The sequence below is a fragment of the Vanessa atalanta genome, chromosome 8 (genome assembly GCF_905147765.1).
Source record: "Vanessa atalanta chromosome 8, ilVanAtal1.2, whole genome shotgun sequence".
In the NCBI taxonomy this organism is placed as follows: domain Eukaryota; kingdom Metazoa; phylum Arthropoda; class Insecta; order Lepidoptera; family Nymphalidae; genus Vanessa; species Vanessa atalanta.
In genome coordinates, this window is record NC_061878.1 from 10,085,442 (window position 1) to 10,157,530 (window position 72,089).

At 31.4% G+C, this 72,089-nt stretch overlaps 1 protein-coding gene across 1 annotated transcript; it reads right to left on the reverse strand.

The window, feature by feature from the left end:
• Window positions 1–28,884: 28,884 nt before the first annotated feature.
• On the reverse strand, window positions 28,885–57,635 carry LOC125065785. The gene is made up of 8 exons (XM_047673606.1): window positions 57,188–57,635; window positions 43,137–43,345; window positions 41,017–41,155; window positions 34,478–34,627; window positions 32,798–32,941; window positions 31,428–31,532; window positions 30,970–31,113; window positions 28,885–29,669 (listed from the first exon to the last, which is right to left on the reverse strand). Exons 1-8 carry the CDS (start codon window positions 57,261–57,263, stop codon window positions 29,203–29,205), a joined length of 1,434 nt encoding a protein of 477 aa, XP_047529562.1. The 5' UTR covers window positions 57,264–57,635; the 3' UTR covers window positions 28,885–29,202.
• Between the last annotated feature and the right edge of the window lie 14,454 nt (window positions 57,636–72,089).

Genomic DNA, 72,089 nt, shown 5'->3' on the forward strand with positions numbered 1-72,089 from the left:
GCTATGTTCCAATTTTATGGTGAGTGAGCGAATGTAATAATGATCACAACGTATATATGTTAACATCACAAATCTCAGGTTAAGCGTGAACGCTTTAATTAACGTCTTATTTGATTGACAGTGAATGCTAGTGACCACTCACCAATAAGTGACCCAGCTGCAGAACAGTCTCCAAGTTTTATTTAGAAACTTACAATTTATATTGTTGTAGCTATTCCGCAGTTATTTTGTAATGTAACGGACATTACATTATAATATTGTATTTCAATAATACTTTTTATTTACACTTATTAATATACCATAATTGGACAAAAGATAATTAAAACACGTCAAATTATAATGTGCAACTTGTATCTCTCAAAAATATCTACAGAAAATTAAAAAATAATAATATTCGTGCCTTCATTTTTGTAACACTATTCATATATATCTTTATTAAATTAACTTTATACTATTTGTAAATCAAATAATAATTATTATCACAAAAAGTTTGGTCGTATCAACAGTAGAAGATTTGATAAAAATTGGGCTTCTATTGGGAATGTTCAAGGATATACAGAACCAAATATTGGTTTATTTATGTATTGGGATAATATATTATAGTTAGGTAATTCCTCCGTGGTCACATTACGGATAAGAGGCATGCGATTCCCAACAATTTCAACACATTTGTAGGTATAACCTGTTGAGCTGTTAGAATTAGTGGCATTATCGGCGAAATTCCGGTCAGCTCAGTATCTGATTTTCGGGAAACTAATTCAAAGTTATGCATCAGAATTATAGAATGATATCTGAATAATTAACTTAGTGAAATTAATTAATCGAGCGGTAGTTTATTCAGTTGGTACCATCAATTATTATTCTACCACCAAATATCAATCTATAATGTTGTATGGACTAACTATATGGACATAATTAGTTTTAAATGCTTGTAAGAATATTCATTATTCAAAGACATTGAAACTACTAGAAATATTATTTATTCTGAACAATATCAATACGTCACCAAGACTATAGGCTTGTTACGTCTCATGTGCTTGTAAATAACACTGGCCCACTACCCCTTCAAAGCGAAACACAACGATACTTAGTATAATTATTTTGCGATAAAATATATGATGTGTCGTTGGTATCTACTCAGACAAGTGCATAAAGGCGTCAAAGTAAATTCTAATTGCTAATTAGACATTAATACTGTAACATAGTACAGTTTAATTTGATACTTATTCTTGTGTTACTAGGATAATATTTTGCTATATGATTCCAAACATAATATTTCACATATAAAGCCGGTGAAACGGTTGAGCGCAGCTTATTTAAAGGTATTATAATATACTGAAACGTTTTTCGAAACACGATTCATTTCTTGACAAAACTATGTAGTTATTTTGTAGTTGAGTATAGTCATTTGGTGGTATTCTACCGCCAAACAGCAGTAAATACTCAGTATGGTGTAGTACGTTCCAGTCTGGTGGGTGAGTGAGTCAGTCTAACTGTAACGCATAGGTGGTGTAAGTATTGGTTAATATTTGGAGCGCCATTGTCAATGTGCGGTGGTGACCATATACCAACAGGTTTCCCAAAAAAAATAATATATATATATATGTATATATAAAGAATATAATAGAAATATAGAAGAATATATTTACAAAGAAAATACTCATAAAATCAAACTTTATTCTATCTCTACAAATGCAGGCCATTGAGATCACATATCGCTAAACAATGCAAATCATATGAATATTTGCCATTGTATCAGTTAAATTATGTAAACCTACCGAGTTGATACTACACATTTGTATCTTTACTGTAGCTTTGTTCTTAATATCGTAAGCTACCCGTACTATGTGTTTATACTACAAATACAAACATAATACATAGAATTTTATTGAAAATAGCTAATAGACGAACAAAAATAAATAATTGGAACAAAGTTTAAGTTCCTTGCCTACTACGAGTATATCTTTAAATATATGGTTAGGTGGTGTATTACTGTAATTTTTTACACTGATAGTATCTTTTAGAATATCTTATCTTTAGAATACTAGCAAAGAATATGATTTTTTTATATAGGCGCTTAGAATATTTCTGTAATTAGGTGTATAGTGTAATAATGTAATGTACGTTCGATGATGAAATGTTATCTAATCAAAAATGAATGGGATATTCACTCACAACCTTAAAATAAATGAATATCATTCATTATATATATTGTTTTAAATAATAAAATCAATTTATATAATGTGAATAAACATAAATAAATACATTCATTGTATATTTTGTCGCGAATAGGTAATCTTTAAATAGTGTGTTGTCACGCGTAAATCTGCTTTTAGAAATGCAGCAAGGAAAACTAGTTTCAGCTCGTTCCAAATTCAAAACCTTAGCTGCTAAGATATCTGTTGTTATTTCAGGTAGCATCTTGTACAGTGCACGGTATAATGTTGACATGAGAGGAGACTTTTGTTTTAAATTTCCGAAAGAGTTTTCGTTCTTAAAACAAAGTGAAAAAAATATATTGTCATTCAATGAAGAAACTATTTAAGTCGAAGTCGAAAGTCGAAGAAGATTACTTAAGTCATTATTTAACAATGATGGCCAGATACAAATAATTAAAAAAAAAAAATTTACAGAATGCAAATAAAATAAACTAAATATGAATTAAGTTTAATTCTAATATTCTAATATATATAAAAAATACTGTCAATAATTCGATCAACGACATTTATTTTATTTTATTCGACTACCTATTTGTAGGTTCCATTATCCAAGTGTATAGTTTACAAAATATTATTTGTCCTCAGTATTATTAATAATATCGCTGAGATTGATTTCAAGGCTTAGAAGCCAATTAACTGTCAGTAAGGTTGTCAATTTTTCTAGTTAAGGAAAATGATGAAATCAAAATATGTTTTCTCATTTGCGAATACCTAGAATTACATTTTTTTTCTAAAATTATTGTTTTATCTGGAGTGGCTTTAGAGATTTATTATTGCATAGGTAGGTGAACAACCAAATGGGTTGTTTGATATTACGTGGTCACCACTATCAAAACCAAACATAAGTTAACGGTTAACATTTCTCACGGCGCCCATGTTATATGGACGGTGGTGACTCTTACATCCAGGTAAATATTTTAAATATAAATGTAGCAAGTGGTGTAACAGCCTGACTATATACGGTCTAGTGATAATTTAACTGCAATTTCAATCCTGAGACCTTACACTATTCACGTCCAACTCTTCCTTCAGAAAACAGCAATTAATCTTTTTGATTCAAGCCTTATTGTTAATATAGTGCAAGCTGGAAATTTAACGCTTCTGTTTTATTTCGCTCGAACATAAAGAAACTGAAGATGAGTAATCGAAATCGTAACTGAAATGACGTCAGACTAACTGCCACGAGAAATAATCCAGGTATTGATATTCTGCTTTTAATTTTACCCATAACAAATCGACAATAATGGACCTCTAAGCCAGTCAAATCAAATTGACCAAGAAAGTGATGTGAGATATCCTTACACATACCCGGGTAGGAAAGGAAACTTCGATGCCCAGCTTGACCTAGGTCAGATAGGAAGAAAACTCAAACAGATTTACTAACATAATATTTAAATACAAGTCTTTCAAATCAAAATCTTAACATACTTCCATGCAAATGATTTCTACGAGGAAACAAGAATGTTTGTTTCCTTAAGGTCACAATTTCGATTCTCTCAGGGAGTAAATATATAAAAATCTTCTCTTATCTGTATGAATTTCACAAAAATAACCATTGCATTTGGAATTCAGTGGCTCTAAACGAATTTCGCTCAGGCACAGGTCACGTTACAGATTTATCGCTCCTTTTTATCTCAGCTAACATACGACCCTCAGGTGTGGTGAAATAGTTATTACGGTGGATTTTTTTTAATTTTTCTTCTTTTTTTTCGAAATATTTTTACTAAGTTTGGTCGTGCTTAGAATAATAAACTCTCTGGATAAATGTTGAGCAAATATTTTATGAATAACACCCACTCAGCAAATATTTAACCACTATACAATACTTTATTCAAGTATTCGAGTTTGGTAATTGAGGCAGATTCTGTTGTTGATAGTGTATTGATGGTGTAAGAATTCTTATACATCTTTATTAGAGAAGGTTACTTACCTTAAGTGGTGGTAAAGGCAAAGAATTAAAAAGGATTATACACAATCATTTGTTACCGGCGATATCACTGGGTTGGTCGTAAAATTTATGGCATAAAAAGAAAGTTTACTTCATTCAAAATATCATTCAATTCGGTTGAATAGTTTGGCTGTGAAAGAGCAGCAGTAGTAAAGCAGAGCAACAACAGACAGACTGACGAACAGAGTTACTTTCGCATTTATAATTTTAGTATAGACAACATGCCATTGACGACCTCCGTGGTCGAGTAGTGTGTACACCGGTTTTCATGGTACGCCACTCCGAGGTCTCGGGTTCAATTCCCGGCCGAGTCGATGTAGAAAAAGTTCATTAGTTTTCTATGTTGTCTTGGGTCTGGGTGTTTGTGGTACCGTCGTTACTTCTGATTTTCCATAACACAAGTGCTTTAGCTACTTACATTGGGATCAGAGTAATGTATGTGATGTTGTCCAATATTTATTTATTTAATATTATTTAACAAGCATTATTTATATAAGATCAATATACTTTTCTTTGAATCGAATTTCAATTAGCAATTATTTTCCGACATTATACTGATGAGTCATTGGTACCTAACGAGGCAAGTATGTATGTAGCCTTACTATCAGAAATGAGATTATTTGGTATAGCTTAACCTTTTTAAAAGAACACGCTACGAAACCATAACCGGATAATGTACTTTATTATAAGACCTGTGATACTTTTAAGAAAGGATTTGATAATATATTATGTTATCGTGTGGTATATCACGTCTCCGTGCGGTCGCCGTTGTCTTGAATGAGATTATCGGCAACAAGGGATAGAATATATACAATGTGAAAATCTGTGCTAGCCATTTATAAGAAACAATAACACGTTTATTGTCGTTCAGCAAAATTAATAATTATTAGAAGATTATCATAATGGTTGAAAGGTTGAGTTTTTTCATTCCTACTTGATACTAGTCTTATTCTTGCCTAAAATTTTGCATAATTGTAAGAAAGAAGAAAGAAATAAATCAAGTTATTTGTAAATAAAATTATTGGTGATTTTGAGATAAGAGAAATCACTAAAAAAGGTTCAACTACTTCAGCGTTGTAGTTTTTTATTGCAACAAATAATTATTAACAATTTTATTTTAATATATTAATTCAACATAAAATTATGTATTTTTTTGATTATCTATAATACATCTATTACTTACAGATTTATTTAGATACGTAATTGATTTTGCTAATGAAATAAACTTTGTAAAATAAGATAAGTCCTGAAATTGTCTATTTCTACATCATCATGTAGTTTTCATTTCACCCATATCATAAAAATCACTCTCATAATTTTTTACGTAAAATAAGTATAAATTCAAAAATATTAGTCGGTACAGATTATCTTATAAAATATTTTAAAAAAACACCGAGTGTAATGTTTGAGTCGACATAAGCTCAAATGGTTTCGTTTGGACCAGCAAAACGTTGATAAACTAAATACGTTAAGTTAAAGAAACATTTATAACGAAAATATATAAAGTTATTATTTCTCAGATTAAAATATTCTCTATTTAGGTAGGCTTCTGTAAGCACTGACTGGGATGAACGCTTCAAAAATATATATGAATATTTTATATAAATATTTTAACTCAGATATAAAGTGCTTATTTTCGAAACGATGGTAGATTTGTTTTGAATGTTGAATTAAGATATTTTTATTTTAATAACATTGACTTATTACTGTTATAGCTAGTTTGAAACGTAGATTCTACCAAGAACGGCAAAAATACAAATTACAGTTTGCGGACGAGAAAATGGAACATCCTGATAGTAAGTGGTCACCTCCGCCTATAAACATTGGTGCTGTGAGAAATATTAAGAACTTAATCACAAAATTGGGAACTATGAAAAATCACACAATGTCAGTTTTGTAGTTACACTGAGTCACTCACCCTTCTAACCAATACATAATACGAAGTATTGCTGTTTGCTGGTAGAATGTCTGATGATTTTTTGAGATTAGATTAGGTAGTTTCTCAAGCGGGCTTGCTCTGTGCACAACCTCTAAGTGAAGAGAAATCGACGTTAGGTTTTTGATTGTAAACTATTAATTTTAATGATGTACCGAAGAAAAGAAAATATAGTATTAAATACGAAAAAAAATGATCGTTACGAGACAATCAGATACAAAATATACAAAACAAATGAATAAATATTGAGTTATACGTATTTAAAATATAGTTTTCGTTAGCAAAATCAATGTAATTTTCATAATATAATTATTATTTATAGTAAGGAAGTATATAGTTTACGCGGCACGTACACAAGAGGGAGTGGAGAGTGACAGCGGAAAGGCAGGATGACAACATGAAGCTCTCAAGTCACAAGTCGGTTTTACACCAACGCGCGTGATAGAGATGTTTCACATCAAAAAGTCAGCATTGAATACTTGTACTACTTGAAACTTCAAGTAAACTCGATCTTTAGTTTTTTGTAAACTTTTGAAACTTTAACTCAATAATAAAAACGACATTTATATACGACAATTATATATTTTTGTTCTGTTTTTTTGTAATTTACCTTAATAGACCGAAAATTAAATTATATTATTATTTATTAAGTTAATTTTGAATAAATTAACTTAATAAATATAATCAAATTTGTATTTTTCTGCTGTCAGTCTCACGCACACGAATACATATTTTAAGCACGAGCGTCACTCATATTAATGAACGCCAATAATAAATGAACTTAGAAGGTCGCGCCTTCTTAAAGTGAATAGATCTATACAGTGTCGAGTATTGAGTCGTTGAAATAATATAGCAGTCTGTAAATTTAATGTCTACCTACTTTGAGGTACAACTATAAGTTGGTTGATATATGAACATGTGTGGAAGATATTCAGTACATAGCACTGATGTAATAAAATATAACGTCATAAAAGGTGAACATCGAGAGAAGCTCATACATGGGATGAAATTCTGGACATGTATCCACCAACCTTCCTTGGTGGTAGGGCTTAGTGCAAGCCCACCTTGGATAGGTTTTATGTACCAAGCACCAATACTTTGTCTTGTTATATTCCGGTTTGAAGGGTGAGTGAGCTAGTGTATATTTAGTACAAGGGTCATAATAACTTGTTCCCAAGATTGGTGGCGGCTTGGAGATGTAATTAATTATTAAAATTTCTTGCAGCACCAATTTCTATAGACGGTGGTGCCAGTACGACAACCTATTTCATAAAAAACAAAACCATCCGTATTAGAGCGGTGAGGTGCTATAAGCTTCAAAACCCATCCATAGGAGAGGAGGCGCACCTTCTCCCCCCGCCTCAATAGGCGACGCAGGGACTAGGGGGGATCTCAGTACCCCGAGAAACCCCTCTAGGTGTTGGAGGCCCGCATAGGCGGGCCGACCGTCAGGGCGTCACGGTAGCATGCACAAGCGATCCCGTGGCGCCCGACGAAAGATGGAGAGGGTACCGCTGGTTTTTTAGTGGGTAAACCCGGCTTACCTGGGCGCACTCGGCGTCCAGGGCTCCGGGGAGTACCACCACCCCCACCACCCACTTTCCATCACGTGGGGGAAGCGCGTAACGCGTTTTTTTCGACGAGAAAAATAAAAGGAGGCCGAAGCCAGTAGGTCGTTTTCAAGCTACTTTATATTTGTAATATTTTAACAATGTTAAAATATAATGTAACGTATATTTCTAAGTGTTTGATGTTAAATAAGAATGTTATGTGCCTGAAAACATGGTAATCAATCAGCAGCTCGATGATCTTGTTACGAATCATGATTCCGTCACCAATCACGGAATCAATAATATCAAAACTGGAAGCGATTTCATACATATATTATACACTTAAAATAGGCCAATGGTAAGTGGTCACCGCCACGCATAGTCATTGATGCTGACCTTGAAAACTAAGATGTGACTCTAGATACACTGGCTTACTTGTTCTTCAAACCGGAATACAGCAATAATAAATATAAATGTTTAGCGGTAGAATATCTGATGAGTAGGGGGGAGTACCTTTATACCAGATGGGCTTGCATAAAGCCCGACCACCAAGAAATGATTGCAAATTAAATTCCTCGCTGATTTTGATTAGTTGGAGAAATTGAAAATATTTATATGGCATTGTGTTTTAATAAATTTATTATTTTAAACTCACTTTATCGATATATATTAAGCAAAGAGTGTCTGGCGGAAAACTTGTGTAAAAAAAACATAAATCTAATTAACTTACAAAAAACTTGAGTCGTAGAGTTTACTTCTAATGTTTTAGTACCTACTCATAACTTAATACTGTGACACTTCTTTGTAAAATTGACTAAAACATTGTAAGAAAAGATAGCAGATAGATTTAGATTAGTCTTATCGAAAAAACAAAACGATTGAAAAAACAAAACGAATACGGCATGCAGCGCCATCTCTCGAAAAACAGCTTAAGCACATATCTTTAAATATTAAGAAAAGAACAAAACTCTGCCCCTTGCAGTTTAGTTACGTTAAATTATTTAATTTAACATAATAAAATTGCAAACATACTATAAATCTAGACACTCGCTTAGGCATGCCGATAATTTAAGACGGAAGGCGCGTCATCGTGAGTGAACAGAATAAATGAACAGTGAAAAATTAAGCTGCGTCCAATTTCCTAGTTAATAGAGATGAACTTGTTAGCGTAAAATTCGTTTTTAACTATCCTATACACCCCTTTAAATTCACCAGATAAAAGTGTATATTATTCAGCTCGGAGTAAAAGTTATAGAACGTTTCGATAAAACAGTCATTGTGATTTTCTCGCATTGCATTCGTTTGGATAAAGTTAGGAGAGTTATAGCTCATAAATATCCAACTGTTGGATTAAAACATCCTCACCGATTAGTGAGAATAATTCCAAGTTTATTTCACCATGTTGCTTTCCTATGTGCGATTTAAAATACAGATAAAATATATAAAATGTGTACTTTGGCGTTAGTATCGCTAGAATATCCACAGATAATCGTATAAATGCGTATTTTCTGAACAATGCACTCAATCCTTAAGAAAAATCGCAATTTTTTTATATTCATTGTTGTCTGTCAAAGCTTGTTGTACGCGAGGCGGAGAAAAACTTCCAAATCTAAATTCCACGAAGGATCTTTGTCCAGAAAAACCCATTTTTTTTTTGTTTAATTTGTTTCAGCCACACTGAAAACGAACCTAGTTCGAAATTTGAAATCTTCATTTCGCTAACGTCAGATTAATCTTTACAAGATTTATTCATTTATAATTACCATTCACGAGTAGTTTTTATTTTTTATTTATTATTTAAAAGTTAGTATTTACTGTCATAGTTTTCTATTATATTTAGACTTGACACATCGAGTTATTTATATCTGTAACTATTGTGGCGTATAATAATGATCAGTGGGTCAAGAGGCTTCGCAAGTACATGTCTACAACGGCAGCTATTATTGAGTTAAACCAATATTGAAATTTACAACAGGAATTGTATCTCTGTGAGATTACATAGATCAACAATACGCGTCATGTTACACGATATAAATTGATAAACTTTTCTTTTTTAGATTTGTTAATATTTTATTTTATTTATTTATTCTTTCCAAAGAATTTTATTGTTCAAAAGGCGAACTTAACGCCATCTAGGCATCCTTCGTTTTTTCAACGCTTATTCTAGGGAAATATTTACAATGGCGGCCAACGGTTAAATATACACAAAAAATACCAAACCTTTTTTTTATTTGCTTTGTATTTCGCTTTATAACTTTGATCAGTTTTAAAGTAAATTGAATCAATCATATAAATACAAAATAAAACTTTACTACTTTAATATAATCGTATATTAATAATATATAACATAATTTATTTATTTTTTAATGAGTAGCAACTGGCAAATGTACTACCTCGTATTGCACTAAGTGGTCACTATCGCCCATAGACATTGGTACATAAAAAAATATTATCTATCCCAATTTTATCCCAATACGCCAACAATTTTGGGACTTATGCGATGTCCCTTGTGCCTGTATTTAAAACATATTATCTTAAAATGTCTTAAATACAAAAATAATTAAATCGATATTATAAGTTCGGTATCCCAATCCATCCAAATCCCATTACAAAATGGGTTAATCAGATTAAAAGTTTAAGTTTTCAGCAGAACGAATAGTCTATAAAATCTAGCAAGATCCTTAAGTTATCTTTTATTATTACAGAATTGAGAAGCGTCTGAAGTTTTCTTATAAGTCGGTAGTCCCTCGTTTATATTCCAGGTAAGGGACGCCGATCTCAATCAAACTTCGTCGCCTCTAAAACGTGAGTTTGGCCAAACAGTTTGCTAACTTATGCAAAAACGCGTCCTCGTGTTCTCTTTAGAAGTAATCGGCTCACAAATCAACCCTTCTTGAACATTTAAACACAATTAGCAAATAATTCCTGGAATTCGTAGATCGTGAAATTTATTTGTCGGTTACTTTACCACCGCCAATAAACTTTTTAAACTTTATAGGTATTATCATCAACTGATACTTTATCTTGACCAAAGACTTTTCGTGATTTTTGAAGCACAAAATTAATAAAGATGAAAAATCTCAAAGAATTTTTGGACCTGTCCACCATGGTTTGGAATCTCGAGCACTTCTGTCTGATAGGCTAGCTACTAGACCTAGAGGAAGTTTGTGGCCTAATTTGAAGCGCGCGTTTGTCTAGAAGAACGTATTCAGTCTTGTCTTGAAAGTACCTAAATTATATGTGGTCGGAAACATCTAGAATATTAACTTCCTAGTCGGCATAAAATACGCCGGTAAAAAGTTTTACTATTCTGCTGCTCGCATCAAAAAGGACTACGTAAAGTGCTAAGTTGAAATTCGTAGAACGTCAACGAGAAAAAAAACCAGAACAGAATTTGGTGACGCAGTGGTCTATTCAATGATTAACTGATATTTTGTATTGCGACTCAACAACTTGAAAACAAACTTATCACAGTATGGCAAGACAATAATATATTTGCAGATTTATTACAAGTCTTCCAAACTTTATTGAAATCTTTTTGATATATAAATTCTAAAAAAAATGTATTATATTCTTTTAAATTCGAAATAAACGTAAATAATGTGTTTGAGTTTATGGCTGCACTACCTATTCAGTCATTAAAATCTCTCTCAAATTTGGTTGTCATGGAAAACGACTAATTAGTCATAAAACCGGCCGATATTAAACGCGACTATTTATCAGTTCTAAGCTAACTAAATGAATTGTAAATTGTGGCGTACTATATCGGTTGATTTAATATATTATATTAATTACATTTTCTTCCCCTATTAATTATTTCAATTGGCAATATGTATAATAGTTGGGAGGTTAAAATAAATTTGTACAAACGGTTACGCAACTCATTAAACAATAATGTATTGCTTAGCGTATTGCGATTATCGATAACTATTCTGGATTATAATTACATTTAATAACTTTAAATTCACAAAACCATATAACGTATCTATAATGTATAATAGTTCACGTAAAGTATCTAAGGCTTCACTGTTTTACTAGCTTTAAATACTTACAGAAGCTGTAAGATATAATAACTATTCCGTAGGTACGCCAACGCGCCCTTAACCATAGCTAAGACGTTTTGTGCCTGTAATTACACTGGCTCACTCAACTCTCAAACCGGAAATTAACAATACTAAGTATTGCTGTTTGGCGATAGAATATTTGATGAGCATGTGAACCTACCCAAACGGGTTTTCACAAAGCCCTACCACCAAGTCATTTTTTTTTGCATTAATTTGAAGTAGAAAATTAGTTGATTTATGTTTTTCTTATATTTTTATTAATTGATAATGATATATATATAATTTTATGGCTCTTATTAATCGGTAGCCTTATCCACTATTCAAACCGGAAGAATGCAATACAAAGTTATTTTTTTTTTCGTTAACATAATATAAACACAATCATTTTATATATATAGCAACGATTAGACGAAATATTGGCAGCGCGATCAGGCTAATATAAAGAATATGATAATACGATTTTTGTATCGCGTATTCCTTGGTTATTCAAATAACGTATATTCATTTATTTTTTGTTTATCGATGCAATCGGTTCACAATCAGTAAACAGACTAATTCATTATTATATATATAGTAGAGAAAAGCCTAGAAATTGAATATACATACATATTCAATTTCTAGGCTTTTCTCTACTTAGACCCTTATTTTACCCACATGACGGGTAGCTGTTATTAATAAATTTAACTTTATTTCAATAAGTTTGGATTTATGCAATAACAATCCTTGAATGAATGAAAAAATCCTTAAAAAAACAGCCAACTCATTCCTCGAAGTCGACAACGCACCAGTCTTCCGGTGTTGCATATCTCCATGGACGTTGGTAGTCACTTTCTATTAGATGAGCCTCACGCAAATTTACATCCTTTGCCATACAAAAAAAAACAATTATTTGTATTGAAAACAATATAAGTCTAAATATAAGAACATCACTGAGATAGAGAAACCCAAACTGCATGACGTCCCCGGAGATATTCGATGCTATTGGACCAGTTTGATTCACATATTGGATCCCTGAATACATTATGCTAAGCAGAGATTCAATCCGCTTACAACCTAATATATATAATAATATTCTTTATTTATTTATTTATTTATTTATTTATTTGTAATCAACAGCATATTCAGAATATATTTGTACAGTTTTTTAAATATTATGAAGACTATGGCCACAAAGATTACAATATAGAGTGTTTAATATAATATATTTAACAAAGTGGATAACAAAAAGAAAGTAGGTCTAAAGAAAATTGTTGACGTTTGTGACAAGAGAATATTCACAAGTGTATGGGTATTTGTATGTGTGAATGTGCATGCGTGTGTGTGTGTTTCTGTGTGTATGTTTGTGTGTGTGTGTGTGTTTGTGTGCGTGTGTGTGTGTGTGTGTGTGTGCGTGTGGGTTTGTGTGTGTGCGTGTTTATTTTTGGCGGTAAGATAGTGTTATTTGATTCCTCAATTGTTTTTTGGATAAGTGAAACAGGTCTAAATGAGAAAATAATTTGTTGTATGTTCGTGCTAGACGTACACTTATTGAGCTTTTTGCATAATTTGTGTTACATTTTGGAACAACTAGTAGGTGTGGGTTACGCGATCTAAATGGGGAGGCATTTAGAGAGAATGCTGACACCAAACTGGGGCAATCCATCGTACCAGTTAAAATTGCTTGTAGTAACAGCATATCCTTTTGATTTCGTCTTTGCTCTAGCGAATCTAGTTTATAATAAATACAGGCTTCTCCGTAACTATCAAATTTTTTAAAATCTTTGTACGCTAAGTATTTGAGAAATTTATATTGTATAGATTCGAGTCTCTGAATATGATTTTTATATAGAGGTGACCATATACTACTTGCATATTCCAAGATACTTCGAACGTATGCAAAATAGAGTATTTTTATGCATTCAATATTATTAAATGATTGCGTTGCTCGCTTAATAAAACCAAGTTGTTTATACGCCCTATTTGTTACTGCGTCAATGTGTTCAATCATTGAAACTTTAGTGTCAATTTTAATGCCTAGATCTGTAACGGTGGATTTTTTAGCAATGGTCGCGTCATTGATTTTATAGGCGAAATTAATTTTTGTTTTTTTACGAGTCAGAGTTATATAATGACATTTCTTAACGTTTACTGTAATTCTGTTTTTCGCGTAGTATTTTGTCAGGGCATTTAAATCATCTTGTAATTTAAGGCAATCCTCGTATGATCTTATTTTAAAGTAGACTTTTTTATCGTCAGCGAACATCAAATAGTGTGAATGTTTGAAACAGTTGCCGATGTCAAAAAGATATGCATTGTATAGAAGGGGCCCCAAAATGGATCCTTGAGGGACCCCTGATGATATGAATACAAAATCACTTCTAGCACTGCCTGTTACTACTGCCTGCATACGATTTTTTATATAAGATGTCAACCATCGAAGCAAGTTTCCGTTTATTCCAAGAGTATTAAGTTTATGAAGTAATATCACGTGATCTACGCGGTCGAACGCTTTTTCAAAATCTGTGTAGATTACATCTACTTGGCATCTTTCATCCATACTTTGCAGTATAAAGTCTGTGAAGATGGCCAAATTGGAGACTGTTGAGCGATTTTTAATGAAACCGTGTTGTTCGTAGGGAATGGACCTTGTAATAATGGGGCATATTTGTCTGTAAACCACTTTTTCGAACAGCTTGCTTATTGCGTTCAGGATAGAAATCGGTCGGTAATTTTCAATTTTTGTTTTAGAACCACTTTTGTGGATTGGTATTATAAGAGCTTCTTTCCATACGTCGGGAAAAGTACAAAACACATTAACAGAAAGGTTAAAAATAATTGAAAGTGGTTTAGCTAGGTTTTTAGCACACTTGGATAGAAAGAATGGTGGAATGCCATCACTACCTGGCCCTTTATCAGTCCTAAGCGTTTTGAGCAAATTGTAAACTTCTTTTTCTTCGATAATGATTTTGCTAATGGATCCATTCTGAGATATTCTAGGCTGATTTGTTACGTCGTCATTCTTAGCAGGTTTTATAAAAACACTCTCGAAATACTCACTGAATCCTCTACACATCGAAGGTTCATCTGTGTATATAGTATCTCCTAGGGTAAGTTTTGTAGGGTATTCGTTTTCGTTGCTTCTCAATGATTTAGTAAATGAAAAAAGTTGTTTAGGATCCTTGAGTATGAAGGTTTGCATACGTTGAGTGTATGCAGCATAGCATCTACTCTGGAGATGTTTTTGTCTCGTCCTTAATATAGCAAACTCATCGTAATCTCGAGGGTTTTTCCCCACTTTCCATAGTTTGTGCTTTTGTAACTTTTAATAAAATTTTATATAAGTTTCTACGTTAAATTAAACTTTATATAAGTTTCTACGTTATATGTGTTACTTTAAGTGTTACAAACAATTTGGATATTATTTCTAAAATCATTCTAATTTCGGAATTATCTCGGTGGCAGGGCAATGTGCAAACTTTTGGGTGCAGATATTTACATTTGAAGAATGAGATAGATTCTGCTATTACATGGACAAGAGTTTCCATTCCATGCACTTCATAGTTTCCAGCGTTATAAACATGTTCATATTAAAATATTTTCAAATTTCGAATTTAAATTTGTTTAGTCATAAAGGAGCATTGCAGTTACATATTGATAGTCAAAGAAAAAACTACTGTCGTGTTGTTTTTTTTTTTTGCTTTAGAAGGAACAGGTTCTTATTTCAAATGATTACCTTTTTTAGTTTAAAATTTAATTTTGTTTAGTCATTATAGAAGCATTGCACTTTCGTACTTATTAGTATAAAAAGAAAAAAAATTAACGATTTTTTTCAGCTTAATGAAATACACATTCTTTTTTCAAATGATTACATTTTCAAATTTAGAATTCAAATTTATTTACTCAATATAGGATCATACACTTACATATTGATAGAAAACTACTATCGTGTTTTTTTTAGAAAGGACAGGTTCTATTTTCAAATTTTACAATTGTTTCAAATTGTCACTTAAAAAAATATAGACAGGATGATCGTTTCATTTCCAAGATGTATCCCATCTATGAACTTTCCAATTTTATGATAATCTTTTCCATGCAAAATTTCATCATAATTCTTATTAAAATTTTTAATATTCTACAAGTTTCACAGTTACACTAGACTTTATCGATTGTTACAAGTAGTGAAGCAGGCGAGTCTGGTCAAGATTTCCTACACGAAGAAAACTTACAAAGTTTAGAATTTTCTTCCAATTCTAGTATAACACGCCATTGTCATCTTAAAGTGCTCATCGTTTCTAGTTAAGACGCAGATGTGAACGTCATCTGCACTTGCATTGTTGCTGATTTATCATACAATAAAACAAGTTAGTTTTATATATTTCAAAGAAAATAAGGTCTTATATTTAATCATAAATGATAAAAAATTAGGATTTCTTTTTTTTTAATAGGATTATTTTAACTTCCTTGTTTTCAGCTTTGATTTTTTTATATGTCTAGATATCTTAAAACGTGTCGAATTTTAATAGTGGCCAACGATTGGCGTAAAGGCGTATGACGTTTGGCGAGTATTAAGAGTGCTGTCACGCACACCAAGATAATAAAGTTGGCTCATTTGTTTTAGTTCCTTTATTGTGCGGTAATCTTTCTATTATATATGGTATAATAATAAAAAGTTTTTCTTTCATCGAGATAACAAAGCACAACCTTCATCAAAACTTACATACATGTATACATATGTGTGGGCAATTAATAAAGATGTTAAACTAATATTTAACCAAAAGAAAACATTATATTCTTCCAGTAACATTAATTAACAAACATATTAAATCATTGTTCTAATAATTAAATATTAGATTTGCCGCTGCTATGGCGCGCTGGTGACATTCTGATTTCTTCTTAATAAAAATACCCAATAGACCTGATGTTCCGCTAGAATGCCAGTAACAATACATTATTTTCACAAAAATACCGTCAAATATACAAAATATGTTACAATTAGTTAAAGAGGTTCTTTAAACTTATATACATAAATCTTTTCATATAATTCTAACTAATATTTTCTTGAACTGCGTCCAAAATAAAACTTGATCAGTTAAAAAAGTATGTAGAATTTATATATATTTGTAATTTTTAATTAATCGCATCCAAAGAAGTTTCACTTCTAAAACAATTAAACTAACTTGATAACATCCAGACCAGCTTCGATATTTAGAATTCGACGAAAACTAACCTCACCAATGGAGAAGTCATAGTCGAGTCCAATGGAAACTTGTATTTATAAATGAATTATACACAGTCGTTAATAATCCCAAAATATATATCGCGATGCTGTCTGGCAATAAACACATGCCGGCAGGCAACGCGTCTGTGAAGATAAAAAAAAGTTACTGAACGTTCTAAAACCACACCTTCGAAAATCGAATTCAATTAATAAGAAATTAATTGAATCCGTTTTTTTACATTAAGAAGTCACTTGACGCATCATAAAACGCATCTCGTCCCAAACAAGTAAAGTTAGACGTGGATTCTAATTATACGTTTGACCGGTTCCTCCTATTGTAGCTATCGAATGAGAAAAGTTATATTGCTTTTGTTCAATTCTACGTGCTTGGATTAGCAGAGATTAGAGAGCCCTGTGATTTGAGTTTATAGTTTAATTTCTGAAAGCACGTGAATGTCTTTAATTTCATTGATAACATTACACACAATAATATCGTGATTATTAATATGATATCTATAGTAACGATTATACATGTTTAGATTGAATATACTTTATTTTATATTTGTAACAACCTTATTAATTACATTTTAGACAATTTTTATTATAATGAACAAAAAATATATATTTTATGCTTAATTAAAGTAACGAAATGTGAATTTCCCACTACTTGGTTAGGGCCGCTGCTTTGGGGAGCAGTATTGAAGCTTATTCCACCACGCTGCTCCAATGCGGATTGGTGGATACACTTGTGACAATTTTATTGAAATCAGACACCTGCAGTTTTGTTGTCTTAGATTTTCGCGATTATTACACATTGAAATAAAACTAGTTTTTTTTTAACGGATTTAATCGCGTATATTAATTATTTTAACATCCCGACGTTTCGAGCACATTGCAGTGTTCGTGGTCACGGGCAGACTGTTAAAATAATTAATATACGCGATTAAATCCGTTAAAAAAAAAAACTAGTTTTATTTCAACCTGCAGTTTTTCTTGAATGTTTTACTTTCACCGCTGAGCACGAGATGAATTATAAACACAAATGAAGCACATGATAATTGTGGTGCTTGTCTGGGTTTGAAACCGTTATCATCGGTTAAGATGCACGTGTTCTAACCACTGGGCCATCTCGGCTCAAGCTTAATTAACATTTAGCAAATTAATCGCTGATAAAACCATATTAATTCATAACGGCATATACCGTTTGTATTCTCTGTGGATTTTCAAAATATCGGTGTTAAAATTTGTAATCATTTAACGAAAACAATTTATATGAAACAAATACAAGATACCGGCTATTATTTAGTTCGAATTTAAATTAAGATTATAATATTACGTACGTTTCAATTTCATAACATAATAATACTTTTGTAACATTATCGTTTCATAACACGTACACTGGAATAGCGTACTGGATTAAGCCTTCGTTAAGAATAGAGTGGATTTTTGTGCATCAATGGTTCGTTTTTTTTAAAGACGTAGTAGGAATTACTGATAATCTTTTTTACCCCTCTAATTAAGCCTCAAAGGCCGGCAATGCACCTGTAACCTCCCTGATGTTGCAGATGTCCATGGGCGGTGGTAATCACTTTCCATCAGGTGAGCCTCCTGCTCATAAGTAAATAAGCCACAATAGCCCAAAGGTCAGGCAGATTTCGTCACGTATAACGTAACGATTTATAAAATAAATACGATTTTCACAAGACCTAGTATTGTGACTTAGTGTTGAATTTTTAAATATTTATTAGCAATTAATTCAATTTAAATTAAATAAGATATATTGTAAATTAGCATAGTTATCTTTAAGGTTTTAAACTACGACATGAAATGCCCACTTGTCACCTCAATAGTCTTAAATTCAGCCGAGTGTAACTGGAAAACTCAACTACATGAACAATATTACAAACTAAAACACTTCAAAACGCGCTCCATATTCTGGTATCAAAATCAAAAAATTCTTTATTCAATTAAGCTTTTACAAGCACTTTTGTCATTTAACGAACTATATTAAGTAAAATTACCACCGGTTCGGAATGCGGATTCTAGAGAAGAATCGGCAATAAACTCATAAGTTAATCTTTTCCAACATTTAAAAATACAAAGTCATGTTAGTTAAATACAATTATATACGTATGTTATTATATACGTATGTTAGTTAAATACAATTATATATCCTGCCTGGAAGTCAACAAATATTAACTCCACGCTTTTTTATTATCTGTATAATCTTGTTTTGAATAATATGGCATTTTTACCAATGTATTTTTTACAAATGAAAAACCTACTTGAATAAAGTATATTTTGATTAATCAACCAGTGTAACAGCAGACACAAGGCACATAACACCTTAGTTTCCAAGATTTTTAGGACACTGGCTACGCAAGGAATGGTTACTAAGCCAAAGTTGATTTTCGGTGATGACCACTCACCATCCGGTGGCACGTTTGTCCGTCCGTCCACCCAAATTATAAACAAAACTGTACTATTATAAAAATGACCACTTACCATTTCAGAACTATTAGATGACTAAGATTTTAAAATTTAAAATGATTTTTGTTTACAAATTCCATATTTCATATACCGTATTAAAGTGTCATGTTAAGACATGTTTTTCGTCGTATAAAAACACGTTCAAACTCATGTTACCAAAATTAAATGGTGTTATATGACAATTACATTTCTCTAAAAGGATTTTCGACTCTTGTTACTGAAAATTCCTTTTTCTCAGCGAAATCGTCGTCGGCACGTAGACTGCGATCGTAAACTGATAATAAAGTGTCCGACGCACAACGCACGTATCATTCTATAACGTGATTTGAGAGAGGTTTTGTATCAGGCTATCAGAGACCGAGGCCTTCGGGAACCATAGCAGTTGTGACAAAAGAACTTATCGGCTAACCGAAGATGTGCGGCACAATTGGTATTTTATATAGAATTCACATACTGGAAAAATCTTTCCGAAATCTGATATGTCCTTTAAATGTATATCTTATGCTAGTTTTCTTTCCGCTTTTTATTTTTAGTCTTATTCGTCAGATATATGTCTTAAATATAAAAAAAACAAAAGAATATCCTTAACATATATATTTTTTTGAATCTCGGTTGATTTATTCGTTTGGGTTTTTTTTGTTTCACTATTTCTCTATTATTTCTTTTATTATTCATGACTCCAGTTTTTTTGATATTAAATTATATTCTTAATATTTATTTTTACAACAATATAATTACTTTTTATTAATTAAACTTATAACGGTATTATTAATAATCGTTGTATTTGCGTATTTGTGATGCATTCGGTGGATTTCGCGCCAAAAGTGCTTGCGCTAACGAAGATTAATTTAATGTCGCATCGGTTACATTGTAACCATTTCTTTTTTTAAGCCACCATCACGTTTGACCTCTTTTAAATAGTTTTGGTCATTTGGACATATTTATGACAGAGATAGCAGGAAAATGTATAATTTAAGGCGAAGTTACTGACGAGGTAAAAATATCTTATAACATGCGTCTTCACCTAAAAAAGTGTCCACAAACACTAATTGTCATCATGCCAATACTGTAGCTTGACGATAGAACTAGACTTAATATTCATGCATTTAATATTTATCTCTAACTCTAACTCTGGAGCCATAGTTGATGGTAGAACCATCTCAACGTACGACACATTTCAATCTTTTTATGGACATAGATACTTCTCCTAAACTTCATAATGGGGACGCAGATTGGAACTCGATTTATAAATTGGTAAATATCTGATGTTAAAGATCATTTTCAGTTACAGACTAACGTATTAATTTGACGAAAAAATATTATTCTTTAATTTCCTTTTCTAAGGAGTACATTAAGAATTTTTTTTTTAACATCTCATTAAAATGTATATAGTTTTAATTCTATATTATGTAAAAGTTTTATTTGAGTTGTTATAATTGTATTTGTATAAACGATACAATAAATATTAATATTTATTGTTCTATGGGCGATATCATTATGACCCAATATGTGAATCCTCGTGAGAGTCGTATAACCTATATTAATTAAACAAATTTGTTATTTCATTTATCAACAAAAATAAATATCAATACTTTATTACAGTGTCAGGGTATTAACACACATAAAACCTTTTTTAAAATATCATTATTTTAGTCAATGGCCGAATGTAAAGAAGATTAAATATTAAAATTATACCAAACGAGAATTTCAATGTAATTTGACTAAAAGGATGTCCAGCGTAGACTCAGGACAATAAAAAAAAAATTAAACCACTTATGGGTCAAGGTCATCTCTCCTCTTGAGGGAAAAGAGTCTTAGCATTAACAGCCTGTAAATTTTCCCACTGAGAAGGTTTGGAGCATATTCCACCACGCTGCTCCAATGCGGGTTGACGGAATACACATGTGGCAGAATTTCGTTGAAATTAGACACATGTAGGTTTGCTCACGATGTTTTCCTTCACCGCCGAGCACGAGATGAATTATAAACACAAATTAAGCACATGAAAATTCAGTAGTGCCTGCCTGGATTTGAACCCGAAATCATCGGTGAAGATGCACGCGTTCTAACCACTGGGCCATCTCCGCTCATTGAGGGAAAAGAATGGAGTTTATTCCATGACGTTGATCCAATACGGCTTGGTGGATACATATATGACAAATTTTTGATATATATAATATTAAAAAACTTATTTATATACCTTGGTAAGATTCCATGAAACCTCTAAAATATCTATTCCTGATATTAAACTATCTATCATATAGACAGGCCATTGCATTTTCATCATTTCATCCGACTTTCAATATGGACCTTTGCCAAGTTTAAATTACGTAATAATACTAATGTTCTAATACTGTAAGAGGTATTTCATGTTTATTACGGTTTATTGGGAGTGCGACAGACAGTTTATTTCAGACAAAATAAATACGTATTATACTAATACAGTGTTTTTACACGTATAGCTTCGAGCACGCATTCGTTGATTTTGATGCAGGATATTTTTTAAAAATTAATAATTGGAAATGATTAACTACTGAATTTCTGATCGGTTCTTGTCGTTATTAAATAATAATTACAATATTTATTTATTTTTACCTTAAAATATACGTTTTTAATTGTATTACATACAGTAAAATGGTATAGAAAGGGAGACACGCCTATACTAAGTAAAACTTATGTTAAGGGTCTCCTGGCCTCCTTATAGAGCATTTTAGGGATAAAATATATGCTAAAATCGTTTTAAAATACTACATATATATTTGTGTTTAAGTTTGTGTGTGTGTGTGTGTATGATGCGGTAGATCTATATTACTTTTGGTCAAAAAAAGTTATAGATCATATTAGTGTTTGTCGTGTATTGAAGAAAATAGCATAACGCTTGTTCAGTCAAGATTAAGTTGTCTGGCGCTGAGTGATCACTGTTACCATATACATTAACACTGCAAATTCATTGCATGCATCGATGCTAAGCAGTAGAGTTAGTAATGAGTGGGATTTTCGATCAGCCAAAAGGTCCTGCCATCAGTAAAGTGTATTAACCCACCGGTTTAAGAAAATAAGGTCATTAAGAAAAGTTTAATTTATATTTTATTTTTTCTTATTTAGTTTAAATAGATATTTATGTACCATTCGTTACCTTAATACTTTTCTCTAGAAGCCGTTAAGTTTAAACAAAAATAATAAGTTCTACTAACATATTGCAAAAAGACTAGAGGACCTACCATCAGTAAAGTGTATTAACCCACCGGTTTAAGAAAATAAGGTCATTAAGAAAAGTTTAATTTATATTTTATTTTTTCTAATTTAGTTTAAATATATATTTATGTACCATTCGTGACCTTAATACTTTTCTCTAGAAGCCGTTAAGTTTAAACAAAAATAATAAGTTCTAATAACATATTGCAAAAAGGCTAGAGGAACACGTGGAACTAATAGATCGTTAGTTCCTATCCAGGATAACATAATAAAGCCTAATTTGTATCCACTTCATATTGTACGAATATCGGATGACGTTCTGCCACGTATGTATGTACTAAACGCAGAAAAGAGTCGTGGAATTAGCTCAAATATCCATTCCTTAAAAGGAGATAAGATATAGAGATAATTAAACACTTATGAGCTGTTAGTTTTTAAGCTGACAATTACTTTTCCCAAGCTTCCCGTAATGCATCCATCATGAGACATTCCGAAGGGAATTCAAGTTCCAAAGCATAGCTCCCTACAGTCAATAGCTTTGTGTCACATAAGTGGCCATTATCGAATACCTTGCAATACGTCGGTGTATTCAATACCATTGTGAAACTTGAGATGCTTTCAAATTGTATCTAACACCCTTAAAAGCCTTTGTAAGGACACTACACGATTTCACGTACGAAACTTTCTTCGTTACTACCAACTTTTTAATGCAATCCTTACTAATAATATAAATGATGCTTCATTGTTGTTTCGTAATATGTTTTTAGGGATATTATGTATATTAACAATAATTCAGATTTCATTTTAAATAAACGACAAATAAGTGACAATCATTGTACACACGAGGAGAAAAGATGAACTAATAACATCTAGTTTCTGACTTCGTAAAATTAATAGATCTCTCCTGGGGCACGATATTCATTTGTATAATAAGGTTCCAAATTTAAATTTCATATAAAAAAACATGAATGTATAATGTATATTATTCAGTACAAGATGATATGATTGACGACCTCCGTGGTCGAGTAGTGTGTATACCGGTTTTCATGGGTACACCACTCCGAGGTCCCGGGTTCGATTCCCGGCCGAGTCGACGTAGAAAAAGTTCATTAGTTTTCTATGTTGTCTTGGGTCTGGATATTACCATCGTTACTTCTGATTTTCCATAACACAAGTGCTTTAGCTACTTACATTGGGATCAGAGTAATGTATGTGATGTTGTATATATATATGTATATATTAATGATAAAAACGCGTAAACTTTTATAGTTGTTGATTTCAAGGCAGAATATGTATGTAATTTTATTTTACTTTATTGACATACTCTGTAATTAAATTGATGGAAGAAAATAACTAATGAATTTCTTGCCGGTTCTTCTCCGTAGAATCTACTTTCCGAACCGATGCTGGCTTTACATTTAATTCAACACTTGAGATTTAAATATGCTTTTATGAGCCAACTTGAATAAAGAATACTTTTGTCTTAGATTTTCGCGATTATTACACATTGAAATAAAACTAGTTTTTTAACGGATTTAATCGCGTATATTAACGTGGTCTGCCCGTGACCACGAACACTGCAAAGTGCTCGAAACGTCGGGATGTTAAAATAAAATAATTAATATACGCGATTAAATCCGTTAAAAAACTAGTTTTATTTCAAAGAATACTTTTTTTTCTAAATAAAAAGTTTGTTTGTTTATTACGCCTTTACGTCTTAACTACTCAACCAATGAATCAATATAAAATTTTGCAGAAATATCGGCAACAACACAAAAAAGGATTTTGAAAACCAAATCCCTTTATTGTCTTTGGAAAACCATATAAACATATTTTTTTACACATAGACTATGTTAGTTTTAGAAATTTACTCGAAATTTATATTGACATAATTACTAGTACTCGTGACCTAAATACTTCTCACTGGACGCTCCTAAGACGCTTAAAGCATCAAAATTACTAAGCTCTAACAGAACACTACAAAGAACCAAGTTGGCCGAGATAAAACACGTGGAAGGAATAGTGAGCTAGACAAATCCATATATTATATGTACGGATACTTGTATAGTCTGTTGGTGAGTGATCAGAAATGTCTAAAGACATTGGCACTAAGAAATATTAAACATTCCTTTTATTGCCAATGCACCTGTAGTCACTTCGATTAACTTATCCTAAAACCGAAACTCAACAATACTAAATATTTATTGGGAGGTAGAATTTCTGATGAGCATAAACGACATTATTACGACAAATAATTGTCAACTTTTACTAAATACAGATAACAAGATCAAAACAATTATAAGCACATTAAAGCTTAAAGCTCTGTGGTATTCCTTTAATTTAAAATCACAATCTTACATTAAGATCCACGTGATTGTTCTTCTGCTTAAAAATAATCAGTCTTATAATACAATTGTTATATTTGCGACTAGAATTCGACATTACTTTCGTATCCAAAATTTTATTGACACATCAAAATAGACGTATACAAATTTATCCAGTAAGTTCTTTACTGGATAAATTTGTATGTGTGCATTTAAATTACGTAACAAAGTGTAATATAGGCATTCAAAATCTTTGAAGGGCATAATAATTAATCACTTTCAACGTAAAGACAACTCAATCCTAAAATTGTCTTATAAATAAAAGCAATCGCTATTCACGCAAAATCTACCAATCACCATTGCCCATTTAAGGCTAATAGTTCCACATTAGGGAAAAGCAAAGTCTTGCGGAATGTAAACTGGAAAAAAACCGCTTGAATTGAGTCATAACAATAAATTACTCTCTCTAACGACATGGAAAGAGTCCAAATGGTCCGGATTTTGAATCTATTGTTTTGGTAACGCACAGTCGTCTAGTTGTACTCCCTTTAACGTACCTATCAATTGAAATTAAATCCATATGATTGCTTAATTCTAGTAAGCTTAAGCAAAGATACCAGATTTACAGACGGGCAAGTAATCACTGATCTGTTCATTTTCATGTGCTTAATTTGTTTCTAATTCATATCGTGCCCGGCGGTGTAGGAAAATTGTGATGGAAACATTATATAACAGATAAAACTCGCCACGTCCACCGACCCGTATTAGAGCAGCGTGATGTATTACACTCCAAGCTCTTACTTTACTTTTGAATATTAGAACATCCCAAATTTAAATTATGTTTTAAGTATGTGAAGATAGTAAGTGTTATAATGAATAATAGATTCGGTATAGTCTTTGTTTCAGAGACTTTTTGGCTCAAATAAGTCATCATAGAACTATATTATAAAATATCAACATTAATAAAAGATCATTACTTTTTAGGTGTATAGAATTGTTTCGGAATTTTGATTTATACCAAAAAAATGTTTCGGCAAAATTATCATGATAGTAAGGAGTTTCTTTACTAAAGTTTCGTTCCTTTCTAATTATGATAGTGATGTTTGGTTGTACGATCACTATTTCATAAAGTTCTGTTGAAATGAGCTAGTGTCATAATAGACCCAAGAGAAGATTAGGTCTTGATTTGATGGTTCATTGAGGATGTAAGGACGGGTTTGTACTTTCACTTGACATTAAAATATTAGCTGAAGGCCTATACTTAATCATCTAATTTTTAATATACATTAAAACGCAAATTGAATTTAACTTAAACTAGGACGATATAATGAAAATAGCAATATGTACCGTCAAATTACGTACTACCGAACTAATGAACTAAGAGTTCTTACAGCAGACAATTTTAGGATGAAATAATATAGTGTTAGCGAATAGCCCTAGCCTCGAAAACGGTGTTACGTCATAGCATTTTTTTTTAGCATTAGCAGCCTGTAAATTTTCTCACTGTTGGGCTAAAGGCCTCCTCTCCCTTTGAGGAGAAGGTTTGGAGCATATTCCACCACGCTGCTCCAATGCGGGTTGGCGGAATACACATGTGGAGGAATTTCGTTGAAATTAGACACATGCGGGTTTCCTCACGATATTTTCCTTCACCGCCGAGCACGAGATGAATTATAAACACAGATTAAGCACATGAAAATTCAGTGGTGCCTGCCTGGGTTTGAACCCGAAATCATCTGTTAAGATGCACGCGGTCTAACCACTGAGCCATCACGGCTCACTTTATTTCACGTTACGTCATAGGATGTCATAATTAATTATATCACATTATTATTATCGAAACTATTTATTTTACATTATTATGTACTTTTATAAAATTATTGTTATAATTAATTGTTTAATAAAATTTGTTAAGCTTTAATTAGGACTGGCACAAATACATATACATACTTCTTTTTTTTAAAAGATTGATCTGTCACGAGAAATAATGAGATTATTGCTAGGGATTGTAAAATATATTTGTTGGAGAATTATTATAAAACGTGATTTTATTTTTTCGTCTTAAACTACTGAAATTACAATTCTTTATTTTTTGACATTTCACGATTGTGTTCTGTGGGGAGTTTTCGTTAACTAATATGTTGGTATAGTTATTATTACTTGTATTAAATTTCCAATCCCTTGAGTATTATTGTAATATACCAATGAAACGCCATAATTTATTTTGGTAATGACCCTTATTCACGCAACCATTCCCTAATAATCCAGAAAAGTATAATATATGTTTAGAAACTCTTGGCCGAGATGGCCCAGTGGTTAGAACGCGTGCATCTTAACCGATGATTTCGGGTTCAAATCCAGGCAAGCACCACTGAATTTTCATGTGCTTAATTTGTGTTTATAATTCATCTCGTGCTCGGCGGTGAAGGAAAACATTGTGAGGAAAACTGCATGTGTCTAATTTCAACGAAATTCTGCCACATGTGTGCCTCCAATCCGCATTAGAGCAGCGTGGTGGAATATTCTCCAAAAACCTTCTCCTCTAAAGGGTAATGCAAAAAAATGTTGAAACTCTTATTTCCGAAACTTATAACATCAAATTATGTTAGATTGCTTGTATTTTAAAAATTTATTTTATTGACAATAAGTATATATTATTTTTATGGAATCACGGCTGAAGTTTTCAATGAAACACAATTTATAAAATAATTTATTCAAAAAAAAATATAAAATGATTTGTTTTTATATTTTCCAAATCGTGTTGATGACTATTAAACTAGGAAATAATAATTATTAATAATTAATTATTGAATTTGGTTATTTATTTATTCAAGTTACGTTTATCGTGGAAACGTTTTTATAATATACAATTTTAAATTGCATTAATAATTTATTACGGAATGACGAAATTTGCGTAAATACTTAATGAGAACAAATAATAATTAAAGTTAATGTTTAATATACACAATTTATTAAATTCCATCATAATTGCATTAAAAATATAATACTCGACCTCTTTAGACCTTATTAATATAATCGTATGATAATAATTTACGACAGTCATATACGACGTTATGTCTGCATCTTCTGATGCGGTTACGTAAAATATACTTACACAGTTTATTGACCTAGGACCTTTTCAAGTTTTGAGTATAAACAAACGTATCTTTGTTTTAGCTTATTTTGATACTATTTCTTCTTATTTACTTAGTGCACTGCGAAATAAAGTTAAAAGTAAAGTAAAGGCTAGGGAAGAGTTTATAGCGATAATATAATCGCTTCTTAAAGCGTATCCACACCTGCGCAAGTTCGACTACCGGTACATTAATGTAAAAAGAACTTGTCCTTGCATTTTCGTAAACTGATTTCGTGAGTGGGTGGGGAAAGTGTGGATGCGTCTTTATATGTGAAAAAAATATTTTTTTTTATGATTATAAATTTAATTAAAATACAGATAATTAAAGCTTTTTACAATATTTACATAAGTCAGCTGTTATATCAGTTAAGGCTGAAGGAAACGAAACATTATATAATTATATTATTCGACGACCTCCGTGGTCACCGGTGTGTGTGTGTGTGTACACCGGTTTTCATGGGTACGCTACTCCGAGGTTCCGGGATCGATTCCCGGCCGAGTCGACGTAGAAAAAGTTCATTAGTTATCTATGTTGTCTTGGGTCTGGATGTTTGTGGTACCGTCGTTACTTCTGATTTTCCATAACACAAGTGCTTTAGCTACTTACATTGGGATCAGAGTAATGTATGTGATGTTGTCCAATATTTATTTATATTATTACACAGAGATAATAAAATGAATTATTAAATTTTTGTGTTTGCAATAAAATTTTATACATGATATTATACTATTTTAAAAAGACTTCATTTCGATTAATTATTAATTCGTTAGCAAACCAATGCTTTTTATACAATAATATATAATTTAAACATTCATATAGGTAATTGCAAAGATAATAAACGAGATATTGTGTAAAGTATATAACATACATTGGACAAAACAGTTAAAATATAAATATAGCGTGAAAATGTGTGATAACAGCGAACATACTGTAGGTACAGTCTTATCATAATTCGTACTTATCATAGCACTGCGTTTTAACTTATATTATACATAGTGCGATAAATACACTTTAAATTGTCGTTCAATCAAAAATTCTTCCTATAAATAATTTTGCTTTATAAGCATTTTCATAATCATCACTTAAATATAAATCATAAAGTCCGGAAGTGTCCTCTTTAATAATTCCATTCGAAGTGAGGACTAGTATATCCAACCAAAGTTTGGATTCAACTTGATATCGGAATCCATTTCTTTCGTCATAAACCTTGTTTCACGTGAATTCGACGGCGCATAATCCACATTACCATACATACTGGCGCCCGCACAGGGATATACAGTCGAGAGAGGTTTCATTGCTCTCAATGCTGTTTTGGTTTGACCATCTCTATAAAGAATCATGTCTGGATGCAACGGATCGTAGAACGTTCCAGAAATGTGGCTCACGTCAACATCGTCTATATCCGACGCTGCGTCATTGAAAACGTTCGGAGCTTCTGTTGTGAACATGTCGCCGTTTTTAGAATTTCTAGATCTTTCTCTGTTTTTGTAATACCGAATGCCAAACAGCAATGCAACTAAAATGATTATTATTAAAATCCCAATACTTATGTAGATAAGGAATTTTGTATTTGATGAATAGTGTGAAGACTCCTTAATAAGCGACGATTCTGTAACAAGCATGATTTTATCAGTATTTTTGTTTCCTGTTTAATTTGATTTAATTATAATAAACAAATTATTTATAAACATTCATATTATATTCGAATCAAATATAACTGTAATTATGATGAAAATTTTGATTACAAATTGCATTTATTAGTCCCGCTTCTATAATTTTATTAGTATTCATAATTATATCGTCTATTAAATGAATCAAAATGAACTGAGGTAGCCCAACAGACAAATCACGTTTGCTTAAACCGACTATTACGCGTTCAAATTCAAACAAACAACAGTATTTAGTAGTAATTGTGTTTCGGCTTGTAAGGTGATTTAGCCAGTATAACTGCAGGCATAAGGAACAAAACATCTTAGTTCCCAAGGTTGACGACAGTTTGGCAATGGAAGTAATGATTGATAGTTCTTACAGCACCAATGTCAAGTGGCGGTGGTAACTATTATTTGCGTATATTATAATTCGTCTCGCGTGTGGCGTTGAAGGAAAACTTGCATGTGTCGGATAAAATGTATTTATCCATACCCTTGTAATAGGAAAAGCCTTTATTGAAAAGTTGGAAAACTTTATTGAGAGGCCGTTACTTAATCAGGAAATTAAATAATATGTGTCATAAACCAATAATAGTTGAATTTAATATGCCTACGATAGAGTTCGATTATCGAAATTTTAATTATTTGGAATTATTTGTGGTTTACCACAATCGTGCCGAAATGTATGCAAGAATTATACGATAACATGGTACCATATATTACTATGATTGTCTGGATCTATAACATTAAAAACGGGTCAAAAATAAAATAAATTTATAAAATCCAGTCCATAATAAACTCAAAAGTCACCGGTTATTGAGGTTATCCAGATTTCACAAATGTGTTATGAAGTGACGTCTTACAGAATAACACACAGCAGGTTCCAAAAGATGAATTCTTCGAATAGAATAATTCGAATTCGATACAAACAAAACACAAATAATATAAGCTTATTTAAATTACAAAGGCTAGTAAATCTATCTATCTACCTTTTAACACAAGAGTGCTAAAATTGGGAATTAATTAATCTCTCTCTCAAAGTGCCAAAAATTACTACGATTTCTAAATATAGCAGCAGCAATATAATACTTTGATAGTAATTTTATATTCTTAACTAACCTCCCGCTCAACACGGGACTTAAGTCGACGTAGCATAAGGGTTTATATCATCAAGGTTCGATCAAAATTGGATGGACAGACATACTAAGATACATTTTCATTGACTTGGAAGATTAATATCAGATTTATTAAAATATATACCTTTTTCGTTATCCATATTTGATACTATTATACGTATCGAAGTATCTTCGGTATTCCTCGATGACGGAACATTGACATCAATCGGTGACTGCAAAGCTGGATTGGAAATTGGAATATTTGGCTCCCTCCAATTTTCACCAATATCTTTAACAATATTATAGTTTAAATCATTTATCATTGTAGTAGTAACTTTTATATCTCATCATACCCAAGATGTGATCGGTACTTACAAACTAGAGCCTGTGTTAGAAAATCACACATACAAAAATATTTTATAAATTTAAAAGCTGTTACTGTCAAAATATCCAAATAATAATTTAATAACAAGAAACTTTATTGCATACTAATAAAAAAACAGTTACGGTATAATCAAAATACGATCACACAAAAGACGACTTTATTGCTAAAATATAATATATAAACTAAATTTGATCAATTGTTTTAATCAGATAACTAACCTGATTCATCGAAGAGTCCAGCATTTCGACTTGCGTTATAATTGTTCACTACTTCGTCCTCTTCGATAGGACTTTCATACTTCTCTGTAAGAACTCCAAGAGGAACTGTATAAAGAACAACCCTGATAATAAATACACTTATACAATTAGCAAATTTTATTTCCTAAACACACTTTTGTCTCTCTGCTTGCTTATTCGGTATTAATATGTCATCTTTTATTTATATGTCGATATCTCAATCACAATACTATAAAAACTCACTTGATTTTTTTTTAAATCAAATATCAATAACTGATAGAATATATCATTGAATTAAAGATGTCATAAGCATTCTTAGATGAAGTTATGACCAATAATTAAAAAACATAGTTTTATTTTTAAAAAAATAAGTTTTTCCGAGATGGTTCAATGATTAAAATCTTCTTTACCCTCACAAGCCCCTGTCAAGCACCACCGAACTAAGCACATATGTTTATAATTCATCTTGTATTCAGCGGCAAAGGAAAACGTCATAAGGATGCAGATATCTGCATGTGCACAATTTCAATGAATTTCTGCCACACGTTTATCCGCCAACCTTTATTCGAGCAGCATGGTAGAATTAGGAACGTTTACAGGCTCATACTTTACTTTATTTGTTTGTATATGTTAATCATTCCAATTTTAGAAAATCATAGTAATAATATTACTGAGTGGAATTAAAAAAAAAAAAAACAAACAATGCGATGTGTTATTGCATTTTTTTTAAATAAAATAGTGTAGTCAAATTTAAAGGAATGCCTATATTGCCTGTAACATGGACGAAGCGATTTTTTCCCAACAATCTCGGTATTTAATAAAGAGACCAGGGTCAAATTCCTGTATATAGAAATAAACGAGGCATACACTCGCATAATTCAACATGCAAAATGAAATATTGTTACTCTTTACAAATTGAATGGTAGTTTAAAAATAAATCAACGTTGGTTTAGTAACAAATAGAGGATGAAATGGAATGATATTCTTATTTTACCCATTAGAAGTCGAGTACATGGTGATGGTACATAGTTGGAAAGGATTTCACGAAAATTTTCATATTATATAAGTAGACGGACTAGCGAATGGGCCACCTGAGTTCATCACGGCCCATAGATTCTTTATATCTCTTTATAACTGTAATTATACTCATTCATTCACCTTTCAAACTGGAACAAAACAATACTAAGTATTTCTGCTTTACGGTACAATGATGAGTGGGTGGTACCTACCAAGACGAGCTTGCACAAAGCCCTACCACCAAGTGACGACCACCGCCACGTCCATCATATTCTATTTTATTAACCTTTTATTATTGAAATAGGTTGAAACAATAAATAAATCAATAAACCTACCGCAAGCATAAACAATTTTGAGGTAATTCCTCGAATTTGGCTTGCAAGGAGATCCGAACGTTCTGTTGTTTGCCACGATTTGGCACCATCGTTTACCGTGACAAATCTGCATAACTGTTTTCACAGCGTATGGAGCAAAGCATTCTGTAAGAAAATTGGAAAATTATTCTATTATATTTTAAAACTAAATTAAATTAACTAATCTTAGGATCTACCCGTCGAGTAAATATTTTTACATTTGATAGTCCATTTATTAAGAAAAATTATTGACTGTAAAACTCCATACAGATTCAGGCCGAGCCCGTGGACACGATATGACAAGCACCAAAATTCTATAAGGATTCGTGTTTTGTTAAGGGTCGGTGGACTGGCAAATGGGTTTTTTGGCAATTACAGTAAACGTATCTACGTTAAATTTTTTGTGATCTTATGAATGAGCTTCTACAAGTCTTGAATAAAGTATTTTAAATAATGCTAAAAAAAAAAATTTAAATATCAAAAAATACATTATGTCTACCTAAATTAACTCGCAACTGGATTCCATTGCTTGTTATAACAAAATGGCCAACAAATGCCAGAAACCAGACGTAACAAAATTTAAAGCCAAAGGACTTGAACAATGGAACAAGAGTCAAACGCTTTGTCTCATATAAAATAAACATCGTTCTTCGTCGCAAATGTTTTATAACTCTGCATTAAATATTCTAAATATTTACATGGAACACGCATTATGCACTCAGTTGCAATTTTAATTTACTTTCAAATGATATAGGACAGAAGAACAATAACTTATTTTTATAATAAAATATTCTTACGTTCACTGTGAACTTATTATATTACATATTCCGAATGACATACAACCGAATTAGTTGGTCGCGATAAATACTTCTAAATGTGAAAAAACTATTACATTTGATAGATAACAAAAAATCTTCTTTCTTCATCTGAGAGGTTGAGACTTGCGTGTTTGTAATTTCTGACTTATTTTCCCCTTTGTAAATGATACATAAAAGGAAGCAATGTTATGTTAGGTTGTACGATAAATGTCGAGGAGTGCTTCCTTGGCCTCTTGTTTATTTATTAAAATGTTCAGTCATCAACGTAGAGTACACAAAAATAAACAAAAGACGAACAGATAAATTAGAAAATATGCCAATGCCTGATAGTACATGATTTCTTCCAGGCATCTCTTAAGGATTAAGGACAGCACAAAAATCAGACACATAAACATAACTAAGACATAACTCATAATGTATACGCGATACATACATAATGTAATAAGAAATTATTGTTTTTTATATAAATACTAGTGGTGCCCGCGACTTCGTGCGCGTTGTTTGAATTTAAGTTGTTTGGATATTGTGTATTTGGATGTGTGATTTTATTTTTATTATATATATAATTCTAAAATAAAAGTAGCCTAAGTTAATAAGGAGTATTACATCCGCTATCTGCCAGTGAAAGTCCCGTCGAAATCGGTTCAGCCGTTCCAGAGGTTATCCGAAACAAACAGACAAAATTTGTAAAAAATGTTATTTTAATATGTACATAAGCATTTAGTAAAAATGGGTTATTTTAATATCACAAACAGACACTGGCTGGAGTGTCGTATAATAAAATTGGTATTTTATTATATGTATAGATAAATATCTTTTTGTGATTAATTATATAGCATCTTACTCTCAGCGATATAATCTGTGTACTGTGGACAGTTCATCGTTTCGTAGGGAGCTCTTCCGAATTCTGCGTTAAAAATCGCAACTCTGGAGTGCGCGTTACAGCTTAACTTGACCACTTCATCTTCACATCCTGTGCGGCTGCGGAACTCAGCTGTTGATAAACCATTATCATTAAACATTAAAGTACATATAATAAAAATAAATACATACGAAACTCCTAACACAATTTGACAATAGAATTATTTAGTGAGTAAATCTTCTTTGAGCTCGAAGAGACCAAAACTTCGCGGTTGTTTTCGTAACGTTACGATATACAACGTTGGAGAAAGACGTTTCTAGCGCAACAATAGTGAACATCTATATAGATATTTAAAAAAAAAATCAATAAACAATTTTCTTGGTACTGAGTTCTCATTGTCAAGTAAAGAGATCCCTTTTGTACAATTGACGTTAGAGACAAACGTAATTAAATCTGCATATTAAAGTATGGCAAAAACAGATTAACTCGCATTACACGAAACACACCAGCTTTGCTCAGATTTGGTATATAATAGAATATATTTTTACAGTGTAATGTAGTACAGAGTTCTCTCTGTACTACATTGCACTGTACTCTTTTAATTTAATGACCATTATTACTTTGTCAGAGGGAAAAATCAATTATTTTTGTATTATATTATAATGAGTTCAAAAGATGCCGTAAAAAAATATATATTATAAGAATAAAAACGTATAACAAGAACAGCGATTATAAAGATTATTTATTAAATTATGTTTCTTTTGATAAATATCCGTTTACGCTAAATAATTTTAATACACAATTACCGAGTCATAACAGTTTTCGACATCCCGAATCATAAACACTCACTGAATGAATAAAAACGCAAAACAACTTTAACGTCTACTCGTATTTGATTGAATAAATTAATTTTCTTTCGAATTCCATTATGCCTATAAAAATCATTGATTATTTCCTAAAAGCCTTCAAGGGGCCACGTATCATGTATAATTTGATATGCGAACATGAAAGACCCCTCGTAGGAGTTCATTTACCTCCCCTCTTTTACTTTATTGACGGAAATTATTTACCGTCATGGTTACAAGCTAATGTCCTGTATTATGATTCTATAAATAATTGCGCAGATGGCGTTACACAATATGTAGAGTTCAATCGAAAAAAAAAATGCGTAAAAATATATACAGTCGTGGTCCATTTATGGCTTATGGTAAAAGCACTAATAAAAAAATATTGGTCTTGTTTTATTACGAATTCCAAATTCAAAATTGCTGAATTTGAAGCCGATTTTTTTTTTATAGAATTATAGATTATTTAGAGTAAATTGAAGTTCAATACAATCAATTAAACACTGATAAGTCTAATTCGATTTCTTCGTTGTTTTTATATACGTAATAAATATTATTAATAATAGTATGTTCATGTTTTCTCTCCTTAGTATGAATCATAATGTACTTATTACATAGTTGTTTGAAAACAGACATGAACGAATCGTAAAACTGTTTCTAAATTAGCTATATCAATTGCCGTGTAAACGGTCGCAACCCTTTTATACCATTAGAAATCTTATACCACCAATCTACTAAAAGGAGTGAGAATTCATCAATTAGTACCGGAGTGTTTTATACAGAGGAATCGTATTCACTATTGTAATGAACTTAGTGTAGCGCAAACATTAGATTTTTTTTTAAATTAAAATAGACGAAAGTGTTTATAATATAAGCCAAACATTTTTTTTTAATATTTTTTAAATTTTAATTGTTAATAATGAATATAAAATTATCTTTTTGATTTAAAATACAACCAAATATGATCGTGAACTTGTCAAATAATATATTAACATATTATATTATAGCTGCTAATTCCATTTAATTTAAATGTCACGCGAGAACGTAATTATGTCAACATGAAACGAAAATTAATGCAATATATTACACGCAGCTTAAAAATGTACTTTCAAATATATTTAAACAAAAATATATTAGCACACGTATACAAACAACAAAAACATTGCCATGTTTTATAAAATCTAACATTGTTAATATTTAAATATAAACTATTATATTTAGTTTATAAAATGAAAGTAACCATTTTTCTTAAGATCTTTGACATTGTTAAAAAAAAAAAAATATTGATATCGCTCGTCTGCACAAAATGCTCCCTACCAAGCCACACCTACGCCGCGCCTAGGGCGGTGACCTCTACCATAAATTTAATAACCTAACATAAATCACATCAACACACTCACCAGCCCTCGCCAGCCGACAGCGATTAGTGATCCCCTCACCGTTCGAAAAGTAGTTCATTGTATTCAGTATTTGTCCGTGTATCTACATTGTTGAGTGTATACAAGATTATATAGACTACTTGCTTCGTAGCGCGGCTCCATCCGTTCGGTCACGTGTTTGATGTCTTATATCGTACGTAATGTACATGTTGCCCCTGACACCATGTACGTTATATCATATACATATAATGATTTTTGAAGCAATTAAAACGTAATGCATAACAAATAACAAACTAATTTTCACATTTATAATATTAAAATAACACGAGTAACAATAACCATTTTTCGTCTCATATATAAAGAGAGTTCATTGTAACTTTGTTGTTACTTGGTTCTAGGGCTTTGTGCAAGCCCGTCTGGGTAGGTACCAGCCACTCATCAGATTATCTACCCTCAGCAATACTTAGTATCGTTGTGTTCCGGTTTGAAAGATGAGTGAGTCAGTGCAACTACTGGCAAAAGGGACATAACATCATAGCTCCTAAGGTTGGTGGCGCATTGATGTAATATAAGGTCTGGTTATTATACATATGTTCTTACACCGTCAACGTCTATGGGCGGTGGTGACCACTTACCACCAAGTGGCCCATTTGCACGTCCGCCTACCTATTACATAAAAAAACTTATTTGACAGTTCTTCACAGTTAATCTTCATTCGGGACCATGTTTAACGAGATATCCTTATAAAACGAGGATTGAATAGATTTGAATTCATAAACATACGTTTAGTTAAGAATACAAAACTATCATGTAGGCACTATCTTTCAATTTAATCACAAGAGCCTTAGCCTAAGGCGTCTTCTCCTTTTTGAGGAAAAGGTTATGAGCTAAATCAACCAGGCTGTTCCAATGCGACTTGATGGATACACATGAGGAAGACTTTCATCTAACACGTAGGTTTTCATGAATTATAAACACAAATCCATTACGCAAAAATTCAGATGTTTTTAACGGGATTTGGTGCCGCAATTTTCAGCTAAGATTAACGTGCTAGAATCTATCCACTGTGCTAGAATAAATAAACTATAATTGAAATTGTAATATGAGAACTTACTTGATCAAAGTACATTTTTACTTTGAAGTTTTATGTTTTATCAATACTGTTTATGTGATGTGAGGTATTTTTTTTGCTTAGAAAATAATTTTATGGAAGATACATACGTATACAGGATTATATACGTGGGCATGATACTACCGCCACTGGTGAAAGGAGCTGTTGTTTTATTTGCCCATGGGAATGGCAACCACCATTCTAATCCACATCGTCATAATTAGTATGGTAACTGTTTTCAATTGTTATTTTTATATAATCAGGTAATTTATTTAAAAACAAATACTTTTCTCCTAAAGATTAGTGTTTACTGCGTTTTACGAGTTAGTACGAGAATTCATAAATATATAATTAATTAGATATACTTCCAATTGAAGTTTATTGATTTATTTATAAATATTGTTACACTATTTGATTTACAAATGCGTTAGAAAGTACATATAACGCACATATTCTGACTTTTAAAATAATAAGTGTTAACATAGAGTTTGAAAGAACGAAGAAAGAAAACTTTCAGATAATCCATAGAGTATGAGATAATTTTATTCGTTCTATTAAAAAAAAAATGATAATAGCAATACATTTTCCACTAGTACATTTCTATCAATAATAATTGTCTAGTCTAAGCTAATCAAAGAAGGAGTAAAGAGATACAAACTTTTGATTTACTTATTCCACGTGATTTGCTAATAACTCAGCTATATTGTGCACTACTAACAGTCCTTGTTTAATATATCTTTATTTATAATACAACACTATTCTGATAACAGTTGACGTCGTCGTTTAAAACGTCATTTTTTAATCACACTCCCGACCAATGATTTTCAATTCAATTCAATGTCAAAGGTTGTCTATTTGAGTTTTATCTTCTTGTAATTGTGTTATACTATACAACTATTATGAAACTAGAAACAATTATCAAAAAAAAACGAACGTAATAAATATACTATATTCAAATCAGAATAGGAGATAAGCCAAATAAAAAACAATTGACAGCAAATTGACGCGATATCATTGGTCGAGAGCTTGATTAATCTATGATATTCACTATGATTTCGCGAAGGCGTTTTGAACATCTACGAAACTGGTATCGGATTTTGGAAGTAGAATTAAAGTGGATATGAGTAGTTAAGTCTAATAATGTTGTATTATAAAAAGAGATATATTAATCAAGAACTGTTGGTAGAGCACAATAGCCGAGTTATTAGGGAATCGCATGAAATACGTTAATTTGAAGTTTGTTTATCATTATACCTGCTTTGATTGGAATAGGCTATACCTACTTCATGTCAATTTTAGTAGGGACTGAAACGTTCTCAGTCCGTCGGAGTCCTTTCTAAATCCCATCGTGATATAAAATGTCGTAAGCGTAAAGGACGATAAACGGACATTATTATTTCTAGAAAATGATTTTCCATTACGCCTTTCAACGAATGTTTACTTTGGACGTTTTTGTTTTACGTATATTAAATATTTTGTATAGCTCACGCCCTTTTTGTTCTCGATTATACAAAGCTGTGCAAGATTCACGACTAACGAATAACTATTTTCGTTCCTTAATAAATATACATAGTATCCATCGACACTGAAGCGTGATGAATTAATTCTAAGACTCCTCAAGAGGGTAGGAAGCCTCTCCTTAGCAGTAGGATATTAACAAGCAGTTTACTATATAACGAGACACGATTTATTTTGCATATAGATTACTTCAAATATTAGAAAAATTCATTTAGTTTAATCTTTGAATGAATATTTTATTTTACTTAACATTATATTGAATTTTTTTCGTAAATATAATAAACATGTTTAAATATAAATGCTGTTTATATTTATATTATCTTAATGAGTATACGATTAACAAGTCAACGGTTTATCGTTAATGATTATTCTTAAATAAACATGAATATACCGTACAATGTAAAAAATAACGAAGACTTACTTCATCTCATTAATTTCACGAAATTTCTCAGTCGAAACTTCCTATAATCTGATTTTTACGAGGAAACTTAACACCGAAAGAGTGCAAAGTTCATGAATAAATAAACTGGGAATAAATCAAACGGGACTTAGCGGCAACCACACTTTTCCGCTCAAATTTGTCCAACCGAAAAATGGTGTGGCCATACATTAAAATTTCATACACTATATTTCATACCTTATAATGGCAACACTTTAATTAGTTTGAGTTCTCTTCGCGATACAGCTTAGAGAGTATTTAGTGTTTTATAATTTTTATAATTTCGAATAAAGCATATTTAACAAAATATTAATTTATTAATAAATTTACACATTATAATAAAAAAATAAGAAAAATAAAACCTACTTTGTTTTTGTCGATTAGATTGTTTATATAAAGTAATATAATTATTAAATTTAAAAAAAATAAGCTGAAGAGTGCAATATTACCCGAGTGAGTCAAGTACTGACTTGGTAAGTTGGTACAAACCAAATATTTACTTATTTCAACTCCTTTGATGCATAACTAAACAACGACAAGTGGACGTAATTAAGCAAATACATTTAAATAATGAAGGCTTCTATATACATTATATTCTATACACATTATTCCAATATGAGTATATGCTTTGCCAAGTAAAATATTATTTATATATTTAAAAACATTTTATTGCGTCAAAATCGTTGACTTTTTTATATTAAATTAAATGACATTTCTGCCGTATAAATAAATAATTTCAATTGCATTATTAAATTAAAAAAAATAATTCAAAACGTTATAAAAATGTTTATTATATAACCAAATAAACATTCTATAACTTTTTTGACAAACGCTCGTTGAGAATATAATCGTTGTCCTAAAAAGATGATTATTAAAAAAGAGAACTATTAAGTTGCTTTCCCGTTCTTCAAAGTACATGTGTACCGGACTCAACCTAAATTCTTAACCAGTGTACCCTTGCGTGATACCGAATGCGAGTTTTTTTTTCGATAGCGTTGACGTTTACTGTGATTTGCATAAAAACAGCGCCGTCTAGTAACAAAAATTGGAATCCAGTATTTAGTGAGTGCGGGCGACAATTTTGACAATTCGTGAAGTAAATTTTACCGTAAAGCGATGTTGAAGTTAAAACTCGCACTAGTCATACAGTTCTCAGAAGTAATTTTAATATCTCACTCGAATAAAGTGCATTTCAAAATTATATAGAAATACTTAAACCATATACTTACAAGGTCTACACTTGTACGCAACTTCCACAAATTTCCTCGCACGCGGACAGGGGTCAACCAATCCAGGTTTCGACTTCGTGCTGAACTTGCATTGCGGCTTCTTTTGACATGCCTCGACCACGGTTTGCAGCAGCGAATACTGTATGGAGAAGTTCGTTGACATTTAGCCAGTTAATATTATATTAGCTTATTTGCTGGACGCTTCGTTCATTAACTATTTACATGACGAGTATAAGCAGATACATAGTTTTAATATTAATAATGAGTTTATCTTGGCTTATTTTAGAACATTATATGACCATAAAGGTATGCTGTGAATTGTCGAAATTGATAGTTGTTGATAAATAAATTAAATAGATCTAATTAAATTAATATAATTTTAATAATATAAGGGACGAAGTAAATAATTATAGCTGTGTGGGTTTTACCCCCAAAATGCTATATAAATATTTTACATCAAAAATAAAAGTAAAGACGCAAGTATTCCATTGATGTATGATTTTTAATTTTATATATATTTGAAAGAAGAAAGACAAAATAATTGGTATATCCGGTATATTGGACGGTAAATAGCGACTTTCGTTCATATAAATTGACATTGTGGGAAATATTATGTCATAATTATGAATGTATATATAATTGCTATAATATTTGTAAAAATATAAGCTTAAAATTGACATTATTTGACTGTATTCTGAGAAATTAATATGATATCACTTTAAATAATACTTTCTTGGTGGTTTGTGTTAACCTACCCACTTTTCATATATTCTACCCGCAAACAGCAATACTTGGTATTGTTCTGTTCCGATTTGATGGGAAAGTGAGCAAATGTAACTACCGGCACAAGAGATATAACTTCTTAGTTCGTATGGTGGCGCATAAGCGATGTAAGAATTTGTTAAAAAAAATTACGGCACCAATGTCTATTGGCTATTTCCACTTACCATCAGATGGCCCATTTGGCCAAAAAACTATCAATGATAAAATAAAGAAAGAAAATCTCGAAATTAAATTAAGACTTAAAATAAAAATAACAATGTCGTTGACTATTCTGTTTTCTCTCATATTTGCTAACAGCATTGGCGATCGTGGTTAAAGTGTCACGCATTGCAAACAGCAAATACGTGGGCACATGGCAAATAACCGCAACATTTTAAATTTCACAATAATAATGATGTTACAATAACCTCATACAAAATTGTTTAATATTTATAATAAAAAAAAAATGATGCAAAGGGCATTCAAGAAATGTCAACGTGTTTTAATAGGCATCGCGATATAACTTGCCCGTTTAGAAGTTAGTCACGAATCAAATCAAAACATATTCCTTAATATTAAATTAATCACTTCATCTCAAATATCATTTTTCGTCAGATTAAACACTACGACCGGTTCGAAAAAGAATGTACCTTGTCCTGAGAAGAACCAGCGAAAAAAACTCAGCGGGACTAATTTTTTTTTTGTCAATTTTATTATTTACAAATATAGCCAGAAGCCGATGGTTTCATTCCCAAGGTGCGCTATCAACCATAAACTAATTGTATAGTAACCTTTCGCACACAAGTTCTTTAACATATTTTTTTTCAGTTTTGGCTGAAATTTTGATCGCTGTGAAGATATCAATGTTGATTATCAATATTTTTACTGATTCACATTATCTATCGTAAATTAGAGACATTAATCCGTCTATTTTACAGTTGAGAGTTGACATGGATTCCATACTGTGGTACCCATTGAATTTTAGACCGTATCATGATACGATTTTTAATCGTATCAATATCGTATAACTTAAGGCTGTATTTTGATAATCAATCAGTCAGGTCTATAAGCTTTTTATAAGTGTAAAAATTGCCAGCAGTCCTGTCTGGGTATTTGTGTAAGTTAAAAAGAAGATTACGTATAACGCAACTAACAGCGTTATCAGACATTGTGTAACAATAACTTGCAACAATTTTATGAAAACTGTCTAACGTTTCATTGTTGCGAACTTTACGAAATATAATATCCGTATTAAAGCCAAGCGCATCCAAGTATACACCATGGAGAATTTCGCTTCCAATCAGGTTTCAAATTTCTAATTAACCATATAATATATATTAAGTATATCAAGAATTTACCTGCATAGTATTAGGCCATAAACACTTTTCCTCTTCAGCTAAATCGTCGGCTTTTGAGTCGATAGCAACGCATCCGTGCCCACCCGGCGCCGCTTTACCGTACTGAGCGACTTGAATATTGATAGAAGTACCAGGAGGGCAGGATAAGGACACCATTTCATCATCACATGCAGCTCGCTGAGTGGTCTTGAGAGTGCCAGCCAATAAAGCTATAACAAAAGAAGGAAGTTACACAGATTTACCACCAAATAGAAAAAATATATATATGACGCTTAAATTATCTAGTAAAAAGTGCTACAAAATATCGATAAGATCGACATTTGATCTGTATAGATTATATTCATATATCAAATACTTTTAATTTGTCCGGACTGTTATTCAAAAGAAGTTCGATATTTAAGGACGTACTTGTAGTATTGAATATGAAATTTCATTGCGGTCGGCAAGCCAAGCCAGTAAGATATACAATTACGAATCGAATAATAAAATATAAAAAAACCTCTATAAGTTCATCGAAGAACTATATAAGGTCTAGCTGTTTTTCCTGTAGTTCGGCTCATATTAAAAGACTGAGAAGGGTAATAGAGGTTAATCAGGACTTTCTAAACGTAATCATCATAAGAAATACTTTAAAATAATACGTGTAGTATGTGTGGTATTTTGGAGATAGTTAGCAAGTAGCAATTTTTTTTTTATTTTTATTTAAAACTTATAATGTATAATAACAAATGAAATTTTATATAGGGTTTTTTTTTATATTGCCTTAGGCGAAACAATAAGAAAAGCCGAGATGGCCCAGTGGTTAGAACGCGTGCATCTTAACCGATGATTTCGGGTTTAAATCAGTTTAAGTTCAGGCAAGAACCACTGAATTTGCATGTGCTTATTTTGTGTTTATAGTTCATCTCGTACTCGGCGGTGGAGAAAAATCTCCTCAAAGGGAGAGGAGGTCTTAGTTCAGTAGTGGGGAATTTACAGGCTGTTAATGTAAGGCTGTTAATGTATACTGCTCAATACAAGGTTATATTAATGAAAAAAAGGCGTGAACTCAGTATTTGTTGATTACAAGGAATTAATATACTCTTGAAATGAATACCATTAAATAAAATCATATTCAGAACGCTGTAGCAGTAATTTTTGAATGTATATATATTTTTGCGTTACAGATACCATAATATTATGTAAATTAAATTAAGTATTATCAATTAAACATAAGGCGTCATGGGGGAGTACGCTGGAATCGACCCCGTTCATAGAAGGTCTGACCTAATTGTATGACATAATTTCTCCTTAATTCAAAGGTTAACATTTAAGGTCTTTAAATCCCTTTTTTCTGTCATATTTACGTTCATTTTGTGTCAGAATAAAAATAATAATTATTACGGATATTATGTATAATTTTAGACACATTTTTTTAAGGAGATTAATAAAATTAGGATAACGGAATAAAGCTTTGATGTATTCGAAATAGATAAACTGTGGAAGATATAGAGACAGGTGGCATTTAAACCATGGCAGCTAGAAGCAGATTTGATTGAATTCAATTGGTAGAACCCGAAGTCTATACAAGACATATAGACAAAACTATTAATCAAACAAATTAAGAAAGGCACTTCTTTATTTAGATCTTAAATAACCCTCCAATGCTGAAAGAATTGATTGCAATAATTATAACTTTTTTAATTAAATAAGTTCATATGGTCCAGTACATTAACCAAACTATTATGCTGAGTTTGGAGATCACAAGCTGACAACGAAATTCAAACCAATTTCATGATACGCAATGAAATATAGCTAAGGCAATCGAAAACTAGGACCAAGACCACCCCGTTTGCCTGTCTAGTATACCTTAGCGTCTGTTTAAAAACAATATTAAACACTTGAAAATTATATACATAACGTAACTGTCATCAAAACCATCTTACCAATCCAATAGAGACAAACTCGGTACTCACTCAAAAACGATCGTACAATTTCAAAAAAATAATTGCAATATTGACAATAATGATTAAAACATTTTAAGTATCAAAATCGCATATCAGTGTAACGACTTTTAGTATTTCATAAATGAAATAAAGGGTGATATATTATATAATAGCAATCCCTCAAATTAGAGATACGTTCAATGGTTCTAATAGAATAACGGAAATTTCAAAGAAAAGAAGAATATAATTTTAGTTTATTGGATAAGACTTTTACTTAACAGATCAAAGTTTCCCTTCCCTTTGTAAATTAAACAAGCACTCCATTTATATTAACGTAGAGAGCTTCTTGATATATAAACATTTTCAAGACGAAAGGCTATGCTGGAAGGATAAAAAGTTTACCGATCTATCAAATTTATAAATTAATAATTTTTAAACGATTTATTTATAATTTTGCATTTAATTTTTCCTAATTCTCCCATTCCCGCAAAGCTTTACTTTCAGTGTGTGTTCAAGTTTACGTGCGCGCATGCGCAGTACGACATCAACCAGGACGCACACTAAAGGATCATGTTTAAACCTCATCCTTTCTCGCTGTTCCACAGCTGGTTAGAAAATATACGTGAAGTAGAATTTCATCTAAAACAGGCAGGTTTCCTCGCGACATTTTTCTTTACTGCTAAATTAAACATTTGAAAACCCAATGTTTTTTCTCGATTAGGTAAATTAGCTGTATAAATTGTATTACTTCGGGTTTATTATTATATCAACTAAATCGTTAGCTGACGTACTGCATCTTCTGATATAAATTAAATATATAAATATTGGTTAAGATTTTGTTGAACGTCGCTTCTTTTATGTATATTGTAAATTCACGTTTCATTTTTTGTCGGCCAACACGAATAAAAATTTGATATTTGAATTTCGAATTTGAAATTTAAAATTAAAAATTTTTTCCTATCAAAATATCTATGACCATTTTCTGTAGTGATAAGAATTTATATACGTTTTCGCTTTCTTTCGGTTTGTCAAGAAAACGTTTTATTTTGTCAATATCACGTACAATGGAGATGACAGGAAATAGATTGATCACTCGACGTTCGAGATAATCGAAGATCAAAATACTGTAAAACTACTATTGTAATATAAATAATTGAATAAAAATGTCATTTCTTTTTTCAATTACAGGGTACAAATATTAAATGAAATTGATATAGAGCCCCCGACTAGGATTATCCGTGACTCGTCCCGTGTCACACGCTTGTGAATATTAAAAACCTTCCGATTTAAATTGTAGTAGTTCTACCTATGACGAGTAATATTTAGAGAGTATTTTAATAAAATAGCATTATGACTGGTTTAGTTGAAACTTGAAAGCGTAAAAAACAAGCAACCATATTATATTAACGAGTTTCGATCTTTGCAAATAGTTACTGTATAAATCTTGACCGAGTGGAATGGTGGCAAGAATGCTAGCAGCATTTCTCCGTTGAATCTGATTTTTTGTTATGATATCTGTAGGCGGCCGAGCAAATAGGCTACCTGATGTTAAGTGGTCACCAACGCCGATAGACATTGGCGCTGTAAGAAATATTAACAATTCCTTACATCACAAATGCGCCACCAACCTCGGGAACTAAGATGTTAAGGCCCTTGTGCCTGCAGTTACACTGGCTCACTCACCCTTCAGTAAACAACAGTAAAAATACATCGATTATTTTAATCGAACATATTTTACGCTTGCATATAACAACGACACATAAATGTTTTGTTCTACTTAATACACGAGTGTAAGTATGGTAGCGAAACTCATAATTAACCAATCCATGTGAAAATTCATTTTTATGTTCAAAAAGAAACATCAAATAATACCTCAAGGAAACTCCTCACTCTAAGTAAAACGTATCATGATTTCGACTCCGCCAAGTGCCAATAAAGAACACGCGTATGTTTATCACAGCTCGAGGACGCCTACAACATTAGAAAGACAAAAGAACATCGCATCCAATATAACATACTGCGCCGTGAAGGAAATCGTGTGAAACAATAGTCGGAGATAATGTGAACAAACGATCTTGTGGATTCCCCCACACTTTATAAAAGTCTCTTCACACGAGTGGAATGTAATGGCCCTATAAAATATAGTCACTACGTTTGTGGGACCGAATATACATAATTGGTTTGTATGTTATGTGCCTTGAAAAGGGCGATAAGAACAATATCACTAATATTTGGTAATAAACGAAAGGGTTTGAGGTGTTCATTCGTGTTGCAAGTCACAGCTACATAGGGTACCATTAAAAATCAGCGTTGGCTTTTGGAACCCAACTTGAAAGCTGAGTGGTACAGCTACTTAGGACTCGATTGCTGTCATTGCTTATCAGATCTCTTTTTTTGTTATTGTTTTCATTATTGCTGTGTTTTTTTTAAAGATTCAATTGCGTATACTTTGTTTATTTTTTATCCGGTTTGTTTCAATAGTGCCGTGTCGTAAATATAATATTCTTTCTATCTTTCAATAACCAAATTCGTATTTCATACCATCAGTTTTTTTTTTATAAATAAATCGTTTAAGGATTTTTCAACTCGGTTTAAATTAATAACAACATTTAAAGCACATTATTCCTATTATTTATCCTAGGTAATTACAGATTTTCAAACAGCAGTGATTCCTTCTCTGAACGCTCTATTACACACGCATTTAATCTTCACGTGACAATACACACGGGTCTCGCGAAGCCTAAAGTAATTGTAAAGTCATTTGTTGTTGAAGTAAAATTTAATATAAATATAAGGTATATTGAAGCGTACAGCAAAAATAAAAACATAGTCTTTTAACATAGAACATGAAGTGTTTTAGTTAACATCAGACCCATTAATTATATCATTGAGAACGAATTTTATTTCCCAATATGTATATTGCATTTGAGTCATTCAAATACGGACTTTGATCTACGTACTTAATAGTCATTAATTCTTCCTCAGGTGAAGATGCTTTTCTGAGAATTCCGGACAAAGATACAATATATTTCTTAAGCAGAAATATCACATGGCTAATGAGACAGTCACCAAATGTGTTATACGATTCTTCTCTGCATTCCTCTTCATTACTGCTCCACAAGACGTATACAACGTGGTGCTTATAAATTTATTTAGAAGAAAATTGATTACTTCTATCTTCTGCTCTGTTTAGTAATCATCTTTGCCAACATTTGATATATAGCACTAAAATAAAACGTAATAGGTTTTACTGGCCCGACCCAGTATTTTTACCCAAAACGTTAATATCTGGAATCTTCTTACTTAGCCATTAGACAGACGAAGCTGATAATTTAAAAAATAGTACTAAAAAATAAAATATTATAACAGACATCTTTAACCTTTTCTACGCTTATCGCTACTAATCTCAAGGTCAAATAGAAGACCTAAAAGGAAACGCTACTAAACGTTTAATCCATTAAATCTGTATATTTTCTGAAGTTCTTTTTAAGTGCTAATAGCATTAAAACTTTTTGAATCTATTTATTTTTAGTACTATATTTTGTTTACATTTATTGTACACCATTAATACATTTTAATATATATATATATAAATTAACTATCATACCATTTAGTCTTCCTAATCTTATAATAAAGCAACAAAATCCCTATACGCTGTCTGTCCATCAAAGCTACTTTCAAGAACTCTGTCCATAAAAGACATAGAGATTAAATACATTGAGATATTTTAATATACTGGTTTGACTCAGAACCTCGGGATCTGTGGACTTATGTCTATCCAACGAGGCCGTCAGAATTATGCTAATAAGCAAAATTCATCTCAGATATTAATTATTAATCACAAGTTGAAACTGAAAGCGCTGTGTTATATGAAACAAAATTCTATAATTAAATGTTGTCAACATGTTAAACTCGGGGAGCATGGTGCAGTGGACTCACATTTACCTAAAACTTTTCAACTTAAGTGCCATTAAATTTAAGCAGTTTCTCCTAAGTAGGCGACTGACAGTGTTTTTGTTTTGAACCATAATGTGAACTAAACAAAACACGCTTAGGATTACATAGATGTATTGTTTTATATAAAAGTAAACGAACTAGCTGCTGGATTAAGGCCTCCTCCCTTATTGACTCTTATTCACATGACTTCATTTATACAATGTAGATCCTAACTAATGTTATAGTATAATTAGGTATTAATGATAAGAAAAATAAAGGTGCCATCAATTAAGACTTTTCACGTTTTTTCTAAATGTCAACTATTTTGAGATTTAATCAAATCGATTAATATCAACAAATTTGTCACCTAGATCTTTCATTCCCAAATTCGCTCCCCTCCACATTATCGGCGAGCATTAGTATGAGTGAGTCACTCATGCTTACGAGATGTCTTGTGTACATAACTAAGCGTAAAAACATCAAAAAATACAAATCCTATTATATTCGTTAAGTTTATTTTATTAAAAAATTATCAATTTAACAGGGTGCCCTTCGCGTTAAATTAATTAACGCTTCGTGAGTGTTTTTTTTTTTTTTCGCTGAGAAAACACTTTCGCCTATGTGTGTACGTCTTATGTGGGGCTCGCCGGCGCTGAAGGCGCCGGAATAACCATAACCAGCGGTACCCACTCCATCTTTACGGGGGGGCATCGCTCCCCCTTAAAGACGGACGCCCCGACGGTTGGTCAAGCTAGAGGAGTTCCCGGGGTACAGAGAACCCTACTCCCGGTGACGTTTTCAGCAGGGGGAGAAGTTATGCATAGCGCTGATACCTTCTCCCCGCTCTACTACGTCGGAGTGAAACCACGGAGGCACTCTCCTAACGCGCCCCCTCCGTAGCCTCTTCCTGCGACATTATACTTTCGCAGAAAGAGACCTTGTCGTTCTAGCACATCTCGCTGCCTAGCGTGACGGTTATCACGTTCAGTAACGAGAGATCTCTGCCGACTATCGCCACCAGGGAATGCCTCTAGAGGGACACACTCCTTCATGAGTGAATAGATCAATAAAAAAAATTCAATAAAATTCAATGTATTGGTTATTTTCCTATTTATTTTATTGAACCGGGTTTTGTTGTTTGAACCTGATGATTATTTGATGATTAATATATGTTTTATCTTCGAATATAATTCAAATCTTCGAGAATAATTTTTTTGACTTAGATCAATACTAAAAGTATTTTTGTATGTGTTCATAATTAGCCTCATCCTCGGCGATAAAGGAAAACATCGTGAGGAAAAGTGAATGAGACGGATGATAATATGCTACATGTGTATCCATCCCGCATTGGAGTAACATGGCAAATGATATCCAAAACCTTCTTATTTTTTATATCATATAGGTAGGGCCTGGCAAATGGGATACCTATTATCATAAGTGATTACGACTGCCCGTAGTCATTGGTAGGTACTATAAAAATACTAATCATTCCTTATATATTACCAATGCTCCACCAACCTTGAGAACTAAGATGATATGTCCCTAGTGTCTGGAGTTACATTAACTCACTCATCCTTCAAACTCTTTTTGGTGGTAAAATATATATGATCAGTGTTTAGTCTACTACCAATTAATAATTTCACAAGAGACGGCTTAAGCCGAGATAATTTCAAAGGAATGCTGTGAAGCCTAAAGATGTCTTATAGAAATTAGGAATATTAAATAGAGGATGAAAAACAGATGCGCCAATAATTAGACAATTTAATCAGCCTAAGTAATTTAATCTTTAATCGCAGGAATAAATTAGCTTACATAAAATTAACTCAACAATTTCCATGACTTTTAAAATGAGAATTTGATCATATTTTTTAATGTAAATACAGAAATAAATGTATGAAAAAAATGTTCTATATAAATATTTAAATAAATATATCAAGAACGACGTTTCTCGTTATGTTTAGGCATTACGCTTGATTCCTTGGTCTTAGCTTGACAGATTCATACTTTAAAATGTTTTTTTTTTACGTCTGTTCTCCTAAATATTTTGTCCTTTTTCTTAGTAAACTTGTAAGCTTAGACGTTGGTGATAATTGTGCTACAGTCCCTCGCTTTCATTTTACATCTCATTATATGTACTAATTTACTTTTTTATCGTCGCCAAAATTGATTTATTTATAATTTTTTATAGAATATTGCTATTAGCTTTCAGTAAAGGTGTCTTCAATGATGTATAAATATATAAATAACATTGACTAATTAAAAATGACTAATATAATTTTAAATTCCCTAACTTATAAAAATATAGGCTATACAAATTATGACATGTACATCTGTAAGTATCATGAACCCATAAAATGGTAAACAAAATGCTAACAGCATTTCCTACTTTAATTTCAATTCCAATTATCTCGGCTAAAAATGAACAAATTCTAACCAGTAGAGGTAGAGACGGGGCATTAGATCTTTTATTTCATTTAGTTGGCACCAATTGTTTTGCCTGCTAACGCAAAAAGGTGTAATTAGTGGCAGAATGGCGTTATACTATTTACTTCTCGATGACGTTTTTAGTTGACGTTAAATGTACCAACTATAAAGAACCTTTTTTATGGCATTTGTTGGCGGACGAGCATATGGGCCACCTGATGGTAAATGGTCACCACCGCCTATAGACAAAGGCCCTGTAAGAAATATTAAACATTCCTTACATCACCTATGCGCCACTAACCTTGGGAACTAAGATGTTATGTCCCTTGTGCCTGTGATTACACTGGCTCACACGGAACACAACAATACAGAGTACTGTTATTTGGCGGTAGAATATCTGATGAGTGGGTGGTACCTACCCAGACGGGCTTGAACAAAGCCCTATCACCGAGTAAATGGTCAGAAAGTCACAGAAAGCATGAAAAATACATCGTTGAATGTTCGCATGTATCCTAAATGTGATTACGAATGGACAAGAGTTAGAAAGTGAAGGTTAGCAGTTTTCCAAGTTAGACTAATGGAAAGATATCTTATTTAAAACTTGAGTGGTACGCCGCGTCACGTATTTGTACTGAAGTTAGTTTATATACGATTTAAGTCCCTTTTATAAATCTATTTTCTCATTTAATATTATTACTATAAATATATTTCTGTAGCGTTCCTTTAACGATCTCAAAGTATATTTTATTAAAACAATTTGAACGATCATTATTTTACAAATAAATTATTACAAGAATTCATAAATTACTAATTCATAATTATAATTGTGATAACTATTTAAATCAATCTAATTTTTCTTTATGTACAGAATCGAAACTCACCATATATTACCGTCGTGAAATTTCAGAGTGACATGCGAATTTAACTAGAATACTTATTATAATATTTAACGCAACAAGCATCAAAATAGCGTGTCACCATAAGTTTTCAGCATTTCACAAATGAGATACGAAATGACTCCTTACATATTTGCATGCTCGTATAATTTACTTAAATAAAAAAATATTATAAAATTATATTAGTTAGATATAAAATCTTTTATCTCGTATACTAAAATTGTTAGTTAATTTATTGATTTCGTTTCCATATTATTTTAGCTGTAACGTTACGTACGCCTAGTTATAATAAATAAGCGACATCAAACTGGTCTCTGGTTTCGAAACATTCATTAAGAAACACTATTTCTTGAGTAATTAAAATTTAATTAAACACTTAACTTTAGCTTTAAATCAAAGGCACACCCGTAGAAAATATATTTCATTTAGATTCTTAGTAAATGAAAGCCTACAAACGTCTTGACGGCTACAAAACGTTTCTCGTCCATATCTGATGTTTCAAAGTTTATTTTTTATTTAATGAATATTCAGAATTATAATTTGAATATCCTTGGCTGATATATTAAGTATTATTTACTTAAATATTAAAATTTTAATTAAAGTATAATATGAAAGCGAAAATTGAACGATATTTTTTTAGTGAGTCATGCAAAACCAACCTTGCCCTGACACCTACTTGGTGGTAGGGCTTTGTGTAAGCCCGTCTGGGTAGGTACCACCAACTTATTAGATATTCTACCGCCAAACAGCAGTACTCAGTATTGATGTGTTCCGGTTTGTAGTTGGTGAGTGAGTCGATATAACTACAGGCACAAGGGACATAACATTTTAGTTTCCAAGGTTGGTGGCGCATTGCCTATGTAAAGAATGGTTAACAATACTTACAGCGCCATTGTCAATCGGTGGTGACCACTTACCATTAGATTTCCCATTTCTGCTCATTTTCATGCTCATCCTATATCATAAAAAAACATAATAAATCATTGATATTACAAAGATTAAAAAATTCGGAAGTCGACGATAAATTTTCCCCTTCAGCTAATAAATTTTTCAACTTTTTGTATTACGTTTAATTATTCATACACAGTCAAATTGAGTTTTCTTTTACAAGTGTTTTAACTATTTCATATAGATTTATTATTTATTATATGTATATAAAACAAAAACATGACTGTCTGACTGACTGATACGATGATGAATCAGTCAGTCATGCATAATTTCTTAAAGATCAGTAATGTCAAACTCCCTTCCGCGCTTATGAAATTAATTGAGATTACATTATTTCTTTTAATTACTTTGTAGTCTTATTACTAGAGTAATCAGTTCTCATTACTTATCTTATAAGCATACTGAACATAAAACAAAACACTTAGAATATAAGAATGAAGTATTACAGTTTTATAAACACATACTTAAAGGACTGCTAAGTTTTAACACAAGCAACAACGCGAGCACTATTCGAGAGTGCATTGTGAGGTTCAACTATTTTAACACTTGTATTTTACGTATCTCGGATGCGAATTTTAGCTTAAAACTAAAATTTCATCAATCATACAGAAATATGTAAAAGAAATCATACGATGGAAAGAAAAGCCTTCAAATATGGCCTCCTCTTAATTAAGGAGAAGTTAGAGCGAGAGAGAGCTTATTCCAGCACTCTACTCCTTTGACAGGGTTCTATAATATACATGAAGCAGAATATCATATACTATTATAATAATATGGAAATATTATCAATTAATTATCTCACGGGAACTTCAACATTTCCCACGACGAAACTTCAAATATACAATTATGATTATATCAACTTTGTATGTAATGAAAATTGACTTATTAGAAAATTGAATTTAAAATTGTTTTTTTAATTATTCATTTTTATAAGACTATTTTTCAAAGAAGTCTCGCTATTTTCTAAGGTATTAAGTTTTAATAATATCTTTATAAATAGTTTTAATAATATTTGTGTTGTTTACATAAATATATAGGATAATTAATCCTATTAAACAAAGAAATAATTAATTAGTTAATACTATAACATTTAATTTATATAAAATAACAAAGAGTATCGATCTATGACCAAATATAAATAAATATAAATTCTCCGAACTTTTGCTTACGAATTATTCTTTGTATAAACGAAACGATAATTGATGAATTTTATATAAAACAAAGAGGCGTGCGAGCCTCGCCCACTCGTATATTAATTAAAAACGTGACAACTGCGAATTTAGCCCTTTCATACCGTGACCGAGTTGAGTTACAAACAATGTTGTCTTTTTATAGTTCATGATAAAGGTACGTTATCCACAATTTCGTACGCATAACTCATTGATTTATTTTTTTATATTATCTATTTTTCGCCGTTTCGTAGTCAGTTTATATAATGATAAATAAGCTAATTTTTCGATATTTTATACTTATAAAACTCAGATAAATTTATAAAAAAAAACGTTTCTTTTTAATTTTAAAGAGACCAAACGGGTAGTACTGCGAAACAAAAAAATCAAATTCAATTCAAAATTAAAGAGGTAAAAAACCGAAAAAAAAATATATAAACTTGAACCGTACTACCAAACAAACATAAAATTCACCTAAAATAAAATATCTTAGTAAAATGATAATTATAAAGTGCTTTGTAATCGTTTTTAAAATCCTACTAATAATAACTCAACCTAGAACATTTACAAATTTATTTATTTTAAATCAAATAACAAAGCCACTGTTAATTTAATATAACTGAGAGTTAAGTTTATTGCACTCTTGTACATGTACTAAGTTAAAAGACTAACAACTCTCATATGTAAAGCTACGCCGTAGAGGTTTCGTAGGTGTTTCTACGGTAAAGAGAACCTACGTGATTTAAATTCCTCAGAGATTTTAAACCATTCAACAGCGCTTGTTAGAATTATATCGCTTAAGGGGTTTAACAAAGAATAATTTATGATATTTTTAATTAATTAATGATAAAATAATATCCTCAGCAAATAATTTAATTATCTTTATAATCTCACTTATTATTACCTTTTCGTTAATAAACTTTCAAAACATTAATTAAACTTCTCAAGCTAATAGTACAAGCGTCTTGAGTACAATACTAAAGCGACCACGATTGGACGTGTTCTTGTTATCTGTATTACTTTAATTTAAATATCTAATATAATTATTTTATATATCTTAAAATGTTTCTTTACTAATTTTATGAAGAGAAAGTATTTGTTTATTTGTTGTCAATATGCTCTGAAACTACTTTTATTATAATTTTAATTATTTTACAATTAGAAAGCTACCCTCTCTAAAAGTAATAAATATAAATTACAGTAATAAAAATATTTGAATATGTATGTTCAAAAAACTGATATTCACAAAGGCGAAGCCGCGAGCACAGCTCTAGCATTCATAAAATTATTAAACATATAAAAAAAACCACAAATCCCTAAGCGCGTCTTTCAGTAAAAGCACTAAATGGAAAAACTTCGTTTTCGCTGTACAAAAGACCATTTTTGGGTAACGTTATTGTTAATAATACATTGATGTTATACCCGAGTGACTATCACGCTTGACGCCTAAATTCATATGTCTATCTATGTAGATATATGTATATATAATATACAGCTATGCAAATAAGCAAGAAAACATTATCATTGTAATACCTAACTGAAAATAAAACATACACAAAACGGATACCAGAAGATGCAAGGCGTTTCGAAGAAAATTGTCATATATAATATTCCTATATAAATGTTATGTCACTCGTTTTAAAATTATACTATTGACGTGACAATCTTGAACTTCATGTTCCTGTATGTATTATACGTATGTCCAAAATTCAAGTATAGTTGACAAATATATGGAAGGAAAGCAAATCTTAGTTCCAAGTGTACCTGTAACTATGACGATGATTACAGATTCCCTTTACGCTCGACGTAAGCCGTGTCCAGAATAAGATGTGGTGGTCATTTCTATACTTTGCTATCAAGTCACGTACAGTCCCGAGTCCCATGTATATTTGAACTAATGTACAAAATTTCATGTATAACCTTGGTGTGAGTGAAGAACAAAATGGCGGTGTTAAACGTACATAGTCATGTGAAACTCCAACAGTTCAGCGGTAGTTTACTTATGTGGAAGTCTTAGGTTCTATTATTACAACTTTGGTGTTATGATAGCGAATACGAACATTACTTTCGATTGTGTTCTGATATAAATAATAATACTAATTGTGCATTTAAAATTATTCATAATTTTGTCGTTAACAATAAATGTCAAATCGTTATCATAAGACTAAACGAAAGTCTGATTTGCATAATTACTGAAATTATTAGTAAAAATTATTACAATATTACGTACAAGCGTACTAACTCTACATTTATATTGAAGCAAAGAAAACCTTTAAAATAGCTGGAACATTACTAAAAAAAACTACTTACCTAAAAACTACAAACTACTAACTACAAACTAAAGAATAATAATTAAAAAACCTTTTACAATAACAAGATCAAATCACATACAATAAATAAGTCCAAATAGCTTCATTACAAAGTTTGGTAGTGACAGATTCAATCGACGAAATTGACAGATTTTAGTTAAACTATGGACCTCTTAAATATAATAAGTTACAGACCTTTAATTAAAACCAGTACATTGTGCCAACCTATAATAATTACTCACATACATCGAAGTTAAAACAAGCAACAAATTTGTTGACATGCAATCACAATGTTTAATCAAACATTGACCAGCTAAGTAAAAAACTATAAAATCCACACTCAGACTAATTAGAAACATATCAACTAAATGTCTGACAGACTGTCATTAAGTAAACGCTGTTATCTTTGTGGCTAGTATTTATGTTGGTAATAAATTTACTGACCTAGATTATCGGAGTTCGTACAGGAAGGGCCGGGTAACACTAGGAAGCCGAAAATCAGAGCTATAGCTGTATCCATGTTTAAAAATTAACCGTTACGAGACGATATTTTAAATATTTAATCAACTGTCACTGACTTTATTCATAAAATAAAAACAAATTTTCACACAATTGATCAAAACAAGTAATTAAAAAATATATTATTAGGCAGTGCATTCTAGAAGTCCTGTTTCAGACGTGAAAACCAAAGTAAAAATAAAAAACAAAACAAAAAGTATTTAAAAAAAGTTTTTATCCATAGACGCTCACGTAATAGAACACCAAAAAGTATTTAAGCCAATTAACGAATGTTCATTAGGCTGAATGCGCACGCGACATGTCTCAATTACCAGCCACGTGGGTTTGACCGCGTGGTATTATTTATCTGTTTACAGCGAGCGTGTGCCCACTCTCGCGCCAAACGTCCAACTGACGCGTTCGCCCTTCATTCACTGGTCAGAAGCGAACCCATCAATTTAACCCGACGTTTCAATGGAACCTTTTCTTTTTCCCTGGTGAGCAATTAGGAGTTCTGCTTCTAATTAATAAAACTGGTTTGGAAGTTTTAAAGATTAATACGAGATATGTCTAATTTTCTTTTGAGATTTATTCATTATTTTTAATTACATACTTGGCGCAGAGTTTAGTTTTCACTATTTACGAAGTGTGCACTAATGGAATGAAACACGAAAAAAAAAGTTTAAATATTAAGATAATTTTACTACTAGTATCTACATTTATTAGACTAAAACATGCATTTTATGTATATAATAAAGAAAAATATTTACAATTTTAAAGACGCTTATTATTTTGTTTATTAATTTTTGAAATTTTAAAATTTATTATTATATATTTTCGATATTCATTATAAAATCATTACACTAACTTGTTCGTCGTCATAGTAATAACTACGACCGATGCGGAAAAGGAAATATGCAATAAGAAAACCGGAAAACAACCGTTAAAAGATATTCAGCGTTTATTTTTTAATAAATAATTATAAAAGTCAATTTTACGGAATAAAAAGGCAAAGCCATTTCTCTCATAATTCCCCGCGGTCACGCGAAAAGGTCAAACCGCAGTCAAATAGTTTCAACAACAAACGATCTCCGGGAAAATTGTGTAATAATATGGCGCGAGTTCCGGAATTTCTTTTGCATAAGAAATTTGATAAATGGTGACAAATGGAATGCTGCAAACACATAAAAACGACATTTGCCTTCGTTGCTTTATTCCAAATCATTGTGTTTTTTTAACCCGCATTTATCTCGAATTTTTTCGTTAGGGATTTATTCTAACTGCTTTTTAAAATTAGAACTCCACGCTCAGTCGAATCATCAACGATCGAATCAATATTAAATATTCTAAAATTCTTATTTTAAATTAAAATTTAATTAAGTTTAATAATGTCTCGTATACACATAACCAGTATCAAGATATTTAAGGAAATCTCAAATTCACTTAAGTGTACGACCACTTTTGCTTTTCACTAATCTCTTTTTGTATTCGTAATTGAACGAAATGAATGGAAACGATCGAATTATGGTAAAAAAACCTCTCATCGATATGTTTGAGAGAAGTCTTAAGTTTGAAAGAAAAAAAATTGAACTGAAAAGAACGAATGTAAGTGGCGGCGAAACTTAAAGTGATTTTTTTCTTGTCGAATTCACGTGTCACCTTCATATTTTTTTTAATTTCCTTCACTTAATTGAACTCGATTTCTCTATCATCGAGTTCTTTTATCGTCTAATATTAATATTTATTCGTTTTAACAATTTTGTTTGTACTAACATAATATATGTACTCAAGTTTAATACTCGGCTGCTGACTAGATTACAAGAATGTTATTACGAAGTAAAAGCAATATGTTGGTAGACATAGTAGCTATCAATTTACATTATTTGCGTAACTTTTTCAAACATACATGTGAAATTTTAGATTTTTTCATTAATTTTCCAATTAAACTCATAAATTATTTATTGTTTATAATCTTTTATTATAGTATGTTTATAAATTAACCTTAGCCCGCTATATGGAAAAAAAAAAATCCAACGGTAATAATTTTTCAAGAAATTTTTATCTAACAGGATTTGTTATAAACTAACAGTCCTTAAATTATCCGGTAACATATATACCAAAACTTTTAACGTTCAAGCACGATAGATAGGTTTCGTGTAAATCAAATGGAAACATAGTCTGATAACAAACTAAACTAATTACGTGCGATTTATGTTAGAAAATAAAGCCACCTTAAGATTTTATAAATCCAAAGGCGAGAGCCAATGGCTGAAACCACACACGCAACAAAGTAAGATAACAATAAGAAAGACGCTGCATTTGCTTGTAACTTTTAATATACTGCCTCGCTTACGCTTCGCTTTAAATATTTATATTAAAGTCGAAAACGATTAGATATTAATGTTTAACTTTAAATGTATGCATTGTTTTAAGCATTCACTTTGATTTAATAATAAAACCATATATATTTCGTATCGGTTGGTCGCAAATTAACTTTTAATTAGATTTAAAATAACATAATCAATCATTTATAATTACATAATTTATAAAGCTTCAAACATGAACGAAACCTATACAAAGTGTAATCGAATGAAAATTACCGATATATATTAATTTTTAATGAATGTTAAGTGCACTAAAAACTCACCTCTTTGTATGCATATTTGTACTAAAATATAAATGCGAAAGTAACTCTGTCTGTCTGTTAGACTTTCACGGCCGAATCACAGAATCGAATTTAATGAAATTTTGTTTGCAGCAAGCAAAGACCGAAGTCGTGGACGACAACTAGTTATATATAAAAAAATAACACAGTTATTCGTATTGTTACTATAGTTAATTATAGTAGAACTAAAAATCTTCTGCTCATTCCCTTAACTGAGGAAAATTGAGGTTTTCAATACACATACGCAATACATATAAGTAAATTCCTCCAAACCTACAAAAACGGCACATAGCAAATTCAAATAGACAAAACTGGTCTTATTGCTCAAAGAGCAATAGTGTTCGCCCAGTTATTGAAATTCGTCCATATACATTGAAATTTTCAGAAAAACATTGTACTACTTTACAAATTGCAAAAATTTTGTTTCTACTCTTATTCCTATTTATAAATCGATAGCACTAAAGGTCATTAACAGCTACCAATCAAAAAAGAAACGGTTGTCAATCAGAGAAGAAGAAAGTACTGTAGGTATTCTGAGAGAAGGAACTCGAAATTCATCACGAAACACGAGCGTGAGGTTAAAGTCTGATATGCGACATTGATTATCACCGTTAGTCGGTTGTCAACATTTCACGTGACAGAAGTGAATTCTTACGAATTCGCATTGCTGAACTAAACTGAACCTTTTTATTTATTTATTACAAATTAAGCATAATAAAATAGTATATCTATAGTGTGTGTATATCTGTGTAAAAAATAAATCTGTGAAACCAGTTTTCGCTAACTGTTTTTCCAAACCGATTCGACTTGGTAGTTTCAAAAGGAGAGTCAATATTTCTTAAAGGGCGGCAACGCACCTTCAAGCTCAAGGTGTTGCAGATGTCCATAGGCGGTAGTAGTCACTTTACATCAGATGAGCCTCCCGCTCATTTGCCACCTGTATAATAAAATAATAATAATATTAAAGACTTCCAATCTCTTTTAATTTTATTTCATCAAAATGGCAAGCTCGTAAATAAACCTCATTGCAAATGGTAACTAACATATGCACATAGCACATAAAATATCATGCAAATGTTTCATACACCTTTTATAATAAAATTTCCGAGATCTAAACTACGTTTCATTAACATTTAACAAACTCCCGGAGGCTGTTTTCTGCTCTTGTAAATTAATTTAATTGAAACTTTAAACTAAGAATAGTTACTTCCAAAGAACAATGGCTATTCTCTGTTACAGTTTTTCACGGCTCAAAATTAAACTTGTAAGTTAAGAAATAAAAAACGTCCACAAATTTTATTTAAATCTTAAAATTAAAAACTTAAAAAATAAATTATATCACATATTTATATAACATAGGACCAGATTGATATGATAATGGTCTCCTTATTATTCTAGATTGCATGTTTTCGCGCAAACACAGGTACACTCATAATCGGATGAGACGGCAAATTTGACATGACCAAAAATAATTCAGACACAGAAACCACAACTCTACGTGCATTCCGAGGCAGGGGATTAAACACTTTTAACTTCCAGACCGGAAAACTCAATAACCATAATTTTTTATTGGCCTGACCTGGTGTTTGAATCCGGGGGCGATCTGAGGCCTTATTATCTAAGGCACTCGACCAACGAGGCCGACAAGATTTATATAACATCTGCATAAACGTCAAGATGATCCAGTAAAAGGAAATGTGTAAGACGAAATTGAATCACAAAAAATGGCTTATAATACGGACGATCTTGAGCAAAAATTAACCCGCTTTTTATTTTCGTCCCCAATTTACAATCCCATTCAACTAATACTGCTTTTGAGAAATATGTCGTGGAAATAACCATGATTAAGAGTAAACTGTTAGGCATGTACATGGAGGAGTGACCTCCTAATCCCCTTTAGAATTATTATCGCTTGTCCCAGAAGTGGGATAACCTTTTTTAACTTATTTGAGCCCGCTGAGAATATATTCACCATAAACTGCGCATCAATTTAAGTTTCGAATCTTCCTATCACAATAAAAAAGATAGAATAGGTAGAAGATATTTGTCCGAAAGTAAGAATGTGTTGATTGGAGGATGACAAGGGTGGAAGACATAGTTGATACAGCTATTAACAGCTGAATAAAGCGTGAATAATATATATAATATACAATTAAACATATATAATTGTATTTAACTAATATGACTTTGTATTTTTAAATGTTGAAAAAGAGTAACTACTGAGTTTATTGCCGGTTCTTCTCGGTAGAACTTGCATTCCGGCGGTAGCTTCACTTAACATAGTTTGTTAAATGACAATTCAAAAGTGCTTGTATAAAGTTTATTATTTTGATTTTGATTTTTTGAATAATATTAATATTTGATATGATTTTATTTAATTTTTTCTTGATCAATTTAATATGATAAGAATTATTCTATTATTTAATTTTATAAAGGGTACGTCTATTATATTCCAGGCTGATATCGTGCGGCCATTTTTAAATACCGTAAGCTATGACGTCATTTACACCTGTGACTGAATCAGTCATACAATACGAACGTAATATGTTAATATCGCTCCACGGTAAAGGTAGGCATAAAAACTACGTGTTCATTTTTCGACCGTGTTATGAAATAAAATACTCGTATTCCAGGAAAGCCTACACATTTTTGTTCATATTTATGAAATTAGCTGAATCTACTAAAGTATAATATATTTATTTGTTTAAATAAACTTAATACTGCTTTACGTATTTATTTTGCAGAGTTTTCATTACATATTTCATTATACAAGTCTCTTTTATTCTGCCTTTCCTCCATCGTCATCCTCTTATCATGGTCAATAGACTAATTTATTTGACCTATTACTATATTCGTACGGATTTGTCTATCGTGTTAGTCTAAATGTTAGCTTCCGTTCCCTCGAGATTTCGGTCCGGGATTCCCGGTATAATGAAAAGTTATTGGGGTTTTCTATCTAGAAATTCTGAGTAGCAGTCCGGAGTTCGGATCGCACTTAAAGTCGTGGCCATTGGGTAAGCAAAGTAAGTGTACCCCGTACCAAACGCTCGTATACTTTGAGCACATTGGTTTCATTGTCACGAAAAATAGGCAAAATGAACGCATTTTTTTTAATTCGGTAATTTTTAATCACTATTTTGACGCGATTCGTCTCATAAGGGGTTCATCACTTCATTATAATGTGCTATCTTGTATTTACTTTGGAACTGTGTCTTCTACACACAAGATTTTTTACGAGATGACGTCACGAAAGCTTGAATAGATGAATTACAGACGCCATATTGAAAAATCTGTCAAAATAAATCGTCAGTTATTTATAAAACTACGAAATATGTCATTTCTTTTTCCGTTGCCAGGTTTTATTTGGTTTTAGGAATATTTTCTATTTAAAATTAAGCTGAATACTGATAGAAGTGATTCAGATTGGGTATTATTTGAGTTGTGAGTTTAATGTACTAACATTTTTGATCGAAATATTGTTTTTATTCTATTTTTATATTTTAGATATTTTTCTCCAAGTTATATTTAGTTTTAGCGACATAACTAAAACTAACGTAACCATCTATCAAATATTGATTATATCTTCCATGTTTACCCATTTAAGATAAGCGTTATTTTAGGTCCTCTACAAATAGAGCGTCGAAATTGTTTTTGTATTAACCTTCAAACTGAATATATATACACGTCGATTCGTTCCACTGACATAAATAACTCAAATCGTTTTTTTTTTATATACAATGACCACACATTTACAAGTTACAATAACGTGACATGTAAAAGTATTTTGTAAGAAGGAACTCGAAACTCACTGCAGAACTCAAGCATAAAATGTTAGAATATGATATACAAAATTGTCAACAATAATTATAAAATTTTTAGGATACAAGTATCAAAACGACGTATCACCGTAAGTCGGTTGTCAAAATTTGAAATACGAAGTGAATTTTTACAGAATCGCACTGCTGTAACGTGGCGACTTAATCTCGTAGCTGTCAACGCTGCACACTCAGATTTTATTAACGTGTGTCGCAATTAGTCAATAATTAAAGTGACGTTACTTTTGACGTATTAACAAAAGTTAGCTCTAATGGAAATTGGCATTCGCTTTTGTTTTTGTATTAGCTTTTGTTGCTTCGCCATAATGTAGCGTGGGCTCCAATCTTCTGATATCAGTTGTACATACTATGTTGGTTTATTTATTTTATAAGCATAGATTTAATTCTATAAGTGTCACATATTTTTATGGTTCCATACCCAAAGGGTAAAACGGGATCCCATTACTAAGACTGCTGTCTATCCGTCCGTCCGTCCGTCCGTCTGTCACCAGGCTGTATCTGATGAACCGGTATACACTTGACATTTTTACAGATAATGTATTTCTGTTGTCGCTATAACAACAAAAACAGAATGAAATAAATATTAAAGTGGGGCTTCCATACAATAGACATTGTATTTTTTTATCGTTTTTATAGATAATGGTACGGAGTATGCGCCCTTAGTGCGCGAGTCCGACTCGCTTGACCGGTTTTTTTTTAATTTGCAGCCGTTTAGCCAGTAAATGATTTTAGTATAATAATTTTAGTAAAAGCATGTTTCAAATGTGAATATTTTGTTTATTTAAACATTATATAGTACACCTATGACATCTTTTAATCAATGTATTGACGACCGTCTAGCGAGTAGATGAGTAACGGTGCATTGAATGATGTTTGCAAATTGAAAAAATTGTTACAATTTAAATCATTGATTTAATGAAACTCCTTTTAAAATTTAATATAATTATTTGCTTCAAATTTCATATCAGTCTTAAAATGTTTTTCTATAAACATAAAAAATTATATAAGCAAGTAAGCCTTGTATGGTCTTAAAATAGATACGTTGGAAATTCAAATAACTGATTCACTGAATTAAAATTTATAAAATTGAACAATAAATTCCTTAGATAAGCGCATTTAGCAAATACAAATTCTTCAGATTTACCATATAGAACTTATTTATGGTAAAAACAATGCTTAAAATTTTATAAATATATTGGCCAACCATTTCTAATGTAACAAAACATACTTCTTTTTGCACTGTACAAATCATGAGTGCGTGGAGAATCGTATTAAGAATGCTAGCAGCATTTCCCCGTTGAATCGCAATTCCGATCCTCTGGGCAAAAAATAAACTAGCCCTTGTCACGGGATTTTTATTTTTTTACCGTAACATACCATGAAAAATATTAGACAGATTTAAAACAAGCGAACAATATTATCTTTCATATTTTAAACAAAGATGTATGCAAAATACAAGTATGAGATTTCATATGAGAATAACAATTTTAACCTTTTCGTTGAGAAGTTAATCTCAATTCTGTCAGCGTAGGGGAATATTCATATTGAGACCTCTTCGACAATTTTTGTGGAGTACTTTGGGGAAAGGAATAGTGAGAAATACAAAACGTAAGCCTCACCTGATTGGTAAACAAGGGAGGCGATGTCGATCGGAAATATGATTCAAGGACACTCACTTATAAAAAGATGTAAAATTTGCGTAACAAGTCAAAAAACAAGGTGAATTTTTATTGAAATTCATCATAAATATTTATGAGGCAAATACGTTGAATTTTAATTGTGAATTAGCTTAAGAAACTTTTTTGATGTGAGCTCTTACAAGCACTTTTTAATCATAATTTTACAATCTAAATTGATAAATGAGGATACGAAGAGCGTGGGCGTTTCAAAACAGCCTAGAAACAGTGAAGCAAGACGACAATAAAATCCCCTAAACGGCCGCGATGACCAATCAGAGCTATTTGCGCAGGGAGTATTCCCTGCACAAATTACTGTAATGTACTAATATATTTATTAAAAACATTAGGCATAAACTGAAGCAATATTTTTTAGATTTACTTTAATTGTGTATGTACGTATTTAGATCTGTAGTATAGCGATAGTATTTAAATGTATAAATTTATAGTGTAGACTATTGATGGCACACGTATAAACCTTAGTGGTCTTTTAGCTGCTATCATTATATTAAATATTGTACTGTCATTTTAAATGAATAAATAAATTTAAAGAAAGAAAAAAAAATAGTACGAGTACAACCTCGTAATCCAATGGAACGGCAATCCAACACGACTTTTAACTTCAAAACTTCTGCTGCCGCTGTTTTCAAACTGCTGATAGTAGTCTGAAATCAAAATATACATTACTCAAGTAGGTTTTTAAAAGTACTTTTGAATCGACGTCTTACAAACTATATTAAGTGAAGCTACCAAAAAATTTTGAAAGTGAAATTTCGAAGATTGTTATACAAAATCTTTTTACCACATCTGCAGCCGAATATTTTTTGCTAGATGGATAATCATCTTACGGGTCGTATAACGTGTTAGAATAGTTTTAAGTCGTTTCAATTAAATTAAATATTTCAAAAATATATTATTGTTAAATAAAAGAGACTGAAATATAATCAACAATTATTATTATTGAAGTTATGTTTCCTTTGGTGCGCTATGACAAAGTGATGGAAGTGTTTTTTTATGATGCGCGCGCACAATATGATCAGTAAACTGCTATGAAGTTGCTCCCTATCGTCAATTAAATGTCAAATCGCTCGCAATAGACAACTTCACACTTTATTTAATTTATTACAAATTTAAATGCTGTGTATGTTTAAATTTATGAGTGTTATTATAGTAACGGTGAATATATATTATAATATTTATTATTAATTTTTTAAATATATATTGTATGTCTATTACACTATTCGTTCACCATAAGTCATATAAAAATAATATCAATCAAAATTACAATTTAAGAGACTTAAATCACCTCCAAAAATGCTGTCAATCCCGATCAATAATGCTTTCCAATTAAATTCTTGACAAATAACTGCTTTGTTAAGCCAGTTCGCTATTTGTAATTGTATTCGCTCACCTGAGAATCAAAGTTACGTAGAATTTGTTGTGAAACGAAATTGATTCTATACCAAGAACAAGAGATTAAATTTACGCTTGTCAATTCAATATTCGAAATTCAACGCTAAAATAGCTCAGTTCAAATATTATTTTACAACTAACTGAACCTACCTGAAACTCTTCTTACAGCATACAAACCATCATTTATAAAAAGTGGTATATTTTCGTCTTTGGGACTAAAACTATTTCCATACCAAATTTCTTCTAAGTCGGTTCAGTGGATTAAGCGTCGAGAGGTAACAGACAAAGTTTACTTGGTGGTAGGGCATTGTGCAAGCTCGTCTGGGTGGGTACCACCCACAGCAGTAGACAGTATTATTGTGTTCCGGTTTGAAAGGTGAATGAGCCAGGTTAACTACAGGCACAAGGGACATAACATCTTAGTTCCCAAGGTCGGTGGCGCATATTATATTTCTTACAACGCCATTGTCTATAGGCAATGGTGACCACTTACCATCAGGTTGGCCAATTTGCTCGTCCACCAACTTATATCATAAAAAAAAAGTTACTTTCGCGTTTTTACTATTATTACAGATATTATATACTAATATACTCACAGAAGGTCTATTTTCCGAAACGAGTATCTATCCGTGCATTTTCTAGTATTAGTGTTAGTTTTTGAGTTAGGCTCAAAAATAGTCTCCTCATTTATTATTATAGATTATAAAAAGTTGATATATCTATATTGTAAATTTATTAAGTTACTTAACTGGACTAACATAAAACCTTTTTCATACATCAAAGACTAACCATTCGCCAAACTGTCCACTACTTTAGAAGATTCATGTTAACACATAAAGGAACACTTAGTTTTAGATCAAAATATTATTTGATATTTAAGTATTTTGTAACATAAAGCATTTAATACAGTGTACATTAGGATTATCTAAGACTTTTTTCATAAATGTTTAAGTGTCTTGAGCTAAAATAAATATTAAGATATTACCCCACCCACACAACTAAGCGAAGCTTAAGCGATACAGCAAAATTGTTTTAAACCCTTAAAGATATCAATATTACACAAATATTTAAATACAAATACAAATTACTGATCACACTACGCACTAGATTAATTAAACTTCCATACTCTTGAACAACTAATTTTATTGACACGAACTTAAATTACTATGCTACTTAGATATTTTTGACGATAGGAAAGCATTTTGCTTATCTACAAGTAAATATTAATAAGAAATTCAACTACAATAATTCTTTAGCAAAATAACAACAAAAATCAATTAAAAAAACAATTCTAAAGATCTCAAGCTTCAATCAATTCTTGAGATCATGAGATTCACAAGAAAGGGAGACAGAACAGTCATCAACCAAGCTTCTTTTTACTTCAAACTAAATTACTATTCGAATTTTAAAATCTAGTTGATGTGATTAGCTTTCAAATTGATTGTATTGTATGAAGTTTGAGAGGACGTATGGATATTTGTTACTCTTTCACGCAAAAACAATCGAATGTAATAATAAAGGTTAATACATCAGAACAATATAGAGGCTGTAATTTATAAAGATATTGTATTAATTCGCCAAATTATAATGATACGTGTTAAGAAAGTCATATAAATATCTGTCATCTGTGAGGTATTTTGGCGCGCGCTGCAAAAACACGAATTACACAAATATAATGTACGAGTATGTCGGAAACATTTATCTTAAAAAGTCCGTGAGTCTTTACGCGTAAGCCGTTGTTGCCAATAGTGAACCATATATACAATAAAATTTTATACTATATGCACATTTTGCAGTAACAAATTGACTTTTATTATAAAATTAATACAGTTATCGCTTTCGAAATTTAAAATTAATAAACTTTATTTACGTTATTTGGACAAATATTTTAAAAGTAACGAAAGAGAGTGTTCTCTACTAAAATTGTGCGCTACGGAGCGAGCAGGACCGTCGGTCAAGCGAGAAACGGGTACAAGTTTGTAAACTGTTTAAAGGGCATCAGTTTTTATCACAGAAATCGTCGGTTAAGAGGGTGGAATTTACTACAGAAATGCCATTTAAGTATAAGATTATACTTATATGCGTATATATATGTATACGCAGAAGTCGCGGGCCAAAACTAGAAATCTATAAGCCCGTCCCGTCTTCGCACGGATAGGACAAGGGTATACATAAAACATTACTTAGAGTTAGGGCTTTGTACAAGCCCGTCTGGGTAGATACCACCCACTCATCAGATATTCTACCGCCAAACAACAGTAATCAGTATTGTTGTGTTCCGGTTTGAAGGGTGAGTGACCCAGTATAACTACAGGCAAAAAGGATATAACATCTTAGTTCTCAAGATTGGTGGCGCATTGATGATGTAAGGAATTGTTAATATTTCTTACAGCGCCTTTGTCTATGGGCGATAGTAACCACTTACCATCAAGCGGCCCATTCGTTCGTCCGCCTACCGATAACATAAAAAAAATGTATTTTAAAGGACAAACTGATATAACATTTTATTTTTTGAAGACGATTCTTCTTCTAACGTACGTACGCAGAAGAACGGGCCTAATTTTAATAAAATCACTATCATATGAATGTTTAAGGGACGCATAGAGAACAAACATACAATCATGCTCTTATATTTATATAAATTGTTCCTATTTTAAAATTTATTTTTTTTAATTTTTCATTGGCCTCTTAAAATTAATTTGTTTTTTAAATATAGAAGTTGTGATTTTACACGAAGACAAGATGAGCTTAAAATAGTATTTAATTTGTTTGCCCGATATTCATTCTTTCGTGACGTTTATTTTTATGAAAATGTTTAGTTAATTAACAAAAGAACCAAGGAATGTTTCCTGCTACTAAAACTAGGGTGGAGCGTTACGAATTTTTCTCTTTGTAATTTAACTGGACAATGAGTCGCCCTTTCCATTAACCGGTATAAGTCATACCTATTTGTAATACGTTCACATTGTCTTTAAACGTCATTATTACCGGATAAAGAAATTATGTCTATATTCGATTCGCTTAAAACATATTGTCATAGTAAATTTTGGTTTGGTCTAACAAGTCATTCCCGTAGATACTATATTAGGGGATTTGGCTACCTCGTTGGTCTTGTGGCTATTATAAGGCCACAGATTCCGATGTTCTAGGATCAACCCTCAGGTCAGGCCGATGAAGGGTTATTATCAGTAATTTGGTAAAGATTTTCTTCACAATGTGGATCAATTTTTAAACAAATTTTACTTGAACATCTGGAATTCTGAAAACATGCATCACTCAAATAGAAGGCCGATATCAAAGCCGTAACCTTTTGCAGTAACTTATCTAAACTGGTCACTTAAAGTTATTAAATATTATTATATGAATTTTAATTGTTTTTTTTTTTATTTTATAGTTCAACCTTTATGTAATGCAAATAAACGTAAGATCTCCAGTCCCGAAAATTTGTAAATGAATATAGAACTCTTTAGTTATATTTTGCGTATTGATAAAATTTTAACAATTCCTATGTATGTCTTAAATATAAATGATATCTTCGTACAAGATCTTTTGGCGTACGACTCCGTAATTCTATTTCATATCATAATATTTTTTTCTTTCGTTTACATTAAACTGAATTCACTTAATAACCTACAATTATTTTGCTAGAGAAAGACTTCAACCCATTATTTAAAAAAGAAATAATTACTTAATCAGATTACTTACATTTCTTGTGATGATATTGTTTATAAAAATAAAATACATACAAATGAATTATCAAAAAAACAGGCCTAGTGCGAGTCGGGCTCGCGGATGAAGGGTTCCGTACTATTATCTATAAAAACTGCAAAAAAATATCACGTCTGGGAGCCTTAATTATTTATTTTATTTGATTTTTTAGTTGTTATAGCGACAACAGTCGACATCATATGTGAAAATTTCAACTGTTCAACTATCACGATTTATGAGATACAGTCGGACAGACAGACAAACGTTCAACGCACTTAAGATACATGTATTTATACTATTGTATACGTATAGTAGCTTGATATTATTTATGTATGTATATACATATATTATTGAATGACATGGTGAGTTGAAATAAAGTAACTTTATATGAATAAATATATTTACGAAATTAATTAAGAATACGTTATTACCTATTAAATATTACATGAGGATATATCCTTTTTTGGTATTCCTTAAAGTCCGGCGACGCACCTGCAAGCGCCTCGTATCGCAGATGTCAATTTGCATCTAGTGATAGTCGCTTCTATCAAATGAGCCTCTTGCTCGTTTGCCACCTATCCATAAAAAAATGACATGTATAAATCCGTAATTCTCGCTTACGTCTCGTATGCTGTTAGTACGTCAGTCTTGTCTTTGCATGTTAGCTAACAAGTCCAAATCTCAGACACTAGCTTGCTTTATTGCGCAGTTCCTGTGGTCACATGATCTTGAAACTATGTTGTAAATCTTGACAACAACGAGGACTCGTAGCGTCAAGTGAAGAATGTTCCTACGGCTGGCGGTTTGCAACTCACTTCGAAGAAGTTCGGGAATATAATATTATTAATAATTTATGTTTACTCCCTTTGCCGAACAATATCAACTAGTAAGAGATATTTTATTTCAATAACTATAAGCTTTGTGTCAAAGTAGGTACCTGTTTGAAGTGTTAATGTGTACTTCCATGCACAAAGTGCATAATAATCTCCTACGTACCCATAATACGACGGTAATTGGAAGGTCTTTATATTCATTCTAGAGCTAATGTCGGTGCAGACCTTATTTACTTTAATTGTTAATATTAAAATAATAACAATATCAATATTAATCTACATTTTTTATTACGAGATAATGGAAACAGTTTTATGTTTTTTCCCTCACATGCCGCTGCACATGGGCGTGACGTTTAAACACGTAAATAGTTAATTATTTTTTTCTGGTTTGACATTTTTTCATTCTACTATGACTTGTCATAAACAGTTTTGTAACAATCGCTCGATTAAATAGAACAGTTTTTTAGTAAATCGATTTATCTTATATACATATAAGATAAATCGATTTACTATTTTTGATTGATTTACTTCGAGGCCATTTGACCAATCATAATATTACATATGTATATATATACATATTTATTTCGCCACTAAGTAGCGCTGCACTTGACTATATCAATCGCCATGACATTTGATATATATGTGCAGACAGAGCAATGCTTGTCAATTTTTGCTTTATACAAGTCGTATATTAAAGTATTTAGCTAATATGACTTG

What these genes read in the sequence shown, in the direction of transcription:
- LOC125065785 (XM_047673606.1), bottom strand. Translation starts at nt 57,263, where the DNA reads ATGGATACAGCTATAGCTCTGATTTTCGGCTTCCTAGTGTTACCCGGC. An exon ending in TACGAACTCCGATAATCTAG is followed by an intron (nt 43,346 to 57,187) that starts GTCAGTAAATTT and finishes CTTTTGTTATAG; the next exon opens with CTTTATTGGCTGGCACTCTC. An exon ending in TGCGTACAAGTGTAGACCTT is followed by an intron (nt 34,628 to 41,016) that starts GTAAGTATATGG and finishes GTTTATCAACAG; the next exon opens with CTGAGTTCCGCAGCCGCACA.